This window comes from Urtica dioica, chromosome 2, assembly GCF_054948205.1.
Source record: "Urtica dioica subsp. dioica isolate 48M chromosome 2, U.dioica_male_clone48M_v1_H2, whole genome shotgun sequence".
NCBI classification, from domain to species: Eukaryota; Viridiplantae; Streptophyta; class Magnoliopsida; order Rosales; family Urticaceae; genus Urtica; species Urtica dioica.
The window spans coordinates 36,958,754-37,027,512 of NC_142757.1; the positions used below are offsets into that span (position 1 = coordinate 36,958,754).

A 68,759-nucleotide genomic window follows, 5' to 3' on the forward strand; every position below is an offset into this window, starting at 1 on the left:
AACTTAAAAACACGTTTTTTAATATAAAAAATTAAAAACTTTTAGAACTGATTCTAATGTGTTTTAATAACATCCCAAACTCATAGAAAAACAACATGATTTTTAATTTAAAGGCAAGAGCAATAAATTAAAAAAAATCTAAAAAACAATTCTAACTTGTCACAAAATTAGTAAACTTTCGAAAATGATTTTCAAGCTCATAATTTTAAATTCATGTACATGCATATCTTTGACCATAGCTCTGATACCATTTGTTGGAATTGATCTAGGGTTTAGGAAAAATTTTAACGCTTCGCAAAGCGGCGGAATTTTAAAAATTTTCTTTTCAAGTAAAAACAGTTTTTACTAACTTAGACAAAGAGCAAGCACATGTAAATATAAACTATTATGAGCATAGAAGTTTACTAACCTTTCTTGAGGCTTGAACTTTGAGAAGCTTTTGGAAAGTTGCAACACTCGTCTCTCTCGCAGCACGTCTCTCTTTCTTTCCTCGGCACCTCGAGCAACCACGAAAGTTTCTATCATTAAATCACTCGAAATAAAAGGAATCAGTGAGTGGGCACTTTTAAACACTACGACTTAAGAACGAGTCTTGAAGTCGCAGAGCTAAACTCTAGGTCAAATGAGGACCTAGGTGCCAAAACAATAAAACAAAATTGAAGAGAGAGGGAGAGAGAGGATCGGCCAAGTCTAGAGAGAGAAGCTCTCAATCTCTAAAACTTGGATGAATGAAATGTGAAGAATAATGCTCCTATTTATAGGAGAGGTCTCACCTTCAATAAGATAGTTTCCTCTTTTATAGAATATCACATATTCATGAGCCAATTTCCTTTTCTTCTACTTATTTCACACGGCCAAAGAGGATCCAAGATATCCTTATATTTGTTTCCTCTTTTATTTACCTTCCCTTTGACTCTACTTGGGCGCCCACCTTGATTCCTCTTAGGGGAAATTTGTTTCCTCTTTTTCTTTTGGCAAGTATCTTGATACATTTATGCACAAAATATTCTCTCTTTCTTTGGGTATGTTGGGCGCCTAAAACAATTCTAGAAAGGCCTTCTAGAAGCTTTTCCATTTGTTCATGACAACATGAAAAAGGCCCATTAAGAATTTTCAATAAAATTCTTATGAAATGAAATTAATCCACAAGGCCCAATTAATATAAATTAGAAACAATGTATTCACGAGGAGCTAACAAGTCACATTGTTTCATCCAAAAGAGTCAAGACTCAATTTGGACACTGGCCAGTTCATTTATTCACACTCCAAGGAACAAAGCATGAGGTGATATACATTGCATTTCAACAATCTTGTACATGAATTCCATATTTATGAGAACTTCACAAAGTTACTCATGACATTCTCACAACTTAGTACTTCACCAATGGGCCTTGTTCGGAATCACATGGTGAGTCCGAACTCTGACTTTCTCAAATGAGAATACTAAGGTGTGAAATGACATGTCTCATTTTAGGATTAAGGTAAGCACGATGCAATTCATACGTAGTGACTTCGAGACATAAAAGGTTAAATGGTTTGTTCTTATCTTGTCTCTAGAAGTGCACTGGTCAATTCAGTACCTTCGGAAGATACCTAGAAGAACTATAGAGTCTCCAACTCTCAATGCCTCATAACCAGACATCATAGATTCTCCTAACAATCATACTGAGGTCAATAGTCCTTTGACCCTTAGATTGCAAATATATCGTTTTAAGCAAACTACGAAGAGTTTGTTCATGCAAATCTACATTTGTCTCTTCGTAAGTTGTTTAGTTTGTTTATGGACTGAAGACTAATGTTTTATCATAAAGCTTCAGACAAGGAAGATTGAATGAACGTTTCAACTTTTTATTAATGAATAAGCAATTACAAGCAAGAGTCTTCATAAGACTTTATTACATCAAATGCACAATATAAAGATTACAACTCTTCTTGTGGGCACCATTGACAACACCAAGTATGTTAGCTCAAGCTTTGTTCATTTAGATCCATGAGGTCATTGTCACAAGTCATTTCAAGTAGGATTAGTTAAACTAGAAGCTAATTCAAAACAAGAACTAGACAAGTTTTACGAAAATTGTCTAAAGGGTATTTTTGTCTTTTTGGACATAGGATGAAATGAATGTCAATATATATAATTTTTTGACATTGTCATATGATTACAATAAATGTATCACACGGCCATGTTAATGTAATTGGGCCTTGATGATTAATTTTCATTTGATGGAATTTTATGTGAAAGTTCTTAATGGGCTTTTCTTATGTTGTCATGAACAAATAAAGAAACATCTAGAAGCATGTTATAGAAGGCCTATTTCGTGCACCATCATGTAGAGAAAGAGAGTTTATTTTGTGCAATGTATGAAGATACTTGCCAAAAAAAAAAACAGGAAACAAATTTACTTCTAGAAGCAAGGGAATTTCAGCCAAGGAGAGAAGCAAACAAATGAGGAAACAAATCCAAGAGCCTTGATGGCTAGGTTGGACGTCCAAGGGTATAGAAAAGAGGAAATAAGATTTTCTCATGAATATGTGATATTCTATAGAAAAGAGGAAACTACCTTTTGAATGTAAACCTCGTCCTATAAATACCTCACCTCATTCACAACTCACAACACACAATTTTAGAGATTGAGAGTTTCTCTCTCTAGAATTTGGCCGCCCTCTCTCTCTTTCTCTCTCTCTCTCTAACCCTTCTTGTTCTTTGTTTTGGCACCTAGGTCCACATTTGACCTAGCGTTTTATTTTAGCTCTTCGACTCTAAGACTGGTTCTTGAGTCGTCGTGTTTAAAAATGCCCACACACTAAATCCTTCTTACTTTGAGTGATTCATGTGATAGAAACTTTCGTGGTTACTCGAATTCCCGAAGAACAAAGAAAGGCGAGCTGCGTGGGGAGACGAGCGATTCAACCTCCACACGCTTCTCAACGATCAAGCTACGTAAAGGTTAGTAAATGAGTAATTGCTTTTAGATAGTTTCAATTTAATATAACATGTGCTTGCTCTTTGTCTAGGTTAGTAAAAATTGTTTTTACTTGTTTTAAAGAAATTTTTAAATTCCGCCGCTTGAAGAAGCGTTAAACTTTTCTTAATCCTAGATCTATTCCAACAATGCTCTGGCCTGTCGAAGACATCTATTGCTTCAACCAAGCTTCTTTATTATAGCCCCATGGTGTTTCATTTCTGGGAAGATTCTTACTCCCGCAAAACGTCTTGACAAATAACGGCGAAAATCTCGACTTTTGGCCACGTCGCATCCTCTTGGCATCGATCGTGAACGGTAGCCATATCAATCTCATGACGAATGGGATCTGCTGACACTAACTGGCCAGTCGCAGGATCACTGTACACGAAGCGGTACTCGTTATGGATCGAACTCATCAGAGCCGCTACACTCTGAGGGTCTATGTGTTTCCAGTTAGGGAGGTCGACGGGAATTGTGCTCTTGATCAGGTTTCCAACAGCGATCAATGGATTTTGTTCCTTGACATCTTGAAAGAATGCCTGTTGTATCTGATCGTAGCGAACTATGTTCGCACCAGGAGTCCCAACTCCTGCTCTTGTAGAAACGAGGCCACTCGTTGGTCCCCGCTTCTTCTTCAGTTCCCCAGAACCCCGCGTCTGTGGGGGATCACGATCTCCTCCTAACGAATCCTGGCCTCCACCCGCTCCTAAAGAAGTCGCCATCCTGCAAAATGATTTTTTTTTAGTATTACTCATTAAATGTCAATATTACTCATTCATCGTCATCAATTATGTTATTAGTATTCAATCGTGGTTCCATGGTATTACTCATTCCTCGTCGTCGCTCAATGTAATGTTGGTACCCACTTCTATATCGACATCAACATCTTCTCCCTAAAAAACGATGCATGTCTCATCTTCTTCATCGACTTCTTCATCATCGTCAACAATAGAAACTAGGTCGGCCGCAGCGGACTGCCACACAACGCTTCATCTGGTAGATGAATTTCCACGTGAACCATGATCGTGAAAAAAGCTGGCGGAAATATCATCTCAAGCTTACACAAGATCTCAATAATGGAATCTTGAGCTTTTTCGAGATCTTCCATTCTCAGGGTTCTAGAACTTATCAACTTGTAAAAGTTGCAAAGCTCAGAGATCGTCTCCTGTATCGGTTTTGGCACAAAAGGGCGAATACCATCAACAACTGTTGGCATTGATGCCCACAAGAAGAGTAGTAGTTGTTGCTTATATGCATTTGATATAATAAAGTCTCACGAAGACTCTTGCTTGTAACTACTGAAAAAATTAACAAAGAGTTGAAACTTTCATTCATTCTTCCTTGTTTGTTTGAAACTTTATGATAAACCTTAGTCTTTAGTCCTTAAACAAACCTAAAAACAAACGAAGAGTCAAATACAGATTTACATAAACAAACTCTTCATGGTTTGCTTAAAACTGTATATTCACAGTCTAAGGATCAAAGGGCTATTGATCTCAGTATGATTGTTAGGAGAACATATGATGTCTGGTTATGAGAGATAGAGAGTTGGAGACTCTATAGTTCTTCCTAGGTATCTTCTAAAGATACTGAATTGATCAGTGCACTTCTAGAGACAGTATAAGAACAAACCATTTAACCTCTTCTGTCTCAAAGTCACTATGTATGAATTGCATCATGCTTACTTCAATCCTGAAATGAGACATGTCACTTCATAGCTTACATACTCTCATTTGAGAAAGCCAGAGTTCTATATTCACTATGTGATATATGTTGAGCCAATTTCTCGTCCCAACAATCTATACAAAGGTTATTTAGATGTGACTTCGTATATTTATTTTTTGAGGGGAAAAGGTCTCAGAATCCGATTATGAAGATTAGAACGGGATCTAAAAAAAACTTATAAACGATATATAATATATAGAAGATATAGGCGAAATGAGATTTCTTTATTCATATTCGAGTGTAAACAATACGAAATAAAGGGAATACGCAGAAGATCTTAAACGACAATAATGAATCGAGATACAATTATAAGCACTTCTTTTTTGAAAATCAATAATCTGCCAAATGAAGGTTGAGCGGGCCTTTTATAACTAGCTCGCCAAACTTCCTTCTTCTTCAGATCGTTACACGTGTACAGACAGAACCGGTTTTCAGTCCACCAATCTCGTTTTCATCCTCTTCTCAAGGCGATTTGACTGTTCCATAGTGAAGGTGGATCGCGCAAATCGTTTGGCGGGATCGTCAAGGAACGCCTATGGGCCTGGGTCGAATTGGGCTTCGGTCTTCAATAAGGAATTCTTCTTATCGTTTTGGGCCGATCTCGCCTGCGCCTGGGATTTTAGTCCGAACTGGGCTTTTGGCCGAACTAGCCCACCTAGCCAGGAGGGGCGAAATCTACTCCCAGAATCAGTCCCCCAGTATATTTTATTAAATGGTAATATAAAATATACTCTAAGATCGAACCGAGGTTTCCTCAGTTTGGTTAAAATCCCACGAAATACTAGAGTATTTAAAGCTTCGGGCAGGTATTCAAACACGTGTCGCCGCGGCATTACTTTGGGAACCCAAGCGTTTCTCCATCATGGCGAATTTCTCGAGAATCTCAACCGTCTGATATGATTTGACCCTACATAAAGTCTCAACCCTTGAGATTTTCCTTATTATTTCCTCTCGCGTTTTTGAGGTAATTCTCCCACTTTGCTAACTCTTTCTTTTCTTCGTCTTCTTCATTCTTCATGTATGTGTGTTTTTTTTAAAGTCTAAAACCTCGAATCTTTCCATTTTACTTTTCGTCCATTCATCTCTTGCCTTCGGATCCAAGCCTCTGGAAAACCATGTCCATCTTGGGTAAAACCAGTGATGATCCCAACAGTGAGCTATCTTCTCCGTCGATTTTGATGAAGAAAGATCTTGGCACCATGGGGGGAGTGATATAACTTTCCTGATGGTCTCCTTGTGAAACGTGGAGGCCAGTCCGCCGATCGAGTGATACCTGGTTTCGTTTGCGCGCACCAGGTGTTCTTTGAGGAGTGTGGGCTCCGTTTTCCGATTCCCAGGCTCCTGATTGAGTTCTGCGACCGTCTGGGCCTTCAATTCGCCCAGATGTGTCCGAACTTCATGCGTCAACTGATGGCGCTTCTGTTATTGGGGTCGAGCTGGAGGTTGAGGATCTTGGCCGCCTATTGGTGGCCAAGCGAAATTCAAAGCACCACCCGGTGTGCTTTTATTTGGCAAATAGACCTCACCAGGGAGTCATTACTGATCTCCCTGGTAAAGATAAAAACTGGGGATCGAAGTATTTTTATTTCCAAATTAACGAATAAACCGTCGAGGTGGTGAAGGGATGCTTGTCCATCCACTGGAAGACGGACTGCGGTACTGAGCAGGGGGAGGAACTCTTTTAATGGTGATCTGTGGTCGAACTTGAACTAACGATGTTATATCTTTTCAGAGAAGTTTCTCCTCTACCCGTCGGACGCATTTAACCATAAGATCCAGAAACTCTGCACCGGCGAGGTCTCTTGGAAGTCCGTCTCTCCGGAACGCTTCATCCGAGCCGGTCTTTGGCCCGTTTCTTTTGGTAATACGGCATGGTCGAGTTGTTACCTTTTAGTTTGTTTTCTGACTTTGCCTTTTTTGCAGAGGATTCTGCTGAAGGCACTCCATCTTCGCCCCTTCTTTCGAGCAGTATCAACAAGGAGGAGGTCGATTGGCGTGCCAAGAGAATGGCCGTCAAGGAGGCTAAGGATGCCGAATTCGCTTCGGCGTCAGCCAAGACTTCCGCCCCGATCATGTCGGATCTGTTGGAATCGATCTAGGGTTTGAGAAAATAATTAACGCTTCGATAAGCGGCGGAATTTTAAAAATTTTCTTTTACAAGTAAAACAGTTTTTACTAACCTAGACAAGTGCAAGTACATGTAATTAAAAACCAATATGAGCTAAGAGTTTACTAACCTTTCTTGAAGCTTGAACTTTAAAGAAGCTTTTCGAAAGTTCGCAACGCTCGTCTCCCCTCGCAGCATGTCTCTCTTTCTTTCCTCGGTACCTCGAGCAACCATGAAAGTTTCTATCACTAAATCACTCGAAAAGAAGGAATCAGTGAGTGGGCAATTTTAAACACTACGACTTAAGAACGAGTCTCAAAGTCGCAGAGCTAAACACTAGGTCGAGTGAGGACCTAGGTGCCAAAACAAGAAAAATCGAAAATAAACTAGAAAGAGAGAGAGAGAGGATTTCGGCCACAATGTCTAGAGAGAGAGTCTCTCAATCTCTAACTTGTGTGGGATGAGAAAACAATGAGAATGAGAGCCCTATTTATAGGAGAAGGGTTGGCCTTAGAAAAAGAAGTTTCCTCTTTTTTCCAAGCATTCATGAGCAATCCCTTATTGCCCTTTTCTCCTATATGCGCCCAAGTCTCAATTCCTTTAAGGGATTTGTTTCCTAATTTGTTTCCTCTCTTTGGCCGAATTCCCTTAAGCATCATTATGAAAATTTGTTTCCCCTTTTTCTTTTGGCAAGTATCTTGATACATTTATGCACAAAATATTCTCTCTTTCTCTTGGGTATTTTGGGCGCCCAACACTTCTAGAAAGGCTTCTAGAATTTTCTTCAATTGTTCCTGACAACATAAGAAAAGGCCCATTAAGAATTTTCAATAAAATTCTTATGAAATGAAATTAATTCACAAGGCCCAATGATCAAGTCATGGCCGAGTGACATTAAGTCATCAAATGAACTTGTCAAAAAATTTATTGACATTCATTTCATCATATGTCTCAAAAGACAAAAAATACCCTTTTGACTATTTTCGTTCTTGTTTTGACTTAACTTCCAGTTTAACTATTCCTATCGATGTGATTCGTGACAGTGACCTCATGGACCCAAATGAACAAAGCTTTAGCTAAACACTTGGACTCAAAAGTTCACAAACCTTTTCCAAGTTTAGCTTAATGCCAACTGACTCCACTAAAGAGCTGACACTGAAAATCTCTCGGTTCAAATGAATTTATTTTCTACTCAAGAATTCGACCTAATTATGATGAGCGGATCCACTGAATATTATCTATGTTTACCCTTCATGAATGTCATCAGCTAGTCGGGATTTACTAAATTACCATTTTACCCTTCTAGTTGTTATTTCCTCAACTCCTTTGTCGCTTGTGAATAAGTTAGAAACAATGTATTGACGAGGAGCTAACAAGTCACATTGTTTCATCCAAAAGAGTCAGGACTCAATTTCGACACTGGCCAGTTCATTTATTCACACTCCAAGGAACAAAGCATGAGGTGACATACATTGCATTTCAGCAATCTTGTACATGAATTCCATATCTATGAGAACTTCACAAAGTTACTCATGACAGACTCACAACTTAGTACTTCACCAATAGGCCTTGTTCGGAATCACATAGTGAGTCCGAACCTTGACTTTCTCAAATGAGAATACTAAGGTGTGAAATGGCATGTCTCATTTCAGGATTAAGGTAAGCATGATGCAATTCATACATAGTGACTTCGAGACATAAGAGGTTAAATGGTTTGTTCTTATATTGTCTCTAGAAGTGCACTGGTCAATTCAGTACCTTCGGAAGATACCTAGAAGAACTATAGAGTCCCCAACTCTCAATGCCTCATAACCAGACATCATAGATTCTTCTAACAATCATACTGAGGTCAATAGTCCTTTGACCCTAAGATTGCGAATATATCGTTTTAAGCAAACTACGAAGAGTTTGTTCATGCAAATCTACATTTGTCTCTTCATAAGTTGTTAAGTTTGTTTATGGACTAAAAGACTAAGGTTTTATCATAAAGCTTCAAACAAAGAAAGAATGAATGAATGTTTCAACTTTATTAATGAATAGATAGGCAATTACAAGCAAGAGTCTTCATGAGACTTTATTACATCAAATGTACAAAATAAAGACTACAACTCTTCTTGTGGGCACCATTGACAACAAACTCCCACTTGATTCAAAGAGGGTGTGTGTAGTCCTTCATGCCTAATCCCTCACGATGTTGGTCGAAGACCTTGTTCGCTAGGGCCTTGGTGAATGGATCTGCGAGGTTGTCCACCGTTGAGATCTTCTTCACTTCCACGTCTCTGCGCTGCACGATCTCTCGAATCAAATGGTATTTCCTCTCAATATGCTTAGAGCGCTTATGGCTTCTAGGTTCCTTTGAGTTAGCGACAGCCCCACTATTATCACAATAAAGGGTCATGGGCTCGTCGACGTTTGGAACAACTTCCAAATACTTAAGGAATTTTCTAAGCCATACAGCCTCTTTGGATGCTTCACAAGCAGCCACATATTCTGCTTCCATTGTGGAGTCAGCAATGCAAGATTGTTTAATACTTCTCCACACAACAGCTCCACCATTAAGGACGAACACAGATCCCGAAGTGGATTTCCTGGAATCCTTATCCGCTTGAAAATCGGAGTCGGTATATCCCGTCATAGTCAGGTCAGTACCTGAGTATGTAAGCATCAAGTTCCTAGTTCTTCGAAGATACTTAAGAACATGCTTAACAGCAATCCAGTGCTCGGGTCCAGGGTTGGATTGGAAACGACTAACTATGCCAACGGCGAAACAGATGCCAGGTCTAGTGCAAAGCATAGCATACATGAGGCTTCCTACGGCAGAGGCGTAAGGAATCTTCCTCATGTCTTCAATCTCTTGTGCAGTCTTGGGAGACTGGTCCTTAGAGAGTGAAACTCCATGCCTAAAGGGTGTTTGACCCCTCTTGCAGTCTTGCATCGACAAGCGATCCATCACCTTATCAATATAAGATGCTTGAGAGAGCGACAGGGTCCGGTTTTTCCTATCTCGAAAGATTTGGATCCCCAGAATGTACGCGGCTTCTCCTAGATCCTTCATATCGAATTGCTTTGCCAGCCAAACCTTAACCTCAGATAACTTACCCACGTCATTACCAATGAGTAGTATATCATCGACATATAGTACCAGAAACACAACTTTGCCTTCGTGTATTAACTTGTAAACACAAGGCTCATCTATTGACTGTTCAAAGCCAAAGATCTTTACAGTTTCATCGAATCTAATATTCCATGACCTAGATGCTTGCTTTAATCCATAAATGGATTTAAGCAACTCACAAACCTTGGTCTCTTGACCTTTATCCACGAAACCGTCTGGTTGAGCCATGTAAATGCGCTCGTCAAGATTGCCATTCAGAAAAGCTGTCTTGACATCCATTTGACAGATCTCATAGTCGAGAGCTGCAGCTATGGACAGGAGTATGCGGATGGATTTAAGCATCGCGACTGGCGAGAAGGTTTCTTCATAGTCAATCCCTTCTTGTTGGGTATAACCCTTCGCCACAAGTCGTGCTTTGAACGTCTCAACGTTCCCATCAGGACCCATTTTCTTCTTGTATATCCACTTACACCCTACGGGTTTAATCCGTTCAGGAAGGTCTACAAGTTTCCAGACTTTGTTGACATATATCGAGTGCATTTCAACTTTCATGGCGTCAGGCCAAAGGTTTGATTCAGAACAAGCCATCGCTTGGCTATAGGAAACAGGGTCATCCATGTCGGAGACGGCTACAAGAGAGTCTCCATAAGACATGTACCTGTCAGGCTTTTGAGTAGCCCTCCCACTACGTCTAAGTACTACTTGACGAGATTCTAATGAGTTAGGTTGTGTTTCAGTTGGGGTAAGAACAGTTCTTACAGATGAGGTAGAAGCTTCCTCACCCAACTTTTCTTCAAGCACAAATTTGCTTCTAGGTTTTGCATCTTTCATGAATTCCTCTTCGAGGAAACGAGCATTCGTGCTAACGAAAGTCTTATCGTCCTCGGAACTATAGAAAGTAAAACCTTTGGTTTCCTTCGGATATCCTACAAACAGGCACAATTCTGACCTACTAGCCAACTTGCTAGTCTTTTGCCTCAGCACGTGTGCAGGGCAACCCCAAATTCGGATGCGGCCAAGATTCACTTTACGGCCAGTCCATCGTTCATAAGGAGTACCAGGAACCATTTTAGACGGAACTTGGTTCAGAATATAAGCGGCTGTTTCGAGGGCATATCCCCAAAAGGAAGGAGGGAGTGATGAGTAACTCATCATTGATCTAACCATCTCCATTAGAGTTCGGTTCCTTCTCTCTGACACTCCGTTTTGTTGAGGTGTGCCAGGTGCGGTAAGCTGAGAAGCGATACCTTCTTCTTTAAGAAAGTCATCGAACTCTCCAGACATGTACTCACCACCTCGATCGAATCAAAGGGTTTTGATCACTTTGCCAGTTTGCTTTTCCACTAAAGCCCTAAAGACCTTAAATACGTTAAAGGTCTCGGATTTGTGTTTGAGCAAATAGACAAACCCATATCTTGAGTAATCATCAGTGAAGGTAACGAAGTATTTGTATCCTCCACGTGCCTGTTGGTTGAGCGGACCACATACATCAGAATGTATTAGTTCCAGCAACTCAGTGGCTCTTCGACCCTTATCGGAGAAAGGTCGCTTAGTCATTTTTCCTTCTATACAGGATTCACAAGTAGGTAGTGAACCTATTGCAGAGGCTTGGAGTGGACCATCCCTCACAAGTCTCTTAATCCTATCTAGACTGATATGACCAAGTCTTAAGTGCCAGAGGTATGTTGATTTTGTTAGATCGGAGGATTCAGAAAGTTTGATCCTCTTTCGCTCCCTAATTAGATCATTATCTATTTCGGTGTCTAAAAGAGAAGGTTGAGTGGGATAGATGTAGAAAAGAGCATTCTTCATACATGCATCAGTGACAAAAGAATTATTAGGAAACGAAATACGAATTCCATTCTTAATGAACTTTAAACAATAATCTTGCTCAAGAAGACGAGCAACGGATATTAAGTTCTTCCCAAAGGTAGGAACAAAATAAACATGATTCAAGTTTAAAGTGCGGTCTTCAAAAGACAGCGTCACAGATCCCACAGCCTTCGCAGACACCAGGCTCCCATCACCCCATTTGAAACAGAACTCGCCTTCCTCAAAGCTTTTGGTTTTCTTGAAACTATTCAAGGAACAACAAATATGGTTAGTAGCAGCGGAGTCAACAATCCACGTTGATACATTATCATCTACTAAGCATGCTTCGGTAACTAGTACTATACTATGTTCCTTTGCTTTGAGATAGGCAGGACAGTTCTTTTTATCGGCTTTGTAAGGTCTGTTCTTAGTTCCAGAGGCGGAGGCTTTTTGCTCAGTAGCATGTGCCTCTCCTTGATTCCTCTTTCTCTTAGTGAGACCTACAGCAGTGTGAAGTCCCTTCATAAGCTTGGTAACAGTGTACTCTAGCTTGTCTATGAAGTAGTTCATCTTGGAGGTATCAAGAGATGCGGGGAGAGTTTCTAAGATCATATCTATGATTTTCTTCCCATCAATCTCAGATCCTAGGATTTCCATTTTATTCAGAAAACTAATGATCAGTATCATGAAGTCTCCAACAGGAGTCCTAGCCTGCATATGACAGTTCATAAACTGTCTGACTGCTTGTAGCCTTGTTTGACGCCTTTGCCCTCCAAACATCTCAAGGAGATTGTAGAGCATGTCAGCGGCAGTCTCGATGTCACGATGTTTCTCTTTCAGCATATTGTTCATAGATGCCAAGATATAGCACCTCACAATCTCATCGGATTGAAGCCTGGCCGCTAAGGCGTCATTGTCCTCTTGAGTTGAATCATCATTCGTCAGAGGAGGACACGGGGTGGTGAGTACCCATTTGTGCTTGTTAACGGTAGGTATTATGTCGAGGTTATGTTTCGAATCTACGTAGTTTTCGTTTTCAAGTTTGTTCGAGGAAAGGATAAACGAGAGAAGGTTGAGAGACATATTGCCTATATAAGTTGAAACAAGTTTATGATTTAGTCTTTGGTTTAGGATTTAAGTTTTATTAAGACTTTTGTAAAATCCAAAGGTGTTATAAACCAAACGATAATTTACTCCCTCAAGAGAAGGCCGCAAAAAATCTCCATTTATAAGTAAATGACACATCATTAATGCTAAGCCAAGATGTCAATACATCTATTTTGACTAGCCACCTTTTAAATTGGTTTGATCACTCACATCCTTTCGCAGAGCCTCAAGGGAGGATTACTAGGGATTGAGCCTAAGTGTGTAACCAACCACTTAGTCCAAAAGATCAGCTTTGAAAAAAATCCCCCAAGGGGAGGCCTTGTCATCATTGCATCATTCTCGGACGTAGCTCATTGAGCAATGATCGAAGCAATAACGCCTTGGAGTACTCACATTTAAGTGAGGGTCGCAAGAGCGGCTCTTAGTCCCACGTTATTGCATCTTTCACTAGTGTTGGGGATCGTGGGTTACAAACAACGAATATAACCCTCCCACTTAGTTTTTGGAGTTGGTTCATCGACTCTTATAAGTTCGGAAACAAATTTCCTAGTTAGAGAGCGACAGAGCGGACAACTAGAGGAGAATCCTAGATCGACATGTTCAGAGCAGTATTAGTGCATAAAGGCACAAGGTACATACTCGATCTTTTCCTATTTTCTATTTCGGGAAAGTGCGTGAGGGAAGTGTGAACTTCAACTCACTCGAACACTTGAAAGTTTGAGATTACACATCTTTTTATTTTTCGGCTTGTCTACAAGGAGACCTCCCACTCAAATTTTCAAGAGCATATAGATTTTGAACATATGTGATATAGATATAGTTTTGAAAACATTTTGAAAACTTATTTGATTTGGAGGACAAAATATTTTCAAGTTTGAAAGTGAAAACGGTTTTTCAAAATTCAAACTAGTTTTGTAAAAATTCAATTTCAATTAAACTTTAAAAAATCAAAACATTTTAATCTTACACATCATGTTTATAATCATATGAAAAACATTTTTTCTCAAGAAAATTTTCTCATTAGAGTTCTATAACTCATGGTAGTGGGGTTTGAAAATCCGGATTTCGAAAAAAACTGGAGTTTCAGACAGCCGCGCACCTCGGAGTAAAATCACCATATCTGGCGGCTCCGATGTCCTTTTGAGCCGAAACAGGTGGCATTGGACAGAGGACAGACAGAGCTTTAATTTGATTCAAGAATCATTAAATTTCGATTTCTGAGCAGAGAGTTATTCCACTTTTAATGCGGGTTTACTCCAGCTCGAAGATAAAGAAATACATTAAAGCTTGGTCCTTTTTAAGTGCGAAAAAGAATCAAGTGTAACGGAACGTTTTAAGATGTTGTTTAATGCTTTTATTTGTGTTTTATTAGCAGGGTAATAACATAGAATAAAAGAAATAACAACATGCATAAAACGATTCAAGTAAAAATAAGAAACTAGCAAGATATCAAAACTAGTCACAAAATTTTACTCGAAATTTCTCAAACCTTTAAAACACGTTTTTCAATATTAAAAACTTTTAGAACTGATTCTAATGTGTTTTAAAAACATCCCAAACTCATAGAAAATCAACATGCTTTTTAATTTAAAGACAATAGCAATAAAAAAAAAAAAAATCTTAGATTACAATTCTAACTTGTCACAAAATTAGTAAACATTCGAAAACGATTTTCAAGCTCATAATTTTAAAAACATGTACATGCATCTCTTTGACCATAGCTCTGATACCATTAGTTGGAATCGATCTAGGGTTTGAGAAAATAATTAACGCTTCGATAAGCGGCGGAATTTTAAAAATTTTCTTTTACAAGTAAAACAGTTTTTACTAACCTAGACAAGTGCAAGTACATGTAATTAAAAACCAACATGAGCTAAGAATTTACTAACCTTTCTTGAAGCTTGAACTTTAAAGAAGCTTTTGGAAAGTTCGCAACGCTCGTCTCCCCTCGCAGCACGTCTCTCTTTCTTTCCTCGGTACCTCGAGCAACCACGAAAGTTTCTATCACTAAATCACTCGAAAAGAAGGAATCAGTGAGTGGGCACTTTTAAACACTACGACTTAAGAACGAGTCTCAAAGTCGCAGAGCTAAACACTAGGTCGAGTGAGGACCTAGGTGCCAAAACAAGAAAAATCGAAAATAAACTAGAAAGAGAGAGAGAGAGGATTTCGGCCACAATGTCTAGAGAGAGAGTCTCTCAATCTCTAACTTCCGTGGGATGAGAAAACAATGAGAATGAGAGCCCTATTTATAGGAGAAGGGTTGGCCTTAGAAAAAGAAGTTTCCTCTTTTTTCCAAGCATTCATGAGCAATCCCTTATTGCCCTTTTCTCCTATATGCGCCCAAGTCTCAATTCCTTTAAGGGATTTGTTTCCTAATTTGTTTCCTCTCTTTGGCCGAATTCCCTTAAGCATCATTATGCAAATTTGTTTCCCCTTTTTCTTTTGGCAAGTATCTTGATACATTTATGCACACAATATTCTCTCTTTCTCTTGGGTATTTTGGGCGCCCAACACTTCTAGAAAGGCTTCTAGAATTTTCTTCACTTGTTCATGACAACATAAGAAAAGGCCCATTAAGAATTTTGAATAAAATTCTTATGAAATGAAACTAATTCACAAGGCCCAATGATCAAGTCATGGCCGAGTGACATTAAGTCATCAAATGAACTTGTCAAAAAATTTATTGACATTCATTTCATCATATGTCTCAAAAGACAAAAATACCCTTTTGACTATTTTCGTTCTTGTTTTGACTTAGCTTCCAGTTTAACTATTCCTATCGATGTGATTCGTGACAGTGACCTCATGGACCCAAATGAACAAAGCTTTAGCTAAACACTTGGACTCAAAAGTTCACAAACCTTTTCCAAGTTTAGCTTAATGCCAACTGACTCCACTAAAGAGCTGACACTGAAAATCTCTCGGTTCAAATGAATTTATTTTCTACTCAAGAATTCGACCTAATTATGATGAGCGGATCCACTGAATGTTATCTATGTTTACCCTTCATGAATGTCATCAGCTAGTCGGGATTTACTAAATTACCATTTTACCCTTCTAGCTGTTATTTCCTCAACTCCTTTGTCGCTTGTGAATAAGTTAGAAACAATGTATTGACGAGGAGCTAACAAGTCACATTGTTTCATCCAAAAGAGTCAGGACTCAATTTGGACACTGGCCAGTTCATTTATTCACACTCCAAGGAACAAAGCATGAGGTGACATACATTGCATTTCAGCAATCTTGTACATGAATTCCATATCTATGAGAACTTCACAAAGTTACTCATGACAGACTCACAACTTAGTACTTCACCAATAGGCCTTGTTCAGAATCACATAGTGAGTCCGAACCTTGACTTTCTCAAATGAGAATACTAAGGTGTGAAATGGCATGTCTCATTTCAGGATTAAGGTAAGCATGATGCAATTCATACATAGTGACTTCGAGACATAAGAGGTTAAATGGTTTGTTCTTATATTGTCTCTAGAAGTGCACTGGTCAATTCAGTACCTTCGGAAGATACCTAGAAGAACTATAGAGTCCCCAACTCTCAATGCCTCATAACCAGACATCATAGATTCTTCTAACAATCATACTGAGGTCAATAGTCCTTTGACCCTAAGATTGCGAATATATCGAAGAGTTTGTTCATGCAAATCTACATTTGTCTCTTCGTAAGTTGTTAAGTTTGTTTATGGACTAAAAGACTAAGGTTTTATCATAAAGCTTCAAACAAAGAAAGAATGAATGAACGTTTCAACTTTATTAATGAATAGATAGGCAATTACAAGCAAGAGCCTACATGAGACTTTATTACATCAAATGTACAAAATAAAGACTACAACTCTTCTTGTGGGCACCATTGACAACAGGATCCGTCTTCCAGACTCAAGGAGACGGCGGTCATTGTCCCCCCGACGACTCTCCTGATCGAGCTCGACAGCGAGACCTCGCCCGCCGAGCTCCCTGCTGCTGATGCCGAGGCCGCCAAGGCTTCCTACGCCGAGGTCGCCAAGGCTTCTGGTACTGAGGCCGTCAAGGTCTCGATCGCCCCCATGAAGGTCGCGACGGTCCCCACTTCCTCATCCAAGAGGAAAGCCGTCGAGGGCGCTCCTTCGCAGCCGAACGATCCTAAGAAGGGTCATTCTGAAGAACGCGGAAAGGGCGTTCAGTTGCTGAGGCAGCCGAGCTCGAAATTGGACCAATCGCCGGCACCTTCCCCGGAGGCATGCCCTCTGTCTTTCAACTATAAGGAATCCAAGCTAGTCCACGAAGATCCGGCTGCGGCGGCGTGTCTCGTGGGCCAGCTTGGCTACCTGAAGTTTCAGCTTCCGGCCGTCTCCCGGATGCATGGGTCGAGCTACTATTACTCCGTCAGCTCGGCGAGCTCAAGGGTAAGCTTCACTAGAACTGTTGTCGGTTGTCAAAACCTAACTAAAGTGTCATTTTTCTTGACAGTTCATGGCCGAGATGAACAAGGGATTCCTCGGCTATGAGGTGATGTACGATCGCCTCAATTCCACGAATCGGGACCTGAGGGGAAAACTGAAGGCAACAGAGGACGAGCTCAAGAAATGCCAGGGGTCTGTAGGTCAATTGGATCTATTGATGGCCGAGGCGACCGAGTACATTCGTCGCCAGAAGGACCTCGAGGACCGCCTTCAGGACTCTGAGAGGACAAGGGTCGAGCTCAAGAATGAGCTTGATATGGCGAAGGCATCCTTCACTAACTTGGGGGCCGATATGAAGAGGGTGAAGGCCAAGCTGGAGAAGGAAAAGGCGGTGCACCATAACACCTACAAGATGTTCCGTACTGCCAAGGACGATGGCATTCGCGCGGGCAAGAAGGTGGCCGGGTCGAAGTACAAGGGGGCTTTGACGACCTACCGCAAATTCGTCGAGGCGGGGAAGAAAAGGACGACTATCTTGCGTCACCTCGACCATGTCAAGTCCACGACCACGATCTTCGAGGAGATGGTGGACAAAAGGATCGCCGACCCCGACACCGAGCTGAAGGATGCCAAGAGCGAGCTCACCAAATATCAGGCTGAGCTGAATGGCGTCCTTCTGTCTTCGCTGGCTGGGGCCGAGGATCTCGAGTTTACTCCGTATGACGAGCATTCGCCTCCTGAGGCCGTGCTGTCGGAGATCGCCGGGGTCCCAGACAAGTTTGGTTCGATGCTCGGGAGCTCGACCGACGTGCTTGCTTCGATCGATGAAGCCGAGGAGAACTCTAAGGGGGAGGAGTCCGCCAAGAAGACGTCGTCCTAAGTTTGCCTCAAGCTCGCCTCACTTTTTTTAAAAAAATTTATTTAATAAATTTTTGGGCCCCTACGTGGGCCAGCGTTATTTTGGGCCCCTCTGTTGGGCTGGTTTGTCGAACTCGTTTAATTTCATTTCCATTCTGTTTGGACACATTTCTTTTTAAATTTTCTTTTATTAATATTATTGCTATATTTATTTATGCTTGATGTGAAGCAACAACCAATCATTTCTAGCTAGCGTCTTGGTGTTTTTTGTGTTTGATCGAACGCACTTTTGATTAAGGCGTTTATTATCACAATTTTGTTCGTACGATATGTTTCGGTCATCGTGAATCGAAACCCTGGTTGCATCGAGATTATGTGTATGGTGTCTTTGTCAGATGTTCCGTGCTGAATGCATTTTTCGAACCGAATCTCTAAACCCTTCCTTGTTCATGAATCGGGTTTAGAACGGTTTATCGAACCATGCCTCAGCTATTCCATTTGCGGGCGCGAATCGAATCGACTGTGTTTGGCAGGTTGGTTTAGGTCGAACTTGTTCGTTCCAAGTTTTTCTCGTTTAGACGAGGCGGGGGCTGAGCCTTGTCGCAAGGCTGCCTACGTACCTATGTTTGGGATCAAGCCGTTACGTAGTTCGATTATTGTGGTATTACTTTTAATAGTAATATTTTTTCAAGATTATGATGTTCCTGTACCTAAGTACTGGGATGCCATCGAGTGTCTCGAGCTTGTAGACACCAGTTCGTGGGATTTCCGTAACTCGGTACGGCCCCTCCCAGTTAGCTCCTAATTTTCCAGCGTTCTCCTCGGCTCTGTTCTGATAGACCTTTTTTAACACGAGATCTCCGACGTCAAATTCTCGGGAGTTGACACCTTTGTTGTAGTATCGGGCGATGGATCGTTGGTACAGACCCATGCGCATCGATGCTTGGTCTCTTCTCTCGCCTATCAGGTCGAGAGAATCGCGAAGCATTTTATCGTTAGTCTCTCTGTTATCGTTCGCGTATATGGTGCGAATTATCCTTATTTCGTGTTCGATGGGTAGGATTGCTTCTACTCTATATACCAGGGAATATGGGGTTTCTCCGGTGGGCCTTCTTGGACTTGATCGGTAAGCCCATAGAACTCCAGGGAGTTCATCGGCCCATAATCCTTTTTTAGCTTTGAGTTTCTTTTTTAGGTTACTAACGATTGTTTTGTTGGTAGCCTCTGCGTGTCTGTTCCCTTGCGGGTATCGGGGTGTTGAGAATCGTAAAGTGATTCATTCTGCTGCACAAAAGTGTCGGAACTCCTTTGATATGAACTGTGCCCCGTTATCCGTGACTATCTCTTGCGGCGTTCCGTGTCGACAGATTATATTTTTCCAAATAAATTTTTTTACGTCCACATCCCTCACCGAGAAGAATGCTTCGTCTTCAACCTATTTGGAAAAGTAATCCATTGTGATTAGGAGGAATTTTAGTCCTCCTGGTGCGTTGGCTAGGGGACCAACGATATCCATGGACCATTTCATAAATGGATATGGAGCGGATATAGAGGACAACTCCTCAGTTGGCTGCTTGATATTCGGGGCGTGCTTTTGACATTGGTCGCATTTCCGTGAGTGTTGCTCACAGTCGGCGACCATGGTTGGTCAAAAGTACCCTTGGTTTTTTATTTTAACGGCCAGAGCTCGTCCGGCCGCGTGGTTTCCATGCTCTCCTTCGTGTATTACGGAGATGATGCGTTTGGACTCCTCTTTTCCTACGCATCATAAGTAAATTCCGGAGAAACCTCTTTTGAAGAGTACTCCGTCAATTATGGAGAATCTTGCGCCTTAGCTAATTAGCTTTCGGTGCAATTGCTTGTCTATCGGGGTGTGGCCTTTGGAGATATATCTGATTATATCCATTCTCCAGTCCCCCTCTTCTATTATTACCATTATGCTTGTGCTTTTGGTAGGGAGAGAAGACTGTTTTATTCCTTCGACCGGTATGATTCGGCTTATTGTTGGGTCTGACGTTGAAGCTAAAGCGGCGAGGGCGTCGGCTGTGGTGTTCTCTCCTCTAGGGATGCGGGTTAATTTGAATTTTTTCGAATTGGCCTGCCATTTCTTTTACTAATTGCATGTATGGCTCCATACGTTCATCTCTTGTTTCGAATTCTCCGCTAAATTGGTTCGCAACAAGCTGCGAGTCGCAGAAGGCGGATATTGACTTTGCTCCTACAGCCCTTGCTAGGCGTAATCCTGCGATTAACGCCTCATATTCGGCTTCGTCGTTCGAGGCGGTGAAGTCCAGGCGGAATGATTGTTCAATCACTTCCCCGTGCGGTGATACCAGGTGTATCCCTACTCCAGCCCCTTGTTTTGTGGAGGAACCATCGACTTTGAGGGTCCAAACTCCGGCGTCTGTCGTGTTCTCATTCTTGCTTGCAGGGAGCTCGATAAGGAATAGATGTCTTTGTCGGTTGTGAAAGCAGTCTTCTCCTGGTCACTTGGATGCCTAAGGATTTGGTTGTACCCAGAGAATGCGTCCATAAATGACAGGATCTTATGGCCAGCTGTGGCTTCCACCAGGCGTTCGATGTGTGGTAGCGGAAAACTGTCTTTAGGACAAGCTTTGTTAAGATCGGTGTAGTCGACGCATACTCGCCACTTACCATTCTTTTTCTTAACGACGACGGTATTGGCGAGCCAATCGGGGTATTTTACTTCTCGTATCAGCCCAGATCTTAGTAGCCGTTCCACTTCTTCGTTGACCACCTTCGCCCTTTCGGGGCTAAGTTTTCTACGTTTCTGTTTTACGAGCTTGTAACTAGGTTCCACGTTGAGTTGATGTGCGGCGATTTCAAGGTCTATACATGGCATGTCTTCTGTCGTCCATGCAAATGTAGTCTTGTTTTTCTTCAAGAAGGCAATTAGTTCTCGGCGTATGCTTCCTTTCAACTTGGCCCCGATGCCCACGCATCTCTCGGGGTCAGTCCCGTCGATCTGAATTTGTACTACCGAGTCTATATTAGGCTCATCCTTCTCCTTCGAATCTTCCATTGGAGGGGGATCGGCGTTCTCATATCCGATGGTCATTAATTTCTATTTACCCTCGTTGGTTTCTTCGTCGGATGGACCTTCCGAACCGCTCTCCTTTGACTTATACTTCTCAGCGATCCTCTTGTGATTGCTCAAGTAGCAACTCCGGGAGGCCTCTTGGCTTCCTCTAATTTCTTGTATCCCGTTGGGAGTTGGGAATCGCACGCAAAGGTGATATGTCGAAGGTACTGCCCTCATCCCGTGTATCCATGGCCTCCCGAGGATTATGTTGAATGGGGACGGGCAGTCCAACACAGTAAATTCTACCATATGATTCACATCTCCGACTCGTACGGGAAGTTCGATGACCCCCATGGAAGGGGTCGTCTCACCGTTGAACCCTGTGAGCTGGTTGGGCTTACGCGCGATCTCTGCTTTTTTGATGTCCATCCTATCCAAGGTTGCCTTGAATATGACATCCACAGAACTCCCTCTGTCGACCAGGATTCGGGCTACTATACAGTTACCTACTTCAAGCTCGATGATTAGAGCATCGTCATGGGGTCTGTGCAGTCTTTTGACATCGTCATCGTTAAACGAGATCACGGTGTCGGTCTTTTCCTTAGGTCCTGCGGATCTTGGTGCACCCTTAAGTTGGCGATGGTGCGCTTTGATGGAATGCACGCCGTCTTTACAAAATTTGGAACCTCCCATTATGTAGTCGATTCGGGGTTTCGCTTGGGGTACGTCGTCGTCTTCTTCCCTCGCCCTCCCACGCTTCGGAGAGGGGTTTCCTCGGGGTCTGGCGTTGTTATGCTCCTTTTTCTAGGGCGGGGGGCCCAGGTCGACGTTCTTTAGCTCGCCGTTCTTATATTTTTCGATGAGGACTTTTCGGGCTACGACGCAATCCAGAGTATCGTGTCCGTAACTCTTGTGGAAGTCGCAATATTTTTTCTTATCCCGAGGCCACTTCGAAGGACCATTCTCGGAGGTCCATTCATTGTTTACGTTGTAAGCGTATTCCGGAGGACCGAAGGGCTTCCTCCATTCATTGTTTCGGTGGGGTTTTATGCCAGGCGTCCTTAGCATGGCTGGGATGGGTGCCATGGATGGGATCTTCCTTGGATTATGTTTTTTGGCCATGAGAACCCTCTCCTCCTCGGCCTTTGCGAAGTTTGAGGCGCGATGGATTGCATCTTCGATGGTGGGTGGCCTGTTTACCGTCATTTCTTCCCGAAACCTGGATTCGTGCCAGAGTCCATTCTTTAGGGCGTTCAGGGCAGATTTCCCCTCGATGCAGGGGATTTTTGACATAACAATCTTGAACCGCGTCATAAAGTTCTTTAGGGTTTCGTCTCGAGTTTATTGGGTGTTCCACAGGTCTGCCAAGGTTGCTTCCTCCTCAACCAACATTGAGTAATGCTTAATGAACGCGGCTGACAACTGCTAGAAAGAACTTATCGAGCCTTCCTCGAGACGTGAGAACCAGTCAAGGGCATTCCCAGAGAGGTTTTCAGAAAACAATTGGCAATACCCAGCTCTAACTCGTTATCATTCAACATGCTCGGGCCATCGCAATGCGGAAGGCCATTACATAAGTTTTTGGATTGGAATTTCCGGAGTACTTTGGGAGTCTGAACTTCCCGGCGTCCCCGATTCTAACCCGGGTTATGTTATGGGCAAAGGGAGTTCGCCGAGTGTCTGCCACCAGTCGATCGATCTCAAGGGCCGAGCTCGTGGCATAATGCATCCTGGAGTCTACAGCTCGGAATTTTGCTTCCACCGCTTGGCGGAAAGCATTGAGGGCGGGGTGGTTATCTCCTAGGGGCTCTACTCCGAGCTGTTCTGTCCCGGCTCAATTTTGTCCCCGAGGATTTTCTTCCTATCGAACTGCGGGTACGAAATAATTCGGCTCCTCCTGGCTCTCTTCCTCCTGATGGAGGTCGATAACCCAATGAACATATCCATGAGGGGGACCTCCTGGGGGGGCGGCGGCAGGTCGCCCTGGTTCGGTTGAGCTCGCCGAGCGTTGGCCTCGGCCAGTCCTTCAAACTGCCCTGTCCCGGCCATGTTACTAGGACCGGCAGTACTGGGGGGCATCTGAATTCCGGAGAAACTCAGACGCCTTCTGGGCGGGGCGGCCCTGCGCCCGTTTGCAATGGCGGGCCCAATCGAGCTCAGCAAGGCAGTTCGCTCGACATCTAGCTGCTCCTGAAGCGAAGATTGTCTGGCCGTCAAGCTATCGAGCTGAGATCAGGTTGACCTCTGGAATTCGGAAGTTGTTTCAAAGAGTTTCAGCAATAGAGTTCGCATCTCTGGATCAGCTCCTGAGGTCAGGATCTCGTGTTCGCTGTTGGATGAAATTTTTCAGATCTGATGATCTTTGTTCTTCGGCGTTAGGTTTCTGATTGTTTTCCCACAGACGGCGCCAAATTGTTGAGCCGATTTCTCGTCCCAACAATCTATACAAAGGTTATTTAGATGTGACTTCGTATATTTATTTTTTAAGGGGAAAGGGTCTCAGAATCCGATTATGAAGATTAGACCGGGATCTGAAAAAAAAACTTATAAACGATATATAATATATAGAAGAAATAGGCGAAAAGAGATTTCTTTATTGATATTCGAGTGTAAACAATACGAAATAAAGGGAATACGCAGAAGATCTTAAACGACAATAATGAATCGAGATACAATTATAAGCACTTCTTTTTTGAAAATCAATAATCTGCCAAATGAAGGTTGAGCGGGCTTTTTATAACTAGCTCGCCAAACTTCCTTCTTCTTCAGATCGTTACACGTGTACGGACAGAACCGGTCTTCAGTCCACCAATCTCGGTTTCATCCTCTTCTCAAGGCGATTTGACTGTTCCATAGGGAAGGTGGATCGCGCAAATCGTTTGGCGGGATCGTCTAGGAACGCTTATGGGCCTGGGTTGAATTGGGCTTCGGTCTTCAATAAGGAATTCTTCTTATCGTTTTGGGCCGATCTCGCCTGCGCCTGGGATTTTAGGCCGAACTGGGCTTTGGACCGAACTAGCCCACCGAGCCAGGAGGGGCGAAATCTGCTCCCACAATATAGACAAGACCTATTGATGAAGTACTAAGTTATGAAGATGTCATGAACAACTTTGTGAAGATCTCATAGATATGGAATTCATGTACAAGATTGCTGAAATGCAATGTATATCACCTCATGTTTTGTTTATTGGAATGTGAATAAATGAACTGGCAATTGTCCAAATTAAGTCATGACTCTTTTGGATGAATGAGTGTGACTTGTAAGCTCCTCGTCAATACATTGTTTCTAACTTAAACACCAGTGACAAAAGAGTTGAGGAAATAACAACCGGAATGGTAAAATGATAATTTTATAAATCTCATCTAGTTGATGATATTCATGAAGGGTAAATGTAGATAATATTCAATGGATCCACTCATCACAATTAAGTAGAATTTTGAGTAGAAAATATATTCGTTTGAACCCGAGAGATTTTCAGTGTCAACTCTTTAGCGGAGTCAGTTGACATTAAACTAGAACTTGGAAAAAGTTTGTGAACTTTAGTGTCCAAGTATGCTAGCTCAAGCTTTGTTCATTTGAACCCATGAGGTCACTACCACAAGTCAATAGAGTAGGATTTGTTAAACTAGTAGCTAAGTCAAAACAAGTTCAAGTGTTGAACTAGACGAATTTTACGAAGATTGTCTAAAGGATAATTTTATCCATTAGGACATAAAATAGTATAAATGTCAAAATAAGATTTTGGACATTATCATATGATGATAATGTGAATCAATTCACACAGCCAAGAAGTAGTTTTGGGCCTTGAGGATTGAATTTCATATTATGGAATTTTATGTGAAAATTCTACATGATGATTTTTGGAATCGATCTAGGGTTTAAGAAAATAATTAACGCTTCGGTAAGCGGCGGAATTTTAAAAATTTTCTTTTACAAGTAAAACAGTTTTTACTAACCTAGACAAGTGCAAGTACATGTAATTAAAAACTAATATGAGCTAAGAAGTTTACTAACCTTTCTTGAAGCTTGATCTTTGAGAAGCTCTTAGAAAGTTGCAACGCTCGTCTCCCCTCGCAGCACGTCTCTCTTTCTTTCCTCGGCACCTCGAGCAACCACGAAAGTTTCTATCACTAAATCACTCGAAATAAAGGAATTAGTGAGTGGGCACTTTTAAACACTACGACTTAAGAACGAGTCTTGAAGTCGCAGAGCTAAACACTAGGTCGAGTGAGGACCTAGGTGCCAAAACAAGAAAAATCGAAAATAAACTAGAGAGAGAGAGAAGAGGGGCGGCAACCACAAGTTCTAGAGAGAGAAGCTCTCAATCTCTAACTTATGTGGAATGAATAGAATGAGAGGAATGAGGGTCCTATTTATAGGAGAAGGGTTGGCCTTGGAAAGAAGTAGTTTCCTCTTATTTTCCAAGCCTTTATGAGCAATCTTTATTGCCCATTCCTATCCAAGATAGGCGCCCACCTCATGCACATCCACAAGGGATTAGTTTCCTCTTTTGTTTCTCTCTTGGTTGCCTTGGCCGAAATTCCCTATACAAGTATGGGAAATTTGTTTCCTCTTTTTCTTTTGGCAAGTATCTTCATACATTAATGCACAAAAGGAACTCTCTTTCTCTTGGGTATTTGGGCGCCCATTTCTTATCTAGAAGGAGCTTCTAGACGCTTCTTCATTTGTTCATGAAAACATAAGAAAGGCCCATTAAGAATTTTCAATAAAATTCTTATGAAATGAAATTAATTCACAAGGCCCAATGATCAAGTCATGGCCGAGTGACATTAGGTCATCAAATGAACTTGTCAAAAAATTTATTGACATCCATTTCATCCTATGTCTCAAAAGACAAAAATACCCTTTTGACAATTTTCGTTCTTGTTTTGACTTAGCTTCCAGTTTAACTATTCCTATCGATGTGATTCGTGACAGTGACCTCATGGACCCAAATGAACAAAGCCTGAGCTAAACACTTGGACTCAAAAGTTCACAAACCTTTTCCAAGTTTAGCTTAATGCCAACTGACTCCACTAAAGAGCTGACACTGAAAATCTCTCGGTTCAAATGAATTTATTTTCTACTCAAGAATTCACCTAATTATAATGAGCGGATCCACTGAATATTATCTATGCTACCCTTCATGAATGTCATCAGCTAGTCGGGATTTACTAAATTACCATTTTACCCTTCTAGCTGTTATTTCCTCAACTCCTTTGTCGCTTGTGAATAAGTTAGAAACAATGTATTTGACGAGGAGCTAACAAGTCACATTGTTTCATCCAAAAGAGTCAGGACTCAATTTGGACACTGGCCAGTTCATTTATTCACACTCCAAGGAACAAAGCATGAGGTGAAATACATTGCATTTCAGCAATCTTGTACATGAATTCCATATCTATGAGAAGTTCACAAAGTTACTCATGACATTCTCACAACTTAGTACTTCACCAATAGGCCCTGTTCGGAATCACATAGTGAGTCCGAACTCTGACTTTCTCAAATGAGAATACTAAGGTGTGAAATGACATGTCTCATTTCAGGATTAAGGTAAGCATGATGCAATTCATACATAGTGACTTCGAGACATAAGAGGTTAAATGGTGTGTTCTTATCTTGTCTCTAGAAGTGCACTGGTCAATTCAGTACCTTCGAAAGATACCTAGAAGAACTATAGAGTCTCCAACTCTCAATGCCTCATAACCAGACATCATAGATTCTTCTAACAATCATACTGAGGTCAATAGTCCTTTGACCCTTAGATTGCGAATATATCGTTTTAAGCAAACTACGAAGAGTTTGTTCATGCAAATCTACATTTGTCTCTTCGTAAGTTGTTAAGTTTGTTTATGGACTAAAAGACTAAGGTTTTATCATAAAGCTTCAAACAAGGAAGATTGAATGAACGTTTCAACTTTATTAATGAATGAATAGGCAATTACAAGCAAGAGTCTTCATGAGACTTTATGACATCAAATGTACATAAATAGACACTACTACTCTTCTTGTGGGCACCATTGACAACAATGATAATGTGAATCAATTCACACAGCCAAGAAGTATAAATGTCAAAATCGTTCTTTTTGATGTTTGGGGTCTTTGAAATTCCGGAAAAGTACGTTCTCCGGCGATGGAATGCAAGCGATCGATGGCAGAAGAGAAGCTTGGGGACTTGTAACAAAATACTCGCCAGTGCAACGAGCTTTGCTGGCGAGCCATACTTCTGGGAGGAAGGCTCGCTTTTTATTTTTTTTATTTTTTTTTAGCGGAAGAGAAGCTCGGGGACTTGTAACAAAATACTTGCCAGTGCAACGAGCTTTGCTTGCGAGCCATGCTTCTGGGAGGAAGGCTCGCTGCTTCTTTTTTTTTTTTTTTTTTTTCCTGAGAGCTGCGAGGAAGGTGCAGAGATGAGAAGAACTCGAACGGATTCAATGGCTAGTGATAAAGGTAAGGTTAGTTCGTTTGGAAATTCCAAGGGAAGCGAAAAATTAATGTTTCGTTTAGTTTTGGTCGCAGGAAACGTTGCTGCCGGCCCTAGCAATGTGTTGTCTCTTCTTCCCATTCGTCTCGGCTTCATGGCTCACACATACGATCAACACCACAAACGATAGTCACTCTGGGTTTGCCCTAGTCATGCTCCGCGTGTTGAAGATCGCCACCACCGAAAACGATGGTAATAGCTGCTTCGAATTTGTAATCGCTTCGAATTCTTGAGCGGGCTTTTAATTTCGCAGATGATCAGGTGTTTTGGCTCTATGGGTTTTCTCATCGTGGATTGTTGAGCCCCGAAGTGCATCGGATCAGCCAAGAGCAGATAATTTATGCCTGTGTTTTATATGACGAAAAGAAAGAAGAAGAAAATAAAGGGTTAAAAGGAAAAAAAAAGTTTGTGATTTTTTTTACCAGGCTAATGATATGTTTAATTTAAAATTCATTATTTTCTTTTTCTTTATTTCTCTTCCTCTAGTTTTTTTTTTTTCCTTGTATACGTATGTCATCGGTGTTGTATTTTTTAGTTGATGATTCTTGAAACGCCTCTTGTTAAAACATTTGTTGATTTTTCAGGTGTTTGATGAAATGCTTGAATCATTTTACATTTTTAAATTAATTTATATCAATTTACTTTGTATATTAGGTATTGATGAAATGCTTAAATCATTTGATTTTTTTTTCTTTGATTGTTTAGCATAAATAGTGAAGAAATTGTTTCTTCTATGTCCACAAATCAACAGTTCATGCTGATTGTTGACGTATATGTCAACAAATTGTGCCGATCGTTGACATCTATGTCAACAACTTATGTTATTTGTTGAAATCTATGTCAACAAATCAACAAAGTTTTCAATGTTTTCATTTATTGACATATATATGTCTACAAATCATGTCATTTGTTGACATATATACGTCGATAAATTGTCTCAATTATTGAAATATATATGTCAACAAATCGTCAAACAAACTCAGATTTAAAAAAAATTCTTGAGAGACCCAGAGAAAAAAAAAAAGAAAAAATAATGAGGTAGATATGGATAAAAAATATTCACTCTCCTCCTTTTAATAGTATTTTTTTTTTCCAAATTATGGTTTAAGTGCAAAATAAGATTTGAGTTATGAAATGATAGTATATTAGTCATTAAATCTATTTAATGTACAATATTTATTTTCTATTTGTGAAAAGCCACAATCCTATTGGGCTTTTATCAAACAAATCCAAGGCACATGCACTATGGTGTACACGCATACCACAAGTTTATTCGGGCACTGTGAGTTGATTTAAATGTTCTTGAAGAGCCTATTTAAATCTAAGTGATATTTCTCGAAGTTATTTAACCTTCAAAAACTTTAATGTAAAATGTCCTTTAGTGTTACAGTCAAAACTGTGTTTGTGAGCTCGTAGTCAAATCTCATATTTATTACAAGAGTATCCTTGTCCATCTTTTCAAAACGGACTAGGGAACGATGTAACTAACAACTCAAAGCTAGATGAACATGAGCGAGATTGTAGACATTGTTACTTCTCTTCTTTCGTTTCATCAAATCTTTGTTATATTCTACTAAAATCCTAAGACTGAACCTCTCGAAGTTATCAAAATTGTATTTACTATCTTTTAGATAAAGTATCCATTGATATAACCAGTATGTATAGTCTACCCTCCAGGTTTAGCTCGTAACATAAAAGTGTCAAATATACCGTTATACTCTCGAGTCACCTATGAGCCCTAAGTTCCATCGATTTCCCGGCGAAATATTCATTGCCACTCATAGTGCAAAGGTGTGTGCAATATGACGGTTGTGGAATCGACTATCAGGTGAGCGAACATTGACTCTCTTTATTAAGAGCTAGATTACACTTTTTATGTTTCCCTTTCATAACTGATTATACCTCAGTCTCCAAAAACATAAATATATAAGCATCTTCTGTAGTTGTGAACGAATGAACCAAAAAGCCGAGTACACAACCCTGAATTCCAGGAGAACCTTAGGATTCAGGGTGATTTATACTGTGGCCATTGGTTGTGGTTGCGATACGTCCCATTGTGATGGTCACCTAAACGATATACTTAATCGCAACCTGTCAAAGACATGTATAAACCAACTAAACATAATGCTCCGACTCTGCGAAACCCTATCCACTGGCGAACCATGTTGTCAATGGTGCCCACAAGAAGAGTTGTAGTCTTTATTTTGTATATTTGATGTAATAAAGTCTCATGAAGACTCTAGCTTGTAATTGCCTATCTATTCATGAATAAATTTGAAACGTTCATTCAATCTTCCTTGTCTGAAGCTTTATGATAAAACCTTAGTCTTTTAGTCCATAAACAAACTTAACAACTTACGAAGAGACAAATGTAGATTTGCATGAACAAACTCTTCGTAGTTTGCTTAAAACGATATATTCGCAATCTTAGGGTCAAAGGACTATTGACCTCAGTATGATTGTTAGAAGAATCTATGATGTCTGGTTATGAGGCATTGAGAGTTGGAGACTCTATAGTTCTTCTAGGTATCTTCCGAAGGTACTGAATTGACCAGTGCACTTCTAGAGACAATATAAGAACAAACCATTTAACCTCTTATGTCTCGAAGTCACTATGTATGAATTGCGTCATGCTTACCTTAATCCTGAAATGAGACATGGCATTTCACACCTTAGTATTCTCATTTGAGAAAGTCAAAGTTCGGACTCACTATGTCATTCCGAACAGGGCCTATTGGTGAAATACTAAGTTGTGAGTATGTCATGAGTAACTTTGTGAAGTTCTCATAGATATGGAATTCATGTACAAGATTGCTGAAATGCAATGTATGTCACCTCATGCTTTGTTCCTTGGAGTGTGAATAAATAAACTGGCCAGTGTCCAAATTGAGTCCTGACTCTTTTGGATGAAACAATGTGACTTGTTAGCTCCTCGTCAATACATTGTTTCTAACTTATTCACAAGCGACAAAGGAGTTGAGGAAATAACACCTAGAAGGGTAAAATGGTAATTTAGTAAATCCCGACTAGCTGATGACATTCATGAAGGGTAAACATAGATAATATTCAGTGGATCCGCTCATCATAATTAGGTTGAATTCTTGAGTAGAAAATAAATTCATTTGAACCGAGAGATTTTCAGTGTCAGCTCTTTAGTGGAGTCAGTTGGCATTAAGCTAAACTTGGAAAAGGTTTGTGAACTTTTGAGTCCAAGTGTTTAGCTCAAGCTTTGTTCATTTGGGTCCATGAGGTCACTGTCACGAATCACATCGATAGGAATAGTTAAACTGGAAGCTAAGTCAAAACAAGAACGAAAATAGTTAAAAGGGTATTTTTGTCTTTTGAGACAAAGGATGAAATGAATGTCAATAAATTTTTTGACAAGTTCATTTGATGACTTAATATCACTCGGCCAAGACTTGATCATTGGGCCTTGTGAATTAATTTCATTTCATAAGAATTTTATTGAAAATTCTAAATGGGCTTTTTCTTATGTTGTCATGAACAAGTGAAGAAAATTCTAGAAGCCTTTTCTAGAAGCCATAGGCGCCCAACACTACCCAAAGAGAAAGGGAAATTATTTTGTGCATAAATGTATTTAGATACTTGCCAAAAGAAAAAGAGGAAACAAATTTGCATATTAGATGCACAAGGGAATCGGCCAAGAGAGTAATAGGCAAGCCAAGGAACAAAAAAGGAAACAAATCCTAGCCTTCTAGAAGGCTGCCTTGGGCGCCAAAAAGAAATGAGAAATAAGGGTTATTTGCTCATGAATATGTGATATTCTATAAAAGAGGAAACTACCTTATTGAAGGTAAGACCTCTCCTATAAATAGGAGCCTCATTCTTCTCATTTTATTCATTCAACATAAGTTAGAGATTGAGAGACTCTCTCTCTAGACATTGTTGGCCGATTTCTCCTCTCTCTCTCTCTAGTTATTTTTGTTTTTGTTTTGGCACCTAGGTCCTCATTTGACCTAGTGGTTTTAGCTCTTCGACTTTGAGACTTGTTCTCGAGTCGTCGTGTTTAAAAGTGCCCACTCACTAATTCCTTTATTCTCGAGTGATTCATGTGATAGAAACTTTCGTGGTTGCTCGAGTTGGCGAGAAAAGCAAGAGAGACGTGCTGCGAGGGAGACGAGCGTTGCAACTTTCCAAAAGCTTCTCAAAGTTCCAGCTTCAAGAAAGGTTAGTAAACTTTTAGCTCATATTGATTTTTAATTACATGTACTTGCACTTGTCTAGGTTAGTAAAAACTGTTTTTACTTGTAAAAGAAAAATTTTAAAATTCCGCCGCTTACCGAAGCGTTAATTATTTTCTCAAACCCTAGATCGATTCCAACAAATGGTATCAGAGCTATGGTCAAAGATTAGCATGTACATGTTTTTAAAATTATGAGCTTGAAAATCGTTTTCGAAAGTTTACTAATTTTGTGACAAGTAAGAATTGTTATCTTAGATTTTTTTTTAATTTATTGCTCATGTCTTTAAATTAAAAAGCATGTTGATTTTCTATGAGTTTGGGATGTTTTTAAAACACATTAGAATCAGTTCTAAAAGTTTTTAATTTTTTATATTGAAAAACGTGTTTTAAAGGTTTGAGAAATTTCGGTAAATTTTGTGACTAGTTACTTTGTCTTTCTAGTTTCTTTTATTTACCGTATTCGTTTTATGCTTGTTGTTTTTTTCTTTTATTCTATGTTATTACCCTTCTAATAAAACACAAATAAAATCTTTAAAAAACATCTTAAAACGTTCCGTTACACTCGATTCTTTTTCGCACTTAAAAAGGACCAAGCTTTAATTTATTTCTTTTTCTTCGAGCTGGAGTAAACCCGCATTAAAAGTGGCATAACTCTCTGCTCAGAAATCTAAATTTAATGATTCTTGAATCAAATTAAAGTGCTTTCTGTCCTCTGTCCAATGCCACCGGTTTCGGCTGAAAAGGACATCGGAGCCGCCAGATATGGCGATTTTACTCCGAGGTGCGCGGCTGTCTGAAACTCCAGTTTTTTAGAAATCCGGATTTTCAAACCCCACTACCATGAGTTATAGAACTCTAATGAGAAAACTTTCTTGAGCAAAAATGTTTTTCATATGATTATAAACATGATGTGTAAGATTAAAATGTTTTGATTTTTGAAAGTTTAATTGAAATTGAATTTTTACAAAACTAGTTTGAATTTTGAAAAACCGTTTTCACTTTCAAACTTGAAAATATTTTGTCATCCAAATCAAATAAATTTTCAAAATGTTTTCAAAACTATATCTATATCACATATGTTCAAAATCTATATTCTCTTGAAAATTTGAGTGGGAGGTCTCCTTGTAGACAAGCCGAAAAATAAAAAGATGTGTAATCTCAAACTTTCAAGTGTTCGAGTGAGTTGAAGTTCACACTTCCCTCACGCACTTTCCCGAAATAGAAAATAGGAAAAGATCGAGTATGTACCTTGTGCCTTTATGCACTAATACTACTCTGAACATGTCGATCTAGGATTCTCTTCTAGTTGTCCGCTCTGTCGCTCTCTAACTAGGAAATTTATTTCCGAACTTATAAGAGTCGATGAACCAACTCCAAAAACTAAGTGGGAGGGTTATACTTGTTGTTTGTAACCCACGATCCCCAACACTAATGAAAAGTGCAAGTGTCGCCGGACTAAGAGTCACCCTCGTGGCCCTCTCTTAAATGAGAGTACTCAAGGGCGCTTTGCTCTGATCATTGCTCAATGAGCTACGTCCGAGAGTGAGACGATGATGGCAAGGCCTCCCCTCGGTGGATTGTTTTTCAAAGTCGATCTCTTGGACTAAGTGGTTGGTTACACACTTAGACTCAATCCCTAGTAATCCTCCATCGAGGCCCTGCGAAAGGATGTGAGTGATCAAACCAATTTACAAGGTGGCTAGTCAATGTTGATGTATTGACATCTTGGCTAAAGCATTAATGATGTGTCATTTACTTATAAATGGAGATTTTGTGCGGCCTTCCCTCGAAGGAGTAAATTATCGTTTGGTTTATAACACCTTTGGATTTTACAAAGTCTTAAACAAACTTAAATCCTAAACCAAAGACTAATCATAAACTTGTTTCAACTTTTATAGGCAATATGTCTCCCAACTCTCTCTTTTTTTTTTCTCGAACAAACTCGAAAACGAAAACTACATAGACTCGAAACGTAACCTCGACATAATACCTACCGTTAACAAGCACAAATGGGTACTCACCACCCCATGTCCTCCTCTGACGAATAATGATTCAACTCAAGAGGACAATGACGCCTTAGCGGCCTGGCTTCGATTCGATGAGATTGTGAGGTGCTATATCTTGGCATCTATGAACAATATGCTGAAAGAGCAACATCATGACTCCGAGTCTGCCGCTGACATGCTCTACAATCTCCTTGAGATGTTTGGAGGGCAAAGGCGTCAAACAAGGCTACAAGCAGTCCGACAGTTTATGAACTGTCATATGCAGGCTAGGACTCCTATTGGAGACTTTATGATATTGATCATTAGTCATCTGAGTAAAATGGAAATCCTAGGATCTGAGATTGAGTGGAAGAATGTCATAGATGTGATCTTAGAAACTCTCCCCGCATCTCTTGATACTTTCAAGATAAACTACTCCATTAACAAGCTAGAGTACACTGTTACCAAGCTTATGGAGGAACTTCACACTGCTGTAGGTTTCACTAAGAGAAAGAGGAATCAAGGAGAGGCACATGCTACTGAGCAAAAGGCCTCCGCCTCTGGAACTGTGAAGAGACCTTACAAGGCCGATAAAAAGAACTGTCCTGCCAATCTCAAAGCAAAGGAACATAGTATTGTACTAGTTACCGAAGCATGCTTAGTAGCTGATAATGTATCAACGTGGATTCTTGACTCCGCTACTACTAACCATATTTGTTGTTCCTTGAATGGTTTCAAGAAAACCAAAAGCTTAGAGGAAGGCGAGTTCTGTTTCAAATGGGGTGATGGGAGCCTGGTGTCTGCAAAGGCTGTGGGATCCGTGACGCTGTCTTTTGAAGACCGCACTTTAAACTTGAATAATGTTTATTTTGTTCCTACCTTTGGGAAGAACTTAATATCCGTTGCTCGTCTTCGTGAGCAAGATTATTGTTTAAAGTTCATTAAGAATGGAATTCGTATTTCGTTTCCTGATAATTCTTTTGTCACTGATGCATGTATGAAGAATGCTCTTTTCTACATCTATCCCACTCAACCTTCTCTTTTAGACACCGAAATAGATAATGATCTAATTAGGGAGCCAAAGAGGATCAAACTTTCTGAATCCTCCGATCTAACAAAATCAACACACCTATGGCACTTAAGACTTGGTCATATCAGTCTAGAAAGGATTAAGAGACTTGTGAGGGATGGTCCACTCCAAGCCTCTGCAATAGGTTCACTACCTACTTGTGAATCCTGTATAGAAGGAAAAATGACTAAGCGACCTTTCTCCGATAAGGGTCGAAGAGCCACTGAGTTGCTGGAACTAATACATTCTGATGTATGTGGTCCGCTCAACCAATAGGACGTGGAGGATACAAATACTTCGTTACCTTCACTGATGATTACTCAAGATATGGGTTTGTCTATTTGCTCAAACACAAATCCGAGACCTTTAACGTATTTAAGGTCTTTAGGGCTTTAGTGGAAAAGCAAACTGGCAAAGTGATCAAAACCCTTTGATTCGATCGAGGTGGTGAGTACATGTCTGGAGAGTTCGATGACTTTCTTAAAGAAGAAGGTATCGCTTCTCAGCTTACCGCACCTGGCACACCTCAACAAAACGGAGTGTCAGAGAGAAGAAACCGAACTCTTATGGAGATGGTTAGATCAATGATGAGTTACTCATCACTCCCGCTTTCCTTTTGGGGATATGCCCTCGAAACAGCCGCCTACATTCTGAACCAAGTTTCGTCCAAAACGGTTCCTGGTACTCCTTATGAACGATGGACTGGCCGTAAAGTGAATCTTGGCCGCATCCGAATTTGGGGTTGTCCTGCACACGTGCTGAGGCAAAAGACTAGCAAGTTGGCTAGTAGGTCAGAATTGTGCCTGTTTGTAGGATATCCGAAGGAAACCAAAGGTTTTACTTTCTATAGTCTCGAGGACGATAAGACTTTCGTTAGCACGAATGCTCGTTTCCTTGAGGAGGACTTTATGAAGGATGCGAAACCTAGAAGCAAAATTGTGCTTGAAGAAAAGTTGGGTGAGGAAGCTTCTACCTCATCTGTAAGAACTGTTCTTACCCCAACTGAAACACAACCTAACTCATCAGAATCTCGTCAAGTAGTACTTAGACGTAGTGGGAGGGCTACTCAAAAGCCTGACAGGTACATGTCTTATGGAGACTCTCTTGTAGCCGTCTCCGGCATGGATGACCCTGTTTCCTATAGCCAAGCGATGGCTTGTTCTGAATCAAACCTTTGGCTTGACGCCATGAAAGTTGAAATGCACTCGATGTATGTCAACAAAGTCTGGAAACTTGTAGACCTTCCTGAAGGGATTAAACCCGTAGGGTGTAAGTGGATATACAAGAAGAAAATGGGTCCTGATGGGAACGTCGAGACGTTCAAAGCACGACTTGTGGCGAAGGGTTATACCCAACAAGAAGGGATTGACTATGAAGAAACCTTCTCGCCAGTCTCGATGCTTAAATCCATCCGCATACTCCTATCCATAGCTGTAGCTCTCGACTATGAGATCTGGCAAATGGATGTCAAGACGGCCTTCCTGAATGGCAATCTTGACGAGCGCATTAATATGGCTCAACCAGACGGTTTCGTGGAAAAAGGTCAAGAGACCAAGGTTTGTGAGTTACTTAAGTCCATTTATGGACTAAAGCAAGCATCTAGGTCATGGAATATTAGATTCGATGAAACTGTGAAAAGCTTCGGCTTTGAACAGTCAATAGATGAGCCTTGTGTTTACAAGTTAATACACGAAGGCAAAGTTGTGTTTCTGGTACTATATGTCGATGATATACTACTCATTGGTAATGACGTGGGTAAGTTATCTGAGGTTAAGGTATGGCTGGCAAAGCAATTCGATATGAAGGATCTACGAGAAGCCGCGTACATTCTGGGGATCCAAATCTTTCGAGATAGGATAAAACCGGACCCTGTCGCTCTCTCAAGCATCTTATATTGATAAGGTAATAGATCGCTTCTCAATGCAAGACTCCAAGAAGGGCCAAACACCCTTTAGGCATGGAGTTTCACTCTCTAAAGGATTAGTCTCCCAAGACTGCACAAGAGATTGAAGACATGAGGAAAATTCCTTACGCCTCTGCCGTAGGAAGCCTCATGTATGCTATGCTTTGCACTAGACCTGATATATGTTTCGCCGTTGGCGTAGTTAGCCGTTTCCAATCAAACCCTGGACCCGAGCACTGGATTGCTGTTAAGCATGTTCTTAAGTATCTTCGAAGAACTAGGAACTTGATGCTTACATACTCAGGTACTGACCTGACTATGACGGGATATACCGACTCCGATTTTCAAGCGGATAAGGATTCCAGGAAATCCACTTCGGGATCTGTGTTCATCCTTAATGGTGGAGCTGTTGTGTGGAGAAGTATTAAGCAATCTTGCATTGCTGACTCCACAATGGAAGCAGAATATGTGGCTGCTTGTGAAGCATCCAAAGAGGCTGTATGGCTTAGAAAATTCCTTAAGTATTTGGAAGTTGTTCCAAACGTCGACGAGCCCATGACCCTTTATTGTGATAATAGTGGGGCTGTCGCTAACTCAAAGGAACCTAGAAGCCATAAGCGCTCTAAACATATTGAGAGGAAATACCATTTGATTCGAGAGATCGCGCAACGCGGAGACGTGGAGGTGAAGTAGATCTCTGGAAGATCCATTCACCAAGGCCCTAGTGAACAAGGTCTTCGACCAACATCGTGAGGGATTAGGCATGAAGGACTACACACACCTTCTTTGAGTCAAGTGGGAGTTTGTTGTCAATGGTGCCCACAAGAAGAGTTGTAGTCTTTATTTTGTACATTTGATGTAATAAAGTCTCATGAAGACTCTAGCTTGTAATTGCCTATCTATTCATTAATAAAGTTGAAACGTTCATTCAATCTTCCTTGTCTGAAGCTTTATGATAAAACCTTAGTCTTTTAGTCCATAAACAAACTTAACAACTTACGAAGAGACAAATGTAGATTTGCATGAACAAACTCTTCGTAGTTTGCTTAAAACGATATATTCGCAATCTTAGGGTCAAAGGACTATTGACCTCAGTATGATTGTTAGAAGAATCTATGATGTCTGGTTATGAGGCATTGAGAGTTGGAGACTCTATAGTTCTTCTAGGTATCTTCCGAAGGTACTGAATTGACCAGTGCACTTCTAGAGACAATATAAGAACAAACCATTTAACCTTTTATGTCTCGAAGTCACTATGTATGAATTGCGTCATGCTTACCTTAATCCTGAAATGAGACATGGCATTTCACACCTTAGTATTCTCATTTGAGAAAGTCAAAGTTCGGACTCACTATGTCATTCCGAACAGGGCCTATTGGTGAAATACTAAGTTGTGAGTATGTCATGAGTAACTTTGTGAAGTTCTCATAGATATGGAATTCATGTACAAGATTGCTGAAATGCAATGTATGTCACCTCATGCTTTGTTCCTTGGAGTGTGAATAAATAAACTGGCCAGTGTCCAAATTGAGTCCTGACTCTTTTGGATGAAACAATGTGACTTGTTAGCTCCTCGTCAATACATTGTTTCTAACTTATTCACAAGCGACAAAGGAGTTGAGGAAATAACAGCTAGAAGGGTAAAATGGTAATTTAGTAAATCCCGACTAGCTGATGACATTCATGAAGGGTAAACATAGATAATATTCAGTGGATCCGCTCATCATAATTAGGTTGAATTCTTGAGTAGAAAATAAATTCATTTGAACCGAGAGATTTTCAGTGTCAGCTCTTTAGTGGAGTCAGTTGGCATTAAGCTAAACTTGGAAAAGGTTTGTGAACTTTTGAGTCCAAGTGTTTAGCTCAAGCTTTGTTCATTTGGGTCCATGAGGTCACTGTCACGAATCACATCGATAGGAATAGTTAAACTGGAAGCTAAGTCAAAACAAGAACGAAAATATTTAAAAGGGTATTTTTGTCTTTTGAGACAAAGGATGAAATGAATGTCAATAAATTTTTTGACAAGTTCATTTGATGACTTAATATCACTCGGTCAAGACTTGATCATTGGGCCTTGTGAATTAATTTCATTTCATAAGAATTTTATTGAAAATTCTAAATGGGCTTTTTCTTATGTTGTCATGAACAAGTGAAGAAAATTCTAGAAGCCTTTTCTAGAAGCCATAGGCGCCCAACACTACCCAAAGAGAAAGGGAAATTATTTTGTGCATAAATGTATTTAGATACTTGCCAAAAGAAAAAGAGGAAACAAATTTGCATATTAGATGCACAAGGGAATCGGCCAAGAGAGTAATAGGCAAGCCAAGGAACAAAAAAGGAAACAAATCCTAGCCTTCTAGAAGGCTGCCTTGGGCGCCCAAAAGGAATGAGAAATAAGGGTTATTTTGCTCATGAATATGTGATATTCTATAAAAGAGGAAACTACCTTATTGAAGGTAAGACCTCTCCTATAAATAGGAGCCTCATTCTTCTCATTTTATTCATTCAACATAAGTTAGAGATTGAGAGACTCTCTCTCTAGACATTGTTGGCCGATTTCTCCTCTCTCTCTCTCTAGTTATTTTTGTTTTTGTTTTGGCACCTAGGTCCTCATTTGACCTAGTGGTTTTAGCTCTTCGACTTTGAGACTTGTTCTCGAGTCGTCGTGTTTAAAAGTGCCCACTCACTAATTCCTTTATTCTCGAGTGATTCATGTGATAGAAACTTTCGTGGTTGCTCGAGTTGGCGAGAAAAGCAAGAGAGACGTGCTGCGAGGGAGACGAGCGTTGCAACTTTCCAAAAGCTTCTCAAAGTTCAAGCTTCAAGAAAGGTTAGTAAACTTTTAGCTCATATTGATTTTTAATTACATGTACTTGCACTTGTCTAGGTTAGTAAAAACTGTTTTTACTTGTAAAAGAAAATTTTTAAAATTCCGCCGCTTACCGAAGCGTTAATTATTTTCTCAAACCCTAGATCGATTCCAACAAACCACATATATGATTTCAAATCCAGCTACCCAAAAATAGATTTATTATAGACTAGCTTAAGTGCTCCATCTTTGATTTATACTTCTCACATCAAATGTAGATGTATTGTCACAGATAATGCATAGGGCTGAGGGTTTGACGAATGTTGTTATACAATATCATGTACTAACCCATCTATTCTATTATTGATAAATTTTTTATCTAATTTAGTTGGAAATATAACGTAATTATAATAATACCCTTTAGAGGGAATTATCATAATACCTTTTGTAGACAAGATTTCTAACATTCCCCTTAAGGGCTATGGTAATTATGATAATTACAAAAAAATTCATAATTTTTGGCACCATTAAAAAAATTATTGCAATTCAAATAATTGGCTGCAAAAAATTAAATTAAAAATTTGTGTAGGGCTGAAAAGGTGTGTGTTCAGTAATAAGTTACCTCTTGCTATAGATGTGTCGGATTCTGTTCCATGTACCCTTTTGTTGAATTGGTCATGGTAGTGTTTCCTACGAGTATAGCATCAGTTACAAAAATACATAGTCTTATTGTATTTTTCGATTATTTAAATAGTTTAGTTATTGTATAACTTAGCTAGCTTGTGCGTGGAAAAGTTTAGTATCAATCCATCAAAGATTTAAGATGGCTCTTTAAGATAATATCTCCTGGTTCAAGCATACTGTCATAAACATGATTTTTTTGGTTTTGTTTAATCAATGGCAGTGTCATAGTCTCAGAGTTCTTGCTGTAACACATTGGCGATTTACGCTATGAAAATAGTAGCAAGTAGCTCTATTTGAATTTTGTAACATATGATAGACATCCACATCTTCTTTGTATGATTAGTACTCGTTTCAGGAAGACACGAGTAGTGAGAACAATTTTATGTCTATGTCAGTAAGATTCATCAGTAATATGTCAAGATCATGTTTGTACCATCCAGATTTCTTATTCTAGAACTAGTTAGAATCAAGGATTGGAATTATGAGGATTTCGGTCGATTGAGTGTTGTCTAATTTTTCTTCTACAAAATCATGTGTGTCTAACAATACACAACACTTATGAAAACATCACCAAGTAAAAAAAATTGAAGTACCGTTGATTAACTTGAGCGTTTTTTGGACGCCGTTAATTTGTGGTAGTGTAGTAGGCAAGATGTTACAACATGTTGCAGAATGTGTGACATTTTGCATAATTTTTTGTTTTGTTTAAATGACCCAACATCACCCTAATAACAATAATTAGTAATTTTGACAATGTAGAAGACAAAAAGAATAATAAATGTGAAATATTATATATTAAGATAGAATATGTGTTTCTATAAAAAGGATAGAATATGTGTACATGCTTTATCTCCAACACGTTACGAATATGAAATGACCAGGTTTCAATGCCAGCTATGACAATATTTCTTTTTCACTTTATTTTTATTTTCATTGTATTTCACTCAACTCAATCTCGATACCTTGTATGTCTACGATGATAAACTCTGTCTTTATCGCTTTTTTGGACACAAGTGGGAAGACTGGTGATTAAAGAAATACTGCACTGTCACTTTTTCTCCATTTTCTTTTATTTTTAACGGTTTTTCTGTTCGAAAGATGATTATTCATAACACAACTTAGATCTCATTATTAATAGCTGCATAGTGCCAAAGAAGCCTGGAAAATCCTTGAAGTTACACAGAGGGGGGCATCTAAAGTGCGCACATCTAGATTTCATCTTTTCATCACTAAGTTCACGAATTTAAAGATGCTTGAAGATGTATTTCTGGCTTCAATTTTCGTCTATGTGATGTTTCAGATGAGTCGTTTGCTCTGGGTGAGAAAATGTCTCAAGAGAAGCTTTTCAAAAATGTTTGAGGTCTTTTCCCCAGAGATTTGATATGAAAGTGGTTGTCATGGAAGAAGTATATGATCTCTCTAAATTTAAGGTTGACGAGCTCTTTAGATCTCTCTGGACTTTTGAAGTGTCTATTGATAAACTCTAAAAGAAAAATAAAGGGGTGGCCTCCAATAACTTACTCACTGATCACCAAGAGTGGGTATATACTGAACTGATGGTGGCGTTGGTGATTCTGTTGCTATGCTTGTAAAAAAATTTAGTAGGATCATGAGGATGCTTGAGAGAATATATGGGAAAAAAATGTATCTCATGTTGTTAAAGACAATCAGCCACAACAACGTTAAAAAAAAGCATACATTTTCAGCGGCGTTGATGTGATGGTGACAGACCTAACACAACAATCCCAACAGATCCAAAGGGGTATAGTATTCCGGATGTGAGGGGTTTGGACACATTCAGGGTTAATGTCCAAACGTACTAAAGAAGCAAAGAAATGGCTACACTGCTACTCTTTCTGATGATGCTTTTAGTAATGGAAGTTAATTTGATCAGATAAGCAATTTTGTTGCCTTTACAACTCACACATCTGATAAGCGTATCAATGCTTTGCATACTGAGTCATCTACTTTGCTAGTACCTCTCTTAGTGTTCATATTTATATTCTTGATGATGATGTGCTTCCTGATGAGGTTCTTGCTGAAACTTATGAAGTCTTTACTTGAAGTGGCTTGAAGAATCTCAGGTTCTAGAGATATAGAAGGAAAGAATTTAGACTATCATCAAAGACAAGACTAGGAATATGGAGACTATTATGGGTCGCAATATCATTCTCGTTGTTCTGTTCCATTATAATTCACCATTTTTTCTTTTCTTTTTCACATTATTCAGGTCATGTTATTCCTTAATCTACAATCTACCGTAGCAAAGTGTTAAATGGAACAATAACGTTAGTTGAGTTGTATAATGATAGTAAATAAAACCTATGATCCTGAAGATGCTAAGGTTATGAACTCCATATGTATGTTGGTATTATTGTAGTATGACCAGTGAAAGGAGTTTTCTCATCAATATGAAGGTCTACTCAAACAATTACTTTACCTTTGGTGATGGTGCACGAGGTAAAATCATTGGTAAAGGTCAATTGAACTATCTTGGTCTTCTAAGGCTTAATGATGCTTGTTAGTTGACGGTCTTACTACTAATAATATAATAATTAGTTAGCTTTGATATCATGAACTTGTTGTTAACTTCACCAGATCTTCCGAAAATTGATATATTTGGTCTCCTCTTAAAGGCTCAATGAATCAACCTTGTCTCATTTCTAAAGTTGAAGAAACCAAGTTGTGGTACCAGAAGCTTGGACACCTAAATCTGAGAAGTACGAGGAAGATTATTTATGAGAAGGCTATTGTGGGTATCCCATAGCTAAATATTGAAAAAGAAAACATTTGTGGTGAATTCCAAGTGGGAAGATATGTCAAAATGTCTCATAAGATGGTCCAACATCTTACTACATCTCGTGTTCTCGACTTGCTTCACATGGATCATCGGATCTCATGCATGTAGAAAGTCTTGGGGAAGGGGATATATGTTTTTTTTGTGGATTACTATTCTTGGTATACTTGGGTTGATTTTATCCGTGAGAAATCTGATGTTTTTGTTTTGTTTGAAGCTCTATGTCATCGCATGCACCATGAAAAGGTTAATTCATTGGGAAGATTGTGAAAATTCAAAGTGATCACGTAAAGGAATTTGAATACTCAAGTTTCCCTTTGTTTTGCAACTCTGAAGGTATATCTTATGAATTTTAGTCTCCTATTACTCCTCGCAAGAAATGGCCAGAGTCATGATCCATGCTTAGGATCTTCCCTATCGCTTTTGGGGCTGAAGCACTCAATACGGTCTATCATATTCATAATAGAGTGACCATTTGTTCGGACACTACTACAAATCATTGTGAAATTTGGAGGGGGAGAAAGCCCAACGTCAGGTATTTTCAAATCTTATGCTTTATTTGCTACATTATTGCTGATTGTGACCAAAGAAAGAAATTTGATCTTAAGAGTGACGAATGTATATTTCTTGGATACTCCATAAATAGCCGTGGTTATCGTGTGTCCAATAAGTGCACAAAATCTATCATGGAATACATAAATATTGTCATAAATGACAATCCTCATGAGACTGATAGTTCAAATGATGAAATTAAGAACCTACTACAATAGATGTCAGGAAGGATGTTTCAGACATTGTGGCTGAAATTACGCCAATTGAAGCTGAAGCTGTTGGAATCATGCTTAGTAGATTTGAGGTTACTGAACATGTTCAGACTGATGTAGAAGAGGAAAGAATCACTGATTCAAGGTAGCCCCTCCTCAAGGGTCATGAGAAACCATCTCATTGATGGAATTATTGGGAATCGGAATAATGGTGTAACTACACGGAGAAAAGAACATGTTAATTACAAATAGATGATTGCTAATATATATTTCACTTAAAAGATTGAACACAAAATTGTAAATATAGGTATGAATAATGAATTTTGGGCTAGTGCGATGCAAGAAGAACTTTTCCAATTTGAAAGAAATGAGGTTTGGGAACTTGTCCCAAGACCAGGATCTATGGATATAATTGGTACGAAGTGGTTCTTTAAAAAAAGTCTGATGAACATGGGCATGTTACTCAAAATAAGGAACATCTAGTTTCCATAGCTTATACTCAAGTTTAATGAGTAGATTTTGATGAAATTTTTGCTCCAATTGCCCGTCTCGAAGTCATCAGATTGTTGTTAGGTATATCTTGTCTTCTTCGCTTCAAATTGTACCAAATATTTATTAAGAATGCCTTTATAAATGGGTAGCCAAAGGGGTTTATGGATCCTACTCTCCCAGGTCATGTGTATAAGCTAAGAAAGCCTCTTTATTGTTCCAAACAAGCATCTAGAGCTTGGTACGAAAGACTCACTTGTTTTTTTGTTCTTAATAGCTATGTTCGTGGATAAGTCTTTTATTTGTGAAGAGTATGATTTAAGTATTTTGACTGCTCAAATCTATGTTGATGACATAGTTTTTGGAGGAATGTCTTCCAAGATGGTGGATCATTCTGTCCAACAAATCAATGCAAGTTCAGTTCGAAATGAGCGTGGTTGGAGAACCTACCTACTTCCTTGGTTTTTAGGTGTAGTAATTGGAAGACGGGATCTTTATTTTGCAAAGAAATTATGCAAAAAATAATGTTTAGCAATTTGGTCTTGAAATGCTCGTCACAAACGCACTCTGGCTGCTACTCATGTCAAGTTCTCCAAAGACGATAAAGGTGACGTTGTTAATCAAAGCTTGTACATAAGCATGATCGAAAGCCTTTTGTATCTCACTACTAGCCTACTTGACGTAAACTTCTATGTTGGAGTATGTGATGTATACCAAGCAAATCCAAAAGTTAGTCATCTCACTTAGTTTAAGTGTATTATGAAATACATTAGAGGAACATCTGATTATGGTATACTATACTATTTGATAAGCATCTCCACGTTTGTTTGTTATTTTGACACTGGTTGGGCTAGAAATGCAAAAGATAGGAAGAGTAATTCTGTTGGTTGTTTCTTTCTTAGAAATAATCATATCTCTTGGTTCAGTAAGAAGCAAAACTGTGTTTCTTTATCTATGTTGATGTGTAATACATTGTTGTTGGAAGTAGTTGCGCTAAAATCTTGTGGATGAAATATATGCTTGCCGAGTATGATGTCCTACAAGATGTTATGACATTATACTACGAAAACATAAGTGTCATCAATATTTCCAAAAATTCTGCATAGCATAGCAGGACGAAGCACATTGATACACACAATCATTTTAGGCGTGAGCTTCTTGAAGAGAAGAAGATAAGTCTTGAGCATGTGCATACTGAAATACAACTTGTAGATATCTTCACGAAAGATCTTAGTGCGAATAAGTTTGAAACTCTTCGATTTGCTCTTGGTCTTTGTGTGATCAACTTATAGAAATTACTAGATATGTTGTGTTTATTCTTCATGGACCCATTTTGCTTGATGGCCCATTCAATTGTACGACAACATCTTATGTGTTACTCAATTTTATTTACGGTCCCATTTTTCTAGTTCGCCCTGATGCGCATATCATTTGTCTCTTATTTTGACTTGGGCTCATTCTTCTAGCTGGCCAAAGAAACTATGCGACATCGTGTTGAGCTATATTACCCATGTCAGCTCATGCAAAAGACAGTTTATTTCTCGAGGAGGTTAATTGCGGTTTCTTTCATGTTGAAATTTTACACCTCAATTTCCTAATTTTATGCTTCCACGTTATGTTAATTTTCCGAATTTTATTTGCATATGTTTTCCTTTTTGATTCTTCTTTCCTTTCAGTTATGTTTGTTGAGAGTATTTGGAATGAGACGAGGAACCAGGTCTTCTCTTCCTGTGAAAAAGTCTCCCAAGAAGAAGGATGTTGCAAAGAATTTCATTGAGGGCGAGACTAATGTGCATGGTGTTCAAATGAAGGGAATCAACATTACAAAAAGTGTGTATGGTAAATTCGGAGGTGTTTCCTTTAACGGTAAACCCCTCAAGTCTCAAATTTATTCGCGCGAAATACTGCAACAGAAACTTCTCAGAGAATATTGATTTCAATCATAAAATTGATTCGAGAACCTTCATCGAGTGAGTCTTCTGAGAAGGATGATGTTCATCATTTTCCTCCGGTGATTGTTGAGTTTTCCTAAGTGTGGTAATCCCTTAATGAGAATTCAATTGATGCCATACTCAATTTGTCTAATCTCGTGGTTCATCCTTCAATTGAGAATCGTCCTCAGTCTGTGTATCCTAATGTTGAGAAGGATGTCCCCACTTCTTCTGATCATCTTGCTCCTGAGACTAGTGTTGAGAAAAATATTGTAAAGGCACTTGTTGAGTGTGCATTTTTCTACTTCAAGTGCTCGAAGATATTAGAGGAAGAGAAAATATGTTTATGAAGATGATGTTGTGTTGTCTCCTCTCGTGGCTTCAAATAAGAAAAATAAGAAGATAGCTGAGAAAGAAAAGAGGAAAAAGTCTGTGAAGAAGACTCATGTGGCCAAGTCTCATAGGGATGATGTTGAGTAGGATGTTGCTGACATTTTAGGAGACATTGATGAAGAAGAATAAGAAGATGAGTGTGATGTCAAGTGCCCCAATTTGAGCAAACAGTAAGATTCAAAGAGATGTGTCATCTGTAATCAAGTAGAAGTTTGTTTACCATCAGGGTTTGGTTCCTGAGAGAGAGCTATTTGAAAGCTCCCAGGCATATTGTGAGATTAAGGAGTTTCTAAGTGACGCTCAATTGATGAAGAAAGTTATTGACGTTGGTCCATACTACCCTAAGTTGGTGAATGAGTTTATTGTAAACTTCTCAGATGATCTCAACAAGCCTAACAATCCCGAGTTCTAGCAAATACATGTAAGAGGTCAGTACTTTTCCTTCTCTATGACTATTATCAATGACTACTCAGGGCGAGATAGAATCGTCACTGCCTACAGACTTCCTCCTATGAGTACCATTTTGGATGAGCTTATTGGAGATGATGTTGGAATCGATCTAGGGTTTGAGAAAATAATTAACGCTTCGATAAGCGGCGGAATTTTAAAAAATTTCTTTTACAAGTAAAACAGTTTTTACTAACCTAGACAAGTGCAAGTACATGTAATTAAAAACCAATATGAGCTAGAAGTTTACTAACCTTTCTTGAAGCTTGAACTTTCAAGAAGCTTGTGGAAAGTTTGCAACGCTCGTCTCCCCTCGCAGCACGTCTCTCTTTCTTTCCTCGGCACCTCGAGCAACCACGAAAGTTTCTATCACTAAATCACTCGAAAAGAAGGAATCAGTGAGTGGGCACTTTTAAACACTACGACTTAAGAACAAGTCTTGAAGTCGCAGAGCTAAACACCAGGTCGAGTGAGGACCTAGGTGCCAAGACAAGAAAAATCGAAAATAAACTAGAGAGAGAGAGAGAGGATTTTCGGCCAAAGTTCTAGAGAGAGAGTCTTTCAAATCTCTTAAACTTGGATGAATGAAAATGAGAAGAATGAGGCTCCTATTTATAGGAGAGGTCTCACCTTCAATAAGGTAGTTTCCTCTTCTATAAAATGAGCCAATTTCCTCTTTCTTTTCCTTGAGGAGCTCGGCCAAAATAGACTTCATTAAGTCTTGGAATAGTTTCCTATTTTGTTCCATGCCTTGCCTTGTCTCTCTCTTGGCCGAATTCCATATAGCATCCTCATGCAAATTTGTTTCCTCTTTTTCTTTTGGCAAGTATCTTGATACATTTATGCACAAAATATTCTCTCTTGGTTGGGTATGTTGGGCGCCTATGTCCTTCTAGAATGGGCTTCTAGAAGCTTTTCCATATGTTCATGACAACATGAAAAAGGCCCAATAAGAATTTTCAATAAAATTCTTATGAAATGAAATTAATTCACAAGGCCCAATGATCAAGTCATGGCCGAGTGAAATATGTCATAAAATGACCTTGTCAAAAATTTATTGACATTCATTTCATCGTTTGTCTCAAAAGACAAAAATACCCTTTTCACTATTTTCGTTCTTGTTTTGACTTAGCTTCCAGTTTAACTATTCCTATCGATGTGATTCGTGACAGTGACCTCATGGACCCAAATGAACAAAGCTTTAGCTAAACACTTGGACTCAAAAGTTCACAAACCTTTTCCAAGTTTAGCTTAATGCCAACTGACTCCACTAAAGAGCTGACACTGAAAATCTCTCGGTTCAAATGAATTTATTTTCTACTCAAGAATTCGACCTAATTATGATGAGCGGATCCACTGAATATTATCTATGTTTACCCTTCATGAATGTCATCAGCTAGTCGGGATTTACTAAATTACCATTTTACCCTTCTAGCTGTTATTTCCTCAACTCCTTTGTCGCTTGTGAATAAGTTAGAAACAATGTATTGACGAGGAGCTAACAAGTCACATTGTTTCATCCAAAAGAGTCAGGACTCAATTTGGACACTGGCCAGTTCATTTATTCACACTCCAAGGAACAAAGCATGAGGTGACATACATTGCATTTCAGCAATCTTGTACATGAATTCCATATCTATGAGAACTTCACAAAATTACTCATGACATACTCACAACTTAGTACTTCACCAATAGGCCTTGTTCGGAATCACATAGTGAGTCCGAACTTTGACTTTCTCAAATGAGAATACTAAGGTGTGAAATGGCATGTCTCATTTCAGGATTAAGGTAAGCATGATGCAATTCATACATAGTGACTTCGAGACATAAGATGTTAAATGGTTTGTTCTTATATTGTCTCTAGAAGTGCACTGGTCAATTCAGTACCTTCGGAAGATACCTAGAAGAACTATAGAGTCCCCAACTCTCAATGCCTCATAACCAGACATCATAGATTCTTCTAACAATCATACTAAGGTCAATAGTCCTTTGACCCTAAGATTGCGAATATATCGTTTTAAGCAAACTACGAAGAGTTTGTTCATGCAAATCTACATTTGTCTCTTCGTAAGTTGTTTAGTTTGTTTATGGACTAAAAGACTAAGGTTTTATCATAAAGCTTCAAACAAAGAAAGAATGAATGAACGTTTCAACTTTATTAATGAATAAGCAATTACAAGCAAGAGTCTTCGTAAGACTATATGACATCAAATGTACATAAATAGACACTACTACTCTTCTTGTGGGCACCATTAACAGATGACAATATGGATTGGCCTAAAAAGGTTATGTTGGGTATGTTTCCTTTATGTTGACTTAGATTGCTATTACCAATTGAGCCATCTCTTCTCATGGCTCAGGTGTAACTCACTCCCTTGCCACTCTTCTCTATCAGATTGGTATACGTGTTGCATTTGATTTAAGAGAGTTCATATTTGATCATGTGTTGAAGCACGACGTCCTATGTTGTCAAGCTGCCTATTTGGTCTCCCTCCTTAATCAATAGTATCCTTCTGTCTCAAAAGAAGGACATTATTCATGTTGATGATGAGTTTGGTTCCCCTCCCGTTAAGTTGAACTTCATTTACAAGTTGTTTCATGGAAAACATACCCCTAACATTGTTAGACCATCTAGTGGGCCTTTTGTTGATGTTGATTTAAGAAATAGTGATGAGATGATTGTTGTTGCCACTATGTATGGGGCTATGGGTAGTCACTTCCTGAAGACTTTGATTAACGGGGCTCGCGTACCTTTCAAGAGATCATTACTACCTCCAGAAACCAGAAGACCGTGTGTGAAGGCTTGATCAAGATAATTACTACTACTGCTTGTGTTGATGGTGCTCTTCATCCCAGCATGCCACTCCTGCTGATAATTTTGCCCCTGTTAATGATGAAGAAATTGTTGTTAACTCCGGCTCATCCAGTGACACTGAAGAATGTGGTGCTATTAACTCTTAGTCTCCACTTATTTTATCTGGATTATTATGGTATGTACTCTTTTGCTGGATATTTACTTTTCTCTAGGTTGCTTGTGTTCTGAATTTATGTTTGTGGATTGTGGATTTATACTTATGTTGCTTAAGTATTCTCTTTTGTGCATCCGTCTTATTTGGTTTATCTTTGCCTTTGGATTGTTTTTAAGGCAATCACAAGGATAGATAATTATTAATCTTGTCATTTATTTTGGCATTTTTAGTTACTTAGCAGATAAAGTACATTACACATTCTGTTTTAGGGATTGACGGCTTACCCATTCAGTAACTTTAGTGCTGGACATTCCAAAAACAGGTACGCTCGGGTCGGGTGAATTTAATAATAGACGCTTGTTGGCGTTCCAGCTTTCCCCCTCCTTTCAGAGCATCATGCCTGAATCTAACTGGGGCTCGCGATGGTGGAGGAATTGGCTCGGAGAAAAAAAGATTCTAGTTGTAAGATATCTAATGAAACCATCACCGGATACGAATGCACGAGCCCGATCAGAAAGACAACCTTCGTCACTGATCGAGGCCTCTACTCCTACAAGGTCATGCCTTTTGGCCTTAAGAACGCGGGAGCTACTTACCAACGATTGGTAAACCGGATCTTCGCCGACCTAATCGGCAAGACTATGGAAGTATACGTGGACGACATGCTCGTTAAAAGCCTACTGGCTACTAATAACTTAGACAACCTAAGGGATATGTTCTTAATCCTCCGCCGGTATAAAATGAAGCTCAATCCCAACAAATACGTGTTCGGGGTTGAGTCCGGGAAGTTCCTAGGCTACATCGTTAGCCGGCGAGGAATCGAAGCGAACCTCGAAAAAATCAAGGCACTCCTTGACATGAGATATCCTCGACGAGTTAAGGAAGTCCAAAGTCTGACCGATCGGATTGCCGCCCTCTCGCGTTTTGTGGCTAAGGCAATCGACAAGTGTCAACCGTTCTTCAAAGCTATAAAGAAGACAGATGACTTTGTATGGACGAACGAGTGTGAAAAGGCCTTCAAAGAAATGAAGGCCTACTTTGGAACACCTCCGTTCTTCTCCAAACCGAAGGAAGGCGAGACGCTCTACGTCTACCTCGCCATCTCCGAACGGGCCGTAAGCGCCGTGTTAGTCCGCGAAGAAGATAAGGTTCAATGACCTATCTTCTACGTGAGCAAAGCCTTACTTGACGCCGAAATGCGTTATACAGAGATAGAGAAACTCTCTCTCGCTCTCCTCTTAGCCGCCAAAAAGCTACGACCCTACTTCCAGGCTCACCCTATCGCTGTCCGAACAGGACACCCCATCGGTAAAGCTCTTCAAAAGGGAACATCGACTCGCATGGCGATCTGGTCCCAAGAATTGAGCGAGTACGGAATCGAGTTCCACCCGAGACCGACAATAAAGGCTCAAGCCCTAGCCGATTTCGTGGTAGAATTCTCCTATACTCCCAACATGGGAAGAGCAGAAGACTACTCGACCAACGACTTGTCGGCTCGAAAGAGAAAGGTCGACTCTACGGATCCCATCTGTGAATTACATGTAGACGGAGCATCCAATGCTCAGGGAGCCGACGCCGGCGTTATTTTAACCAATCCCGATCGGGAGAAGTTACGCTATGCCCTCCACTACGGATTCTAAGCCTCCAACAACGAGGCTGAGTATGAAGCCCTCATGGTGGGACTAGAGCTCGCTCAAAAGCTCAACGTACAAAATTTACGAATACACTGCGACTCGCAGTTGATCGTAAATCAGGTTAATGGCGATTACATTGCAAAAGAGCCTTTTCTTGGTTTGAGATCATCCAGATCCCAAGAGAAGAAAACGCCGAGGTTGATTCTCGCGCTCGCCTCGGCTCCGGTATCACCGAAGACGGGTTAGGAACTATCCCGGTCGAGTCTCTCTCGCGACCATCCGTCTCATGAGACGAGGTTGGAACGATCAAGAGCAGCGCTCATCCGACTTGAATGACTCCGCTTACGGACTTCTTGCGAGGAGGGATACTCCCCGAAGACCGCGGAGAAGCCGAAAGGCTAAAAGCCATCGCATCTAAATATGTGTTAAGAGGTGAAGCCCTATACAAGCGCGGGTACTCAACCCCGCTGCTCCGATGCCTCGATAGCGTTGAGTCGACTAATGTCCTCCACGAAATTCACGAGGGCATCTGTGGGAACCACTCCGCTGGGAGATCCCTCGTGCTCAAAGCGCTCCGATAAGGCTATTTCTGGCCCATGATGAAGAAGGACGCCTACAACTGGGTGAGAAAGTGCGACAAGTGTCAACGATTCTCTAACGTTCCACGGAAACCGCCATCTCCCCTGGGTAGCATCGTCGTACCACGTCCCTTTGCCAAATGGGGCATAGACATCATCGGCAAGTTTCCTAAAGCTCCGAGACAGTACGAATACGCCATCGTTGCTATCGACTACTTCACTAAGTGCGTGGTCGAAGCCGAGCCTCTAGCCAGAATCACCGAGGCCAACACAACAAACTGTTGGAATTGATCTAGGGTTAAGAAAAAGTTTAACGCTTCGAGCAAGCGGCGGAATTTAAAATTTTTCTTTAAAACAAGTAAAACGATTTTACTAACCTAGACAAAGAACAAGTACATGTAAATAAAAACTATTATGAGCATTAAAAATTTACTAACCTTTTTAGAAGTTTGAACGTTGATGAGCCTTCGGAAGGTTGAAAACATTCGTCTCCCCTCACATCACGTCTCTCTTCTTTCCTCGGCAACTCGAGCAACAACCACGAAAGTTTCTATCACAAGAATAACTCGAGAAGAAAGGAATTAGTGTGTGGGCACTTTTAAACACGACGACTCGAGAACAAGTCTCAAAGTCGAAGAGCTAAAACACTAGGTCAAATGTGGACCTAGGTGCCAAAACAAAAACGAAAAGAACTTAGAGAGAGATAGGAGTTGGCGGCCAAGCTAGAGAGAGAAGCTCTCAAATCTCTAAAACTTGGATGAATGAAATGTGAAGAATGAGGGCTCTATTTATATGAGAAGTTTTACCATCAATAAGGTAGTTTCCTCTTCTATAAAATATCACATATTCATGAGCAATATTCCCCTTATTTCCTTAGAGGCACACGGCCAAACAAGGCTTCTAGAAGCCTTGGATTTGTTTCCTCTTTTGTTTAGCTTCTCCCTTGACTCACCTTGGCCGAAATTCACCTTCCTCATAGAGGAAATTTGTTTCCTCTTTTTCTTTTGGCAAGTATCTTGATACATTTATGCACAAAATAATCTCTCTTTTTCTCCTTTGGGTTGGGCAGCCAAGAAGGCCTTCTAGAAGGCATTTCTAGATTTTCTTCACTTGTTCATGACAACATAAGAAAAGCCCATTAAGAATTTTCATGTAAAATTCTTTGAAATGAAATTAATCCACAAGGCCCAATGAACACATCATGGCCGAGTGACTTAGGTCATCATATGACCATGTCAAAAAATTTATTGACATTCATTTCATGCTATGTCCAAAAAGACAAAATTACCTTTTTGACAATTTTCGTGAAACTTGTCTCGTTCTTGTTTTGACTTAGTTTCTAGTTTAACTATTCCTACTCGATATGGTTAGTGACAGTGACCTCATGGATCCAAATGAACAAATCTTGAGCTAAATACTTGGACTCAAAAGTTCACAAACCTTTTCCAAGTTTAGCTTAATGTCAACTGACTCCACTAAAGAGTTGACACTGAAAATCTCTTGGTTCAAATGAATTTATTTTCTACTCAAGAATTCAACCTAATTGTAATGAGTGGATCCACTGAATATTATCTATGTGTACCCTTCATGAATATCATCAGCTAGTCGGGATTTACAAAATTACCATTTTACCCTTCTAGCTGTTATTTCCTAAACTCCTTTGTCGCTTGTGAATAAGTTAGAAACAATGTATTGACGAGGAGCTAACAAGTCACATTGTTTCATCCAAAAGAGTCAGGACTCAATTTGGACACTGGCCAGTTCATTTATTCACATTCTAAGGAACAAAGCATGAGGTGATATACATTGCATTTCATCAATCTTGTACATGAATTCTATATCTATGAGAACTTCACAAAGTTACTCATGACATCTTCATAACTTAGTACTTCACCAATAGGTCCTGTTCGGAATTACATAGTGAGTCCGAACTCTGACTTTCTCAATGCCTAGAAGAACTATAGAGTCTCCAACTCTCAGTGCCTCATTACTAGACATCATAGATTCTTCTAACAATCATACTGAGGTCAATAGTCATTTGATCCTTAGATTGCGAATATATTGTTTTAAGCAAACCATGAAGAGTTTGTTCATGCAAATCTACATTTGTCTCTTCATATGTTGTTAGGTTTGTTTATGGACTAAAGACTAAGGTTTTATCATAAAGCTTTAGACAAGGAAGAATGAATGAACGTTTCAACTTTCATTAATGAATAAGCAATTACAAGCAAGAGTCTTCGTGAGACTATATTACATCAAATGTACATAAATAGATACTACTACTCTTCTTGTGGGCACCATTGACAACAAACTCCCACTTGACTCAAAGAAGATGTGAGTAGTCCTTCATGCCTAATCCATCTCGATGTTGGTCGAAGACCTTGTTCGCTAGGGCCTTGGTGAATGGATCTGCCAGGTTGTCCACCGTTGAGATCTTCTTCACTTCCACGTCTCCGCGCTGCACGATCTCTCGAATCAAATGGTATTTCCTCTCAATATGTTTAGAGCGCTTATGGCTTCGAGGTTCCTTTGAGTTAGCGACAACCCCACTATTATCACAATAAAGGGTCATGGGCTCGTCGACGTTTAGAATAACTTCCAAATACTTAAGGAATTTTCTAAGCCATACAGCCTCTTTGGATGCTTCACAAGCAGCCACATATTCTGCTTCCATTGTGGAGTCAGCAATGAAAGATTGCTTAATACTCCTCCACACAACAGCTCCACAATTAAGGATGAACACAGATCCCGAAGTGGATTTCCTGGAATCCTTATTCGCTTGAAAATCGGACTCAGTATATCTCGTCATATTCAGGTCAGTACCTGAATATGTAAGCATCAAGTTCCTAGTTCTTCGAAGATACTAAAGAACGTGCTTAACAACAATCCAGTACTCGGGTCCAGGGTTGGATTGAAAACGGCTAACTACGCCAACTTCGAAGCAGATGTCAGGTCTAGTGCAAAGCATAGCATACACGAGACTTCCTACGGCTAAGGCGTAAGGAATTTTTCTCATGTCCTCAATCTCTTGTGCAGTCTTGGGAGACTGGTGTTTGGCCCTTCTTGGAGTCTTGCATCGAGAAGCGATCCATCACCTTATCAATATAAGATGCATGAGAGAGCGACAGAGTCCGGTTCGTCCTATCTCGAAAGATTTGGATCCCCAGAATGTACGCGGCTTCTCCTAGATCCTTTATATCGAATTGCTTTGCCAGCCAGACCTTAACCTCAGATAACTTACCCACATCATTACCTATGAGTAATATATCATCGACATATAGTACCAAAAACACAACTTTACCTTCGTGCATTAACTTGTAAACACATGGTTCATCTATTGACTGCTCAAAGCCAAAGCTCTTCACAGTTTCATCGAATCTAATATTCCATGACCTAGATTCTTGTTTTTTTCATAGATTATGTCTACTACAACCAAGGAAGTTGATAAAAAGGTAAATTAATTACATGTTATTTGAAGTATTGAATTTACACGAATATTTGTTTTCTAATGTTTTTTGTTGTTGTGCGTATAACGATTTTTTTTTTCGGATTTCAAGCTTGACAACCAAGGAGCCCGAAGTAATAGTCATTCAAAGTTTACGTACAATTGAAGAAGTCATATACACCGGATAACTTAGAAAAAGTTCAAGAAGAGTGGGTATTTTACGTACAAACTTTTATAGAATGTGAATATTAGTTTGATTTTGGATGATATAGATATTTGTTTTGGATGTTTTTTTTATATATATTTGATTTTGGATGTTATGAATATTTTGTTTTGGATATATAATTTCATTTCAGGTTTTTTAATTAGAAAACTATAAAAATAGCTCTCAGGTATAATTTCGCCGCGGCTACGTGTATATTTCGCCGCGGCGAAACTTTACACAACGGTACAATTGTACCGTTGTGTAAAGATTCGCCGCGGCGAGATGTTTAAATCTGTTAAATTTCTCTACAACGATACTGTACCGTTGTGGAATGTCTAAGATTCCACAACGGGACGAGTACCGTTGTGGAATCATTACACAGCGGAGGATTCCACAACGGTACAGAACCGTTGTGGAATCATTCCACAACGGTACTGTACCGTTGTGGAATCCCCTGTTTGTAGTAGTGAAGAGAAGAGTCAAAGATTCAAATCAAGCCTTTTTGGTAGTCTATATCAAAAAATGAAATACCAGGACCCTTAATATAAATAGACGCATAACAAGTTCCATACAGATTACTTATCAATACTATTTCTTTTTTAATTCATTAAAAGTTCATGTACGGATTCTTGAATGCCCACTATAGTAGAATTTTCATGTGGTAATTTCTTAGATTTTGCGCATGTAATACGTGTACCATCTATGTGGCCTATTTTTATAGTGTTTTGTCTAATCTTTTCCATTTATTTTAATCCAGTAGAGAGTTTTCCATTTATATAATATTTCTTATTGTTCCCAGATAGTGTCATCTTTAATAACAAAAAAAAGGATACTTTTCTGGGAATTCTTCAGTGGAATTCTATGAACAAAAAAGTAACAGCTTAATCCTTTTTTTTTTTTTACTTAGATTGATATTAATTGACTAAAACATGGTTTTTCTTTTCGATATGTTTTTTTTTACTATAGTAGAATATTCAAAATGCAGTTAATCCTTTAGTTTCGTTTGGTTCTTGTGGTATTCCGTCTCTTGGCTGTTTTTGGTCCAAAGATTAAATTCTTAATGATACTTGGTTGTATTCACCGTTTTTCTTTTTCCAATAATTGCTTGTTCTACTACGGGATTAATTGCGTTTTATATGTTTCGGATATATTCACTTACGTTTGAGGGCCATTTAAATTTTTAGTTTCAAACTTATATTGTCAAAAAAAAAAACTCGGGTTCAACATCCTTATGGGGTAGAGAATGACGGGAAAATTAAAACCAATTTTTCCTTATTACCTTTACTAACAAAGAAAAATGATAAAATATTTTTTTTCTAAAAAAATACACTTAATAGTAATGCAAGAGAAATAATCCTTTATTTTGATTTTGTAAATTAACGTTTCGCAGAAACAGAAAGAAGAAATAGAAATGACAAAAAAAAAAAGAGAAAGATAAATAGAATTACAGTACAAAAACTGAATTTTTATTCTCTTTTTTATACTTTTATTCGTTCTAGATTCATAATTCTATAGATAGACCCGATTGGTCCCACTCGGTATCAATGGGATCAAGGCTATTTCCAACAAGAAATATTTCGAAGAGTTAGTGCAAGGTTAACCGAAAAGCAAAGTTTATCAGAAGCTTTGTCTAAAATTCCCGAAAAATTAGTTTTTTATGATTACATCGGCAATAATCCTGCAAAAAGGGATTATTCATATAGAAAGAATACCTACCTGTTAAAAAAAGAAACCCTAGACTAATAATACGATAACTCCAAAAATCCAATTGTTCAATCAAGTGAAACTTGTAATAATACCTAGAAAAAATAAAATAAGTTTTTAGTAAACAGTTTAACCCGCTCTTTTTATCTATTATGTATTGAATTTTGCCCGGTGAAATTGGATAGTTTACAAAATTTTCACTTTTATTAAAACTTACTATTAAATTTTTAAATGTAATAACTAGTAGAGCTATTGATAATAATGATCCGCATAAAAGAGCTATTCATTATCTATGTTACGTCAGAGTTTTTATGGATACAAGCTTTTTAATGCCCCAAACTCTTATTTTGTTGATTCTGGGCCCCAAGAATTGTTCCTTTCGATCTCTTTTCTTTTACCTATAGTATCCATTGGTATTTATCCGAATTTCGTTTTCTCACTATCAGTTGATAAAGTAGAAGTTCTTCTGTCTAATTTTTTTATTCATAATTTTCATTAGTAAACCAAAAAATAAGAAAAATATCATGATTTTAAAAATTCTTTGTTGGAGAATGAAAGATAATTACTTTTTTTTATCAGTGGAAGATACATTTTTTTATGATGAATTTTCCATGATATATCTAATCCATGCATAATATCATGAAAAACAGATACAAATTTTTGGTTGCTACTTAGCATCGGCAATAAGCCTGAAAAAGTATCTAAGAATATCAAATTTAGATATTTGTATCCTGTCGAAGTAAGGAACCATGGACAGAAAGATCCTATGAAGCTTCACTGTTCCCTAGGATTGGCTTTGGGCTTTTCCTACGCAACTTAGGTGGAAGGCCAAGAAAGCCCCCTTTCAGGGGTGCCCGAGCCATCAGTGAGATACCACTCTGGAAGAGATAGAATTCTAACCTTGTGTCCGGACCTAATAGTGTGGTTTGTCAATATATTTTTAACTGAGACTTTGCATGTTGAGTACTGCTCTGTAAGCGATTTACCTAAAAAATAGCGGGGGAAGTTTATTTTTACATGTGTTAATGGCTTATTATTTTAGCGGCAAATATGTCTTGCTAAGATATCTTGCAACATGCTCCGTAATATGTTGAGACATCTTGATTGTTGTTTATAGAATCTGTATTTTTTAGAAGTTAATTTCCTGTTTTGCCAAGATTTTCCGCATAAGACCTTCTTCGAATATTTTCTACGCGTGAATGAGTATGGAAACCCTAATTCAATTTCCAGAGATTGTGATCACTATAAAAGAAACGTTTTGCCCTTGGTGATTTTTGGCGCATTCTTTCATACAATCCGGGTTCTTAGACGGGCAAGACCGACAGACTGCGAAATGAATTTTGTGGTAGTGTTGTGTATAACTCTCTATGCTATTACTCATTTCATTGAGTGTTAGAGTTTTGGGTTTTGTAATTCGTGATCTTTATTCACGCCTGTTGTGATCGAGATGAACAAACACTTGGGAGTATTTCAGTGGAAGTGATGTGAGCTCATATTTAGCAGGAGCCTGAGATGGAATTCACTTGTAATAATAGAAAAAGGGCCTTGAATTGGAGATTAAGACTGTTATGTACTATTGACTATTTTTCATATAGTGAATTTCTTTTTCATGGGTAAACTACTACTAGAGTAAGTGACGTTGCACTAAACTAGTTTACCATTGTTTGTGTCATTTACTTTACACACTGCTTTATATTATCTATTTATTGCATAAGAACAGATTGTCACACACATTGCATCAACATTGTGTGTAACAACTTGTCTCTCTCTAAACATAATATCAGTGCATATTTGTGTTCATTTGAAATGAATTTCCAGATCACAAGACTATTTGAAATATCTTGGTACCGAGAGCAGAAAGAGAAGATATAGGGCGTGTTTGGCACAGCTTTTTTAAGCCTGTTTTTGCTGTTAGCAAAAACCAAAATGCAATCTTACTGTTTGGTAAAACAGTTTTTAGAAAAAATTCCAAAAACGATTTTAAAAATTGTACATGAGTCACAAAAGCTAGGAATCTTAGCTTTTAAAAAAAGCGTTTTTGTATGATATAAAATTACTTTAATATCCTCACGTGATTATCCATAGCACTGTTAAATATTTATTTTATGTCTATTTTAGTCTTTTTACTATAATATATTTATTTTAGCAAATGCAAAATCAGCTTTTGTTACCAGCAACAACTGTTTTATAAACAGCTTACCAAACACCTGTCAGTTTAAAAAAAAACAGTTTTTGGACTAAAAGCGTTTTTTTTAAAACAAAGCTATGCCAAACGATGCCATAGTTTTTTAAGCAAAAATTTGAGGGAAAACATGTGGTTTGGCCGATCCAAGGGAAAGCTATTCATAGCCTTGATTTAGATTGGCTATTAGATCATGGGCCACAAAATGTGGACGATGATCTCCACCACTTGACCCCTCAACCCCCACTAATTTTCCTTTTCACTCATGGCTACACTTAAAACTTAAATGCTCACTAATATTTTTTATTATTATTATTTTTGTTCAACTGTTTATATTCCAATTTTTAAAAAAATTGCAAATTGTCTTTTGTTTCCCGTTATCTAATACATCCATAACTATTAATTCCCCCCTTGTGAATTTGTTTGTTGTGAACAGAGTATTTTATTATAAGAATAAAAGTTATGTAAGTCGCACTTGAGATCAAGATAAAGTAAATAAAAATATTTAACTAAAAATTTGGCAAAAGTGTCTTCTGTATTACATTTCAAAGTTCAACCATTCTCGGTGTGAAAAAAAAAATTAAACTATAGGGAATAATATATTGAAACATTATAAATTAAGAGAACATGAACGCAAATAATAATAACAATGCTCAGGTCCGACGAATGTAGTAGTGTTCCCTGAGTCTTTCATGTCTGCTTTAGGCAATCTTGTTAGGTTTGTTATATTCTCTCGTTTTGATGATTGGTACTATATTTGTTTGTCCATCCACTACTTTGGCCCCGTTTGACACAGCTTATTAATCACTGTTTTTGTATTTAGAAAAAACCAAACCGCTTGTTTGCATTTGGTGAAACAGTTTTTAGAAAAAACTTTAAAAACGATTTTAGAAATTGTACATGAAACGGAAAAGCTAGAAATCCTAGCTTTTGGAAAAAAAACGTTTATGTATCTTGATATACAATTACTTTAATATCCTCATTTTTTTGTGAAATCTCGAAATTATCTCCTAACAAAAACGTTATCTAATTTATATTAAAAGTAAAAAAAATTATCTAATTTATATAAAAAATATTAAAAACTTTATTAAATTTTGATTTTGTTAATAATTAAAAAAACTTTATATCAAAAATAAAATAATTTTTTGTTGTCCATATATATAATTTGCTAGTCATATTGCTAATAATAGGCGGGAAAATAATTAGACATATTGCATAAAATAATTAAATAAATAATAAATGAAACTAATGAAATAAATACGTAGACATGGAATACAATAATAATAATAATAATAATAATAATAACTAGACCGGATATCACCAAGAAACCGGTATAGAAAGGGAAATAAGAACACGTCGAGGCTTGTTCGACAATTTCCTTAAAGCGTTATTGCTCTCCCACCGGGTGCTAGAATAACGTGATCAACCGTCTCCCAGGATACAACGACGTACGAGATGAACACAACACCAACTTGTTCAACTCTGACGAACTTGAACACGTGCCAGAATACTACCACCTACATCGAGAGAATTGAGAGGAAAGAAGGAAATATTTTTGTGTGTGTAAAACTCTAGTTTCAACAATTGGCTTGGCTCATTTCTCTACTGCATAAGCTAACGAGAAACTCTCATATTTCTCCTATTTTTTTCTATCTCCTCTTGAATGAGAAACCATTCAGCCTTTTATAGGCTTAGACAATAACTTATAGATATGCTCATTCAAACTCATTACTATGTAATAATAAGGAGCATTGAACCAACCAAAGGTTCTTGAGTTATTTAAACTCAACCTCTTCCTCGGGGTCATTATCAAGTTCTTGAGTTATTTCTTCAATAACCTCAATGCTTAAATAAGAAGAGCTCGGTTCATCTTCCTCAGACTTATAAGGAAATACATGCTCGAAGAACGAAGCATTTTAGATTCCATAAAAAAAATCATTGTGTATATCAAGGTTTTTGAGCCATACACAATACACCAATACACATATCTACAATGTGTGTATTCAATAAAGATGCAGCCAAGGCCTTTGGCTCACTCTTCTATTTCCTTGGGAGCGGTTTCCATCACCCAAACAGAGTATCCCCCACATTCGAAAATATTTTTGGAAGCATTCCTTCCTTTAAATAACTTGAATAAGGATATAACATCCTTCATCCATATACCTTATTCAAAAGGGTAAATTACCAACATGCCGGTTACCCCCCACATGTCTTATGGTAACTTAACCAATACCACATTCACTAAATAAAGTGTGATACAATTATTTGGCAAAGTCATGCAATATATGATAATATGATGGATTGATGTTGTGAATAAATTCTTTTGTGCATAAAAACACCAAATGATTCATCATATTCACTTCTACGGTCACTTCGCACCATATTAAACTTTAATAAAGTTGACTCTCAACCTTCAATTTTAAACAAAGCAAATTACTCAATTGCCACAAACTTGCTTATAAGCAAATAACTTATTTCGAAATTTCGTCAATGAAAATCACAAAATGATTATTTTCACCTTTCGTTGGTTCATAAATCATTATTGGAAAAATTCCAAACTTCCAATATTATGAAAGGATTTTCTCAATTATTGATTCAACACAAATTTCATTTATGTGTTCGAAATTAATATTATTTTTCGCATTATGTCAATACCCACATGCCATAGTCATTACATATGCAAAAAAAAAAAAAAAAAAAAAGATGTGATGACAAAGTCATGTTTCACATAACACACGTCTATATTCAAACCACTCATGGTAAAATATAGGTCTCATAAACCAATTCAGACAAATTGTTAAACAATTTATCATAAATAAGATTCTCTCTTATTTCAAGCATGTAACAAAAATTAAAACCATCTTATCTCGGGATAGCGGAGCTCATCCCATGAAAATTCAAGTACATGTAACCATGACTTATTCAAGTCCATGTCATAAAGATATTCGTGTATAAAAAATGTGGTGGAAAGCCACAAACATTAGGAGTTCAAAACTCTAAGTTTACATAGGAGACCACGGTAACAACAACGTCCGCCGTATTGGTTTCCCAATTCTTCCATATTACGGTTATCAACAAACCGTAAATCAGCAACCGTAATTGTCACTCGGAAAATATATACCAAAGAACTTTGGAAATACTTCCTTTACAATGCTCCTCTATTTACCTCAAGCTCGGTTGAGGATATACTTATTCTCGGCAATCAACCATGTAAAAAGATCTCCTAAGTGGTCAAGAACTTCTCTTTGGAGCCATTGTTGATCTCTTTGAACTACAGAAAGCCAATCTCGTTATCAAAACATAACATGTTTCACAGGTGTTAAAATTGTTTTGATTACCTTCCGAATCCGAAGGTAGAATCTCGATGACCGAGACCACATCTTTAAATAATTTTTCAATTACATCTATCCATGAATCTCATGACTGATCAATTGCAAATCTTGATCTTAACCTACCACACTTAGAGTCTATCACTTTAGACATTACAAAGTGGCTCAAGCATTTCATATTTAAAACTCACATCATAAGTCTATATAATAACCAATAAAATCAAAATTTATTATCAGTTATACAACATGTATAATGAGTCACCAAGACTCTTCAATGTATAATCTAGACATACTTAGTCATATTATTCAAACATGAATATCCAATTTAATTGCAATATTATGAAGTTCAAAACTCATGAACTTCTTTAGCCATCCAGCCAAAATCAGCATAGTGGGCACAGGTGCCACACAATCATTCCGAACAAACCCACAGGTTCATTCTCAACCTTAGTTGTCATTTAATGAACGAGACCCGTGGGTCCGTTCTACGCCGTAGCCACGAGCAAGTGAATGATACTCACGAGTCCATTCATATCGTAACCGCCATCGAGTTGTTTCCCAAACATAAGTGGGATAAAGACTATCGGTCGTAACAAAGAAAAACCACATAAATTGGATTAATAAAATTAAATCCCTTTCGTGTAAATTTCATGAAAAAAAAATCTAACACATAATTTACCACCATCTTTGACCTCAACAAAGACAACACTAGAACGTGGCTCAAACTTAGAATTTAGAGCCTACATCCATGGTTATGGATTTCTCATCCAATAAAATCTAACACTCCATAAAAGAACGTTTCAAGCTATATAAAATATAGCATGTCACTAAAGACTTGTCAACAAAAAAATTCAACATACGAGGTCAGAATTTTAAATATTTTTCTTAAGGGTCATAAGCCATTGTTAGATAGATTCCAACCACACGCGTTCGACCCATGGCCAAGAACCTCACGAGACCGTCATGGTAAAAAGAAATTGTTTTCAATTTCATGGGATTTCAGCCCATATCCTTTTATTGGCTACACGACCAACAACATAGTTGTGAACACTCGTGCCACAAACCACATGGAATAAGACCCTCGGGTCTAATTCCGGCCGTAGCCATCAACGCATCTTTTACCAAAAAAAAAGGGATTTAAATAACCCAATGGTTATATCACGTGGAGGTGGTAAACAAGCCAAATCCGGAGGCGCCATCGGATCAACAAAATTGTAGCCATCCATGTCTACACAATAAAAAATAAATATTAGTTTCATGAGTATTTCAGCCACAGAAAATAAACAAACCGTTTAAACATTCCGGGTATGCAACTTGCCTAAAAACAACAAATAACGCTTTAAGATTGTTAGCCATATTGGTAATAATAGGCGGGAAAATAATTAGACAAATTGCATAAAATAATTAAATAAATAATAAATGAAACTAATGAAATAAATACGTACACATGGGATACAAAAATAATAATAATAATAACTAGACCGGATATCACCAAGAAACCGGTATAGAAAGGGAAATGAGAACACGTCGAGGCTTGTTCGACAATTTCCGTAAAGCGTTATTGCTCTCCCACGAGGTGCTGGAATAACGTGAGCAACCGCCTCCCAGGATACAACGAAGTACGAGATGAACACAACACCAACTTGTTCAACTCCGGCTAATTTGAACACGTGCCAGAATACTACCACCTACATCGAGAAAATTGAGAGGAAAGAAGGAAATATTTTTGTATGTGTAAAACTCTAGTTTCAGCCATTGGCTTGGCTCATTTCTTTACTGCATAAGCTAAGGAGAAACTCTCATATTTCTCCTCTTTTTTTTTTTCTATCTCCTCTTGAATAAGAAACCGTTCAGCCTTTTATAGACTTAGACAGTAACTTATAGATATATGCTCATTCAAACTCATTACTACGTAATAATAATGAGCATTGAACCAACCAAATGAACCAGAAATGTTACATATCATCAAAACAGTAGCAATTTAATGGCCCATAATGCACAACAATCATAAACGTTTTTAATCAACATAAAAACCAAAAATGTAAATCAAACCATAGCGCCTTCAATAGGCCATTGAATTCACAAAATTAAATACTTTTTAATTTCATTCAACCATAATTTATTCCACGTGTGAATAATGTTGGGGAATAAAGAGAAAATATAATTTGGGAACACGTTTTCTTCATAGTAATAACCTTTTGCGACTACAATGCAATTCACATATCTAATAAGCATAATTACAATGGAACAAAATGTAGCAGTCTTCTCTTCTTTTTCTTTCGTCCAAAACGTAATAAAGATTGTTTGAGTTCAGTTTAAGTTATACTAGTATTGTAGGAAAAGTAACTTAGATATTTAAAATCCAAACATAAGAAAAAAAACGAAAAAAGAAAAAGGCGAGAGAATACATATGGGTAACTAGAAACGAATGGTCCTACAAATTCTCGACAATGTATGTACGAATTCTCCAATACTTTCCCACGCCACAAAAATACGTCCAATCTATGTTTGACAATGTATACTCGGCTATGGGTTAGGAAACGGTTTTAAGAAAGGTATGGATAAGGAAACCGTCATTTTAGCTATATCTATAATACATAAATAAAAAGCTTTAGAATACAAGACATGAGAATATCAACGTAATCAACATAATTTAACAATAAAATATATTTTTCCTGATTGAATATACGTTAATTACTAAAAATTTAAATATTTATATTTATTTAAAACCATTACAAAAGGCGCATAAGTTCAAGAAAAATATCAAACACCAATCAACTTAAGTACTTTTTTTTTTTAATCTCTAACTCAATTATCGATTATATTTGCTTCAAATGACAACAAATATTAACAATTTTACAATTTATTATGTACACTTCATGTAAAAGTATGTAGTGTATATTAGTATATATATATATGTATATTATTATAAGAGCTATAGAATTTGTAGTATGAGAAAGTTGCTGCTCTCTTGTTTGGTAATTATGCCTATAATGATTATGGCTATTATAAGCTTATTTCTTGTTTGGTAAAAATGATATGAATCCAAAAAACTAGTTCTTGGTAAGCTAATTCATAGCTTGATAAAAGTGATAAGCTGCTTTATTGTTTGGTATATTATTTTTATAACAATCAGTGCTGCTAATAGCTACTCTTATTTATTGATATTGATATTGTCAAGCAAAAGTTAAAAACTTCAAGCCTAAGTATTATTATTTGTGTGCGCTAATATCACAGTTTTTTTTTTTTTGTTATGATGATATCTCATAAATGATTTAAATAAATATATTATAAAAAATTATTAAAAATAACTCGCTTAAAAATCAAATAAAATTTTTCTGTTAGTTTTGGTTTTGGTTTTTAGCAACAATGTTATTGCTCATTTTCAGTCCAAACTAATTAAATTGCATTAAAAAAATAAAAAAATATGATGCTTTTTGAGCAAAATAGTTATTTTGAAAAATAGACAATGCACGATGTCAATATTGACGCTTGCAATACAAATAATGATATATATATATATATATATATATATATATATATATATATATGTCATATATATATATATATGTCATATATATAAGATAATGTCTCCCGTTTAAAATACACAATATAAAAAGAGTTAGAAATTTAGTTCCATCTCGCACGAATTGCTTTAAATTATGACTATTTTTCTAATTTTAGAGCAACATCGTTATTTTTCAAATTCAATAGTTTCAGTTGACTATGTAAATAGAACACCTCAAAAGATAATTAGAAGAACTACGAATTCAAAATATGTTAAATTCTATTAAATTTAATATAAAGAGCTCAAATATACCTAGGCTGGTAAAATTGTATCTCCCTATTGTTCCTCCAATAATAACAAAAATGACAAACCATGACGAGGGAGACTAATCCAATTTGTAAAGCATCCCCACTTTTTAAATTGTTAGGATTTGACACACACACTACCAGAAAAGAGGTATTTAACTACATTTTTTTTAGAAGTCTACGGTTTTACCTTAAACCAAAGTCTTTTAAAGTAGACTACGGTCATCTATTTTTGGGGGTTTGTTAGACTCCATTCAAGTGTAAAACTGTAGAGATTATAGCAAATTCCTCTACGGTCTAAATCATAAAATCTAAAAAAATTGCTAAATTTTTACCCAATTGAAAAAGGAGGGAAGTTTGCCAACCATTATTTTTCATTTGGCGGCAAATGAAAACCCAAAAGTTACGAAGTATAGAATATGTACATACATACTATTACTTTTACAATGACTTTTTACATTTGACCGAATTTTTTTTTACAGACCCACACCATCGCTTGTCGTGGCCATCACCGTCCCTGGCGACGGCCGTAGCTTGCCCAAACCCATCTTTGACTTCTTTCACTCAAACCCATCTTCGACTTCTTTCACAAAAACCCATCTTCGACTTCTTCTACTCAATCCCATCTTCGTGAAGGCCTTGGACTTCGTCGGTACAAATTTTTGCCCCTCCTTCATCTTAATCTGAACAATAGTGGATTTCTTTATCAATTTTGTCAGTAAGGGTTTCTTTTGTTTGCTTGATAAGGGATATTAGTGACGGATTTTAGAAAGTTAGGGTTAATGTCTTAGAAATTAGGGGTTACTTTGCTCGATTTGGTAAAAGGTAATACTATAAATTGTTTTTCTCAACTAGTTTCCGCTCTAGAGGCAGAGCTAATAACTTATTTGATTTTTCCTTTTCTTACCAATTTTTAAATTAGGAACGCTAGTTATGTGGTTTAGTTGAAGATGTATATTGCCTTGTTCGGTTGAAAAAATAAGTTTATGAGTCGTATATTGTTTGTTCAGTTGAAAAACACACTAGTACAAAAAACAGCATTTGGTGCGACTTTTTTCGCACCTAAAAGTCAAAAGTCGCACCCAATGATACCTTTAGGTGCGGCTTTAGGTGCGACTTTTTCGCACCCGAAAGTCTGCACGTAAAGGTCGTGGGTGCAAAAAGTCGCACCCGATGGTCATGACTTTTAGGTGCGACTTTTTAGGTGCGGCTTTTCGCACCCACATTCGCACCCATAAGTCACAAAAGTGATGCGAAAAATTCCGCGCAAAGGCCATTGGGTGCGACTTTTCGCTCCCAAATGCCTACCCGCCAAACCTTTGGGTGCGACTAGTCGCACCCAATGGCCTTCCCGCCAAACTTTTGGGTGCTAAAAGTCGCACCCAATGGTCTTCCCGCCATAATTTGGCGGGGAATATTGACCTTTGGGTGCGACTATTCGCACCCAAAAGTCTACCCGCTTCATTTTTGGGTGTGGATAGTCGCAGCCGATAGTATTTTTTTTTTAATTTGTTTTTTTTTATTATGCTTATAAATTCTATGATTGTAATAAAATAATATGAACTAAATAGTTTATTAATTAGAAAATTCATTAATTAATATTCATAATTATAATAAAAATTATCCGTTTGTTCTTCGATTACAATAATAATTATAATGTACGACAAATAATTAAAAAATGTTCAATCTTTTTCTTTATCTTTTCCCTTTCCCTTTCCCTTTCCTCGGTTTGTAAACCACTCATTGAATGTTTTACTTCCTCTTCCGCCAAATCTTCCTCCGGAACTGCTGCTACCTCCTCGTGCACTGC

The 68,759-nt window shown here is 38.4% G+C and overlaps 1 protein-coding gene across 1 annotated transcript; it reads right to left on the reverse strand.

The window, feature by feature from the left end:
- Window positions 1-21,172: 21,172 nt before the first annotated feature.
- LOC149404576 (uncharacterized) lies at window positions 21,173-21,823 on the reverse strand. Its single transcript, XM_089607592.1, has one exon. The coding sequence runs from the start codon at window positions 21,821-21,823 to the stop codon at window positions 21,173-21,175; it is 651 nt and encodes a 216-aa protein (XP_089463718.1).
- Between the last annotated feature and the right edge of the window lie 46,936 nt (window positions 21,824-68,759).

Excerpts from the sequence above, each read along its gene's own strand:
- LOC149404576 (XM_089607592.1), bottom strand. The coding sequence starts at position 21,823 with ATGGGAGGTTCCAAATTTTGTAAAGACGGCGTGCATTCCATCAAAGCG.